We start from the raw sequence: 70,322 nt of genomic DNA, 5'->3' as shown, positions 1-70,322 counted from the left end.
ATCAAAAGGCTTGCAACAAACAAATGTCTTGGACCAGATGGCTTTACAGGGGCCAAACACTTAAAGAAGAGCTAATACCTATTCTTCTCAAACCATTCCAAAAAATAGAAGAGGAAGGAAAACTTCCAAATTTATTCAGGGAGGCCAGAGTTACCCTGATACCAAAACCAGATAAAGACACTACAAAAAAGAGGGGTACAAGCCAATATCTCTTAGCAAATTGAATCCAACAATTCATTAAAAGAGTCTTTCACCACTATCAAGTGGGATTTATTCCTGGGTTGCAAGTGTGGTTCAATACTTGCAAATCAATCAATGTGATATATTATATCAGCAAGAAAAAGGATAAAAACCACATGATCGTTTCAATAGATGCAGAAAAAACATTTGACAAATCCGTTCATGATAAAAACCCTCAACAAAGTTGGGATAGAGGGAATGTATCTCTACATAATAAAAGCCATATATGAAAAACCCACAGCTAACATCATACTCAATAGTGAAACACAGAGAGCTTTCCTCCTAAGATCAGGAACAAGGGTGCCCACTCTCACCACTGTTATTCAACATAGTACTGGAAGTTCTAGCCACAGCAATCAGACAACATAAAGAAATAAAAGGCATCCACATTGGTAAGGAAGAAGTAAAACGGTCACTATTTGAAGATGACATGATACTATATATAGAAAACCCTAAAGACTCCACCAAAAAACTGCTAGAACTAATAAATAAATTTAGTAAGGTCACAGGATACAAAACCAATTCACAGAAATCCATTGCATTTCTATACACCAATAATGAAGTAGGAGAGAGAGAATAAGAAAAAATAATAAAATACTTAAGAATAAATTTATATATTTATTTTTTTATTAAAAAATTTTAATGTCTATTTTTGAGAGAGAGAGAGAGAGAGAGAAGGCACAAGCAGGGGAGGAGCAGAGACACAGGGAGACAGAATTTGAAGCAGGCTTCAGACTCTGAACTGTCAGCATGGCGCCCGACATGGCTCGAACCTACGAACTGTGAGATCATGACCTGAGCTGAAGTCAGATGCCTAATTGGCTGAGCCACCCAGGTGCCCCACATAGAAATAAATTTAAACAAAGAGGTGAAAGGCCTGTATTCTGAAAACTATAAAACAGTGATTAAAAAAGTTGAAGATGACACAAACAAATGGAAAGATATTCCATGCTCATAGTTTGGAAGAACAGATATTGTTAAAATGTCCATACTGCTCAAAAACAAGGTCATCTACAGATTTAATGCAATCCCTATCAATATGCCAATAGCATTTTTCACAGAACTAGAACCAACAATTCTAAAATTTGTATGGAACCATACAAGACCCTGAATAGTCAAAGCAATCTTGAAAAAGAAGAGCAAAATTGTGTCTATCACAATCCCAGATATCCAGACATACTACAAAACTGTTCTAATCCAAACAGTATGGTACATAGACATAGAGGCCAGTGGAACAGAACAGAAAGCTCAGAAATAAACCCACAATTATGATCAGTTAATCTTCGACAAAGGAAGATAGAAAATGCAATGGGAAAAAGATGGTCTCTTCAACAAGTGGTGTTGGGAAAACTGGACAGTTGCATGCAAAAGAATGAAACTGGACCACTGTCTTACATCATACCTAAAAATAAACTTGAAATGGATTAAAGACCTAAATATGAGAACTGAAACCATAAAAATCCTAGAAGAGACCCCAGACAGTAATTTCTCTGACATTGGCCATAGGAACATTTTCTAGATATGTCTCCTGAGGCAAGTGAAACAAAAGCAAAAAAAAAAAAAAAAAAATTATTGGGACTACACTGAAATAAAAGGCTTTTGCACAGCAAAGGAAACAATCAAGAAAACTAAAAGGAAGCCTATGGAATGGGTAAAGGTATTTGCAAATGACATATCCAATAAAGGATTAGTATCCAAAATATATAAAGAACTTATACAACTCAACACCAATAAACCAAATAATCCAATTTAAAAATGGGCAGAAGACCTGAACAAACATTGCTCCAAAAAAGACATCCAGATGGCCAATAGACACATGGAAAGATGCTCAACATCATTCATCATCAGGGAAATGCAAATCAAAACCATAATGAGATATCACCTCACAACGTTCAGAATGGCTAAAATAGAAAATACAGAAAACAACAAATTGTTGGTTAGGATGTGGAGAAAGGGGAACCCTCTTATACCGTTAGTAGGAATTCAAACTGGTGCAACCACTGTGGAAAACAGTACAGATGTTCCTCAAAAAATTAAAAATAGAATTACCATATGATCCATTTGGGTATTTATCCAAAGAAAATGAAAACACTATTTCAAAAAGGTATATGCACCTCTATGTTTATCGCAGCGTTTTTTTACAACAGCCAAATTATGGAATCAGCCCATGTATCCATCAATAGATGAATGTATGAAGAAGATATGGTGTATATATACAATGGAAATATTCCTCAGCCATAAAAAATGATGAAATCTTGTCTTATGCAACAATATTCATGGATCTAGATGGTATAATGCTAAGTGAAGTCAGTCTAAGAAGGACAACTACCATATGATTTGATTCCTATATAGAATTTAAGAGGAAAAAAAACCCAAATGAACAAAGGAAAAAAGAGAGAGAGACAAACCAAGAAACAGGTTCTTAACTATAGAGAAGAAACTGATGGTTACCAGAGGGGAAGATGGTCAGGGATGGGTGAAATAGGTGAAAGGGATGGAAAGCACACCTATCATGTGAACACTGAATAAAGTATAGAACTGTTGAATCACTATATTGTACAGCTAAAACTAATATAACACTGTATGTTAACTATATAGAATTTAAAAAGAAATATAAAAATAAAAGAAAAGATTAATAAATCTGGCCACATTAAAATTAGAAACTTTTTTCAGAGTACACTCTAAGAAAGAAAACCCAAAAGCCACAAACTAGGTTTATTTGCATCACACATAATTTACATAGCATTATATTCAGAACATTTAACAATAATCTAAGAGAAAAATAGTCAAAGACATGAATATGGATTATAGAAAAGGAAAGACAAATGAACAATAAATACATTTAAAAATATGTCCATCATAATTATCAAAGAATGGTGAATTAAAACTGCCCTTGAAATCACATTTAAAAATCACTAGATAGACAAAAATCAAAATACCTAACATTATCAAGTTTACTTGCCAGGGACTCAGGGTGTCAAAGTGAGAGAAATTTACTTTGACTTTCTGCCAAAGCAGAGAGAAGGTGCCATGTCCAAGGATTTAAAAAAAGAGCACAAGAACAAGCAGGGAACCAAATGTGAAAGTAAACAGTAAGAAAAATGCTTTGGGCATTGAAGTGAAATAACTAAACACTTAAGATTAAGTGACCCAGAGGCAGAGACTTTTGAACTCAGAAATGGGCCTGGTTTGCCTATTAGTCATGGGTGAGCAGTGATTCCATTGTTAAAATGCCAAGGATTTCTAGCACAATTTGCTGGGAACTCTGACCAATGATGAAGAAGACTATGTCTCTCCTGGAATTGGCATGAGTGAGAATCAAAGAAAATTAAATAAGGCACAGCTGGGGAGGGAGCAACAGAAGATGAGAAGCAAGGGTCATGAACCAGGGTCTAATAGGACACATTCGAGGATTAAACTGCTGTTCAGTCTGGGCAGATTTTATATCCCAAGGGAAATAAATTTGTGGGGTCATGGTGGTACCCAGTCATAATGAGGTGAATCTGGCCACCTATTTCAAAGGATCCCTGTAAAACTGGATTGGTGGCTGTTAGAACCCAAATCTAGCCACCTCTAGGGAAAAGAAACAGCATATCACAGGTGAGAATATCCAGATCTTACACGTATTGGCCCGATTGGAGCTAGGGATAGGCTAGAATTAAAAAAAAAATGGGCAAAAAAAAAAAAAAAAAAAAATGGGCAGAGACCCAAGAGTCAAAGATGCAGCCTGGTCAAACATGTTGGACATTAGGTAAGGATGCTGTATCCCACTTGTGGTTACTCCTTCAGAATGCCCTTGCCTCATTTTACCCAGGGAGACTTAAAGAGAGGAATGTGTGCAGATCCAAGGTATATTACTATAATTTTATTTCACATAAGGAAAAAGTATGTATTTTTATTGTCGGTGTGTGTATCTCCTCTCCAAATTCTATCATTCCAACCGTAATGGACTCCAATTGTTCAATTTCAATAGTCCTATATAAATGGATACAGGCCAGTTTATAGAAAAACAGGTTATAGGAGAATGTAAGTAGAAAAACATCACTCTAAAGAGCATGATATGTATCATGTGGCATTTAGTGAAGAAATCAAACCTTAGTCTGAACTAATAAATAAATATTTGTTGGGCTACAACATTTGATTCTCAGCTTCAGGACCATTTCCTTTTGCCCTTCAGTGTCAGACTGATAATGATTGTGATTCTCTACTACCACCTAGTGGAAATTCCTTCATTAAAAAAAAAAAGTCCTATTTCTTATGATTTAAAAAATTCCACAGCAAACACCTGAACTTGTTCTTTTATTTTTTAATTTTTTAAAAGTTTATTTATTTATTTTGAGAGAGAGAGAGACAGCGAGCACAAGCTGGGGTGGGGCAGAGAGAAGGACAGACAGAATCCCAAGCAGGCTCTGCACCGTCAGCACAGAGCCCAATGCAGGGCTCAAACCCACAAACCCGTGAGATCATGACCTGAGCCAAGATCAAGAGTCAGTTGCTCAACTGACTGCACCACCCAGGCACCCCTGAACTTGTTCTTGTTATAGAAGGTTCAAACCATACAGAAGAGTGTGGGGTAAAAGTCCCATTTTGTCACACTCCCCTGCCATTTCACTGCTTCCCAAGGGTAACTGCAATGTTAGGGATCTGCTAGGACACTTCCTGTGCTTCCACATATTCAGGCGTATGGCAGGAAAAATTCTGAGCTGTCAACTGGGGATTGTTTTGTCTTTCTAATTTTGAGGCAGATAAGGCATTTCCCTTTCATGCCTTGGGTGACCACAGCAGACGAATGATGATCAAAAGATTAAGCTCTTGAATTTAAAATTTAGTTTTGAAAACCATGGTAGAGGCAAGATGTAAGAAAGGCTTAGATTAGTAAATGTCTGAAGTCAGTGTTTATGCTATAAATAATAGATTTATGAAGGACTCTTAATGAAGTCAGAGCCAGTTTTCTTGCCTTGGAACTGATACAGAATCCCTGGGCTGAGGAGACGGTGCCAGTCTAGGGGCCTTGTGCCCTATAATCCCTTAAAACTGTGTCACAGATGATCAGTGCTCCCCCACACTTAGATACTTTGGGCATATAAGGACAGGACCAGAGGGGCGGGGCATATTGTCTCTCATTACAAATTTGAACAAAATAAAAATGTTCCCTTTTAGTTTATTTATTTTTTTAAGAGGGAGAGAGAGAGAAAGAGATGGACAGGCAGACAGACAGCTGGGGAGGGGCAGAAAGAGAGAGAGAGAGAGAGAGAGAGAGAGAGAGAGAGAGAGAAATATCCCAAGCAGGCTTCATGCTATCAGCTTGAAGCCAGTCTCAGGGCTTGAACCTATGAACTGTGAGATCATGATCTGAGCCCAAACCAACAGTCTCATGCCTAACTGACTAAGCCACCCAGGCATTCCTATTTCTAACAGTTTCTAAACTGCCTTTGCTTAATATTCAATAGAATGGGCTGTCATGCATTCTGGAGAAGGAAAAATCCTGGTGAGAGGAAAGACAGGAATAAGAAGTTTTTGAGAAACAGGGTGCTAGAGACCCAGGCACTATGATCAAGAGTCACGGTTAATTACTCTTGAACAATGGATGGAGAGAAGTTGACTTGTACTGCTATGAAGCCAGTTAAGAAAGCCAGGTGCCTTACTTTGGTCATTGGTTGAAAACTGCTTCCTGACAAAAACAGACACGTAGGCCAATGGAATAGAATAGAGAACCCAGAATTGGACCCACAAATGTATGGCCAACTAATCTTTGACAAAGCAGGAAAGAGTATCCAATGCAAAAAAGACAGTCTCTTTAGCAAATGGTGCTGGGAGAACTGGACAGACACATGCCGAAGAATGAAACTAGACTACTTCCTTACGCCATACACAAAAATAAGTTCAAAATGGATGCAAGACTTGGAAACCATCAAAACCTTAGAGAAGAAAGCAGGAAAAAACCTCTCTGACCTCAGCCGCTGTAATTTATTACTCAACACATCTCCAAAGGCAAGGGAATTAAAAGCAAAAGTGAACTATTGGGACCTCATGAAGATAAAAAGCTTCTGCACTGCAAAGGAAACAATCAACAAAACTAAAAAGCAACTGACAGAATGGGAAAAGGTATTTGCAAGTGACATATCAGATAAAGGGCTAGTATCCAAAATCTATAAAGAGCTCACCAAACTCCATGCCTGAAAAACAAATAATCCAGTGAAGAAATGGGCAGAAAACGTGAATAGACACTTCTCTAAAGAAGACATCCAGATGGCCAACAGGCACATGAAAAGATGCTCAACGTCACTCCTCATCAGGGAAATACAAATCAAAACCACAATGAGATACCACCTCACACTGGTCAGAGTGGCTAAAATGAACAAATCAGGAGACTATAGATGCTGGTGAGGATGTGGAAAAATGGGAACGCTCTTGCACTGTTGGTGGGAATGCAAACTGGTGCAGTGGAGGTTCCTCAAAAAATTAAAAATAGAACTAGCCTATGACCCAGCAATAGCACTACTAGGAATTTACCCAAGGGATATATATAGGAGTGCTGATGCATAGGGGCACATGTACCCCAATGTTTATAGCAGTGCTTTTAACAATAGCCAAATTATGGAAAGAGGCTAAATGTCCATCAACTGATGAATGGATAAAGAAGAAGTTGTTTATATACACAAAGGAATACTACTTGGTAATGAGAAAGAATGAAATCATGCCATTTGCAGCAATGTGGATGGAACTGGAAGGTATGCTGAGTGAAATAAGTCAGTCAGAGAAAGACAGATATCATATGTTTTCACTCATCTGTGGATCTTGAGAAACTTAACAGAAGTCCATGGGAGAAGAGAAGGGGAAAAAATATTTACAAACAGAGAGGAAGGGAGGCAAACCACAAAAGACTCTTAAATATAGAGAACAAACTGAGAGTGGATGGGGGGTTGGGGAGGGGGAAAACAGGTGATGGGCATTGAGGAGGGCACTTGTTGGGATGAGAACTGAGTGTTGTATGTAAGCCAATTTGACAATAAATTATATTAAAAAAAAAGAAAACAGCTTTCTGGCATATGAATTCCTTGTCCCTTCTAGTTCACTGTGAGTAGGTCAGTGGCTTCCACAGCTTTGGAGAAAGCCTTCAGGAAAGAGATGCAAATGTTAGGAGTAGGAGCCCAGCCAGTGAGCACTGCAGGGCGATGGCTTAAAAAATATGGGCAGGCATTGGTAGCATCTGCAACCTCTGTTCTGTTTCTAGTTGGAAAACTCTAAGAAGGGCCTGTGGTCTCTACAATCGGTATCCTCTTCCATCAGAATTGAAGAGTTTCCTATTTTAATTTTCTTGCATTGTGCCCAAGCCTTCAGTACAATCATATTAAATGTTACCATCTCACATTAGAAGTTCCTTCCTTAGTAAGGACAATGCCTGGGGCCAAATATAGGACCTAATTTGCTTGGGCTGCCACAACAAAGTACCACAGACTGGGAAGCTTAAACCACAGAAAATTATTTTCTTACAGTTCTGAAAGCTGGAAGTCCAATATCAAAATATCAGTGGGGTTGCTTTCTTCTGAGGTATCTCTCCTTTGCTTGGAAGTGGCCATCTTCTCTCTGTGTCTTCACATGGCCTTCCCTCTGGTGTATGCCTGTGTCCTAATGTCTTTTCTTTATAATAGGGTATCAGTCATATGAGATTAGGTCCTACCCTCTTGATCTCATTTTAACTTAATTACCTCTTTACAGACACTATCTCCAAATACAGTCACTTTCTGAGCTATTAGGAGTTAGGACTTTAACATGGGAATTTTGGGAGGATTGGGGGTGGGGGTGCGGGGAGCAGGGATACAATTCATCCCCAAACAAAGGACAATAGGCCAAAGAGAGAATCATCCTCTCCATCTCCATTCCTTTTCTCTCCCAAAGGCCAAGGAGAGGAAATAAATTGGATCATGGGATTTTGGTGGTCCTGCAACTCAAGACATATCTGGCTTCACCATGAACAGTGAGCAATAGCAGAACTGAGAACAATGGTCTAGAACTAGACCACACAAGGGTTGGGCTAAATTTTCCAGGCTTATTTGCACCCAGAATTCCAGGTATAATTTTGGTTCACTCAAACTTTCTGTTGGTTCACTTCCTAAAAATATTTTGAAAAATTAAAAATATTTTTAAAAACTATATACATCTTCATACTTATTTTTAAAATTAAAACTTTTATTTTGAGATAGTAAGTTCATATGCAGTTGTAAGAAATACTAATAGAACACTTTCTCCCCTTTCTCCTCGTTTTCCTTTTTGACGAGAGAGAGAGAGAGAGACAGAGAGAGAGAGAGAGAGAGAGAGAGAGAGAGAGGTCGGGGAGGGGCAGAAAGAGAGGGAGAGAGAGAATCCCAAGCAGGCTCCACGTTCAGTGCAGAGTTTGATGTGGGGCTTGATCCCATGACCCCGAGATCATGAACTGAGCCCAAATCAAGAGTCTGATGCTTAACTGACTGAGCTACCCAGGTGCCCTGAAAACTCTATTCTTTACTCAGTTTTCTCCAATGGTAACCATCTTGCAAAACTGTAGGCAATATTACAACCAGGATATTGACATTGATACAGTCCAGATACAGAATATTTTCTTCACTCCAAGTGTCCCTCATCTTGCCCTTTTATGGTTCATCCCACCTTTCTCCCACATCCATCACCCCTGTAACCACAGACAACCACTAATCTTTTTTTTTTTCACTTCTATACTTTTGTCATTTCATGTTTGTTACACAAATGGAATCATACAGTATGTATGGCTTCTACTGACACCACTCCAACAAGGGTAGGCGAGTGACCTTCCTTACTGCCAGGTAGGGGTAGAAGTGCAGGTTCCCCATTCATCCTCTATTGACACCCCAGTGGGGACTTCATTACTGGAATGGGAATTCTGATTCCCCATTCAGTGTTCACTGATACCTTCTTGGCTGGTTGGGGTAAGAGTGCATCTTACTACTTCCCACCTGGGTATTATTGACGCCAAGATAGGGGTGGTGGTGGTTGCTTTGTTAGCTCTGGGTGGTGATAGAAATCCTGACTCTGCACTAGGCATTGTGTGATACCACCCCAGAGGGGCCGGGAAGAGGTGATTCATTATTGATGGGGGATAGAAGTCTAGGTCTCCAATTACACCGTGAGGGTTGGGGGCTGGACCCATTTCCACCAGAAAGGGATGAACATTCAGGTTCCCTACTCACGTTCACTGATGCCACCCTGATGTGTATGTGTTATGTGGGAGGGTTGGAAGTCTAAGCTCAATTGGCCTTTGCTGGTGGGGGTGGAGTCAGATTTTCTGTGGGGTTTGGCTGGAGTAGAGCAGTTGTCTAAAGTTTTCTGCCTTGCTAGGCTGCCCCCACCTCCTTTTTTCCCCTTGACTTTTGGTGTTTCTTGGTTGCTGACTTTTTGAGCTCTAAGTCTGAGATACATAAGGCAAAGGGGAATCTCAGGGAACTCACCATTGCGTGATTCCTTGGGTCCTGAAGTAGCTAGCCAGCCTAGTTTCTCTTCACCTTTCAGAGTCTTCTTATATTTGTTTTATGATAATGTCCATGGTCTTTAGCTATTCCTTTAGCAGGAGGAACAGGAAAAAGTACATCTACTCTCTATCTTGGAAGCAGAATTCTTCTCCCCATACATTTTGAAGTTGACAAGGAAATTCTCAGTTTTAAGTTTAAGTATATGTAAATTTATGGTCAATATTGGCATTTGAAAAAGAAAACTGTTAAGTCATTTAAAAAATGTATCCAAGAGTTTATACCTGGCATCTGTTTCATAAATATAAACATTCAGATTTTTTTATTAACTTGTTTTGTTTTTTATTTTTTAAAATGTACATCCAAATTAGCATATAGTGCAAGAATGATTTCAGGAGTAGATTCCTTTGTTTTGCATTGTTTTTCTTTCCTCCAGTTTCATTCTCAACTTGCCTAAATTTTATCCTAAATCTAAACATGCAAAATATTTTGGTTGAAAGCCATATTTACTTCTCTGCAAAAGCAAAATCTATAGGGATGCCTGGCTAGCTCAGTCAGTAGAGTACACGACTTTGATCTCTGGGTTGTAAGTTCTAGCCTCACGCTGGGTGTAGAGATTACTTAAAAATAAAATCTTTAAAAAAAAGTCCAACAAAATCTATCATATAAAGTTTCTGTTGCCATAAATTTCTAAGAGTTAAAATGTTTCTTTTGTTTGACTTATTGCAATTGGGTATGTACACAACAGATCAAAACAGTATAAATCTATTACACATTTTTATAAGTAATTATCACCCATAAAAAAGTAAAATTATCTTGGCAATGAATCTCTTAATGGGGTATATGGAGCTTTTTCCAATTAAAATTAACGTATCTGTGGATAAATAATACCTTTTTCTAAAATGAGACAAAATGTAGCATCAGTTTTATTTTGAATTTTCCTTTTATATACATAAGTACTTGGAAACTTTGTGCACATAGGTAAGTAGGTGGTAATGGATGGAATTTTGCTGTAGCAATTTTGCTTAACTGTTTAAATTTTTGCATACTTTTATTTTTTAAATCACATAATGAAGCATCCTCAAAAATTATTTTAAATAATGTAACAGCTGACAACTTGGTTAAATCCTCTTTCTATTTTATTGGAAGCAAATTATAAACCACCTGACTTACAAAAAGAATTTATGGCGGTGGGGGCTGGGAGAAATGGGTGAACTAGTTTTGTTTTGGTTTGTTTTGTTAGTTTAAATAAACTGAATTTTAAGAATTGAAAAGGTAAAAGGTATGTTTGTGCTGTCCTTGACATAATGACCTCTTTGGTCCCTGTTGTTGAAGCCCGCAAACTTCACAACTGAAAATTTTGATCTCATTTTATGGCTTTGAATCAACTTTATTGAGGTATACTTTACATAAAACAAATGGAAACATTTGAAGTATCCCGTTTCATGAGTTTGGGAAAATGTATATACCATATAACCACTATCCCAACCAATATATAGAATATTTTTGTTGCTCCCAAAAGTTCCCTCTTGCTCTTTTAAGTCAGTTCTCCTATCTCTTCGCGCTCCCTACTGTAGGCAGCTATTAATTTGATATTTATTTATTTTTATTTTACTTATTTTTAATTTGATTTTTATCACTGTAAATTGGTTTTGGAGAAAAGAAAGGGATTTGTTCCTTGTTCTTTAACTCATTTGTTGTCTCAAGTTTTTGGGAAGCAAACCTAAATATAAACATATGCAGCTAATCTAATTATCACAAGACATGCTTCTATTTTTTTTTAAATGATTGATTCTTGTGAACTTTAGACAATGCTGCAGATCATTTGACTTAGTTCCTCCACTTACTTTCTTTGTAAAATTTAAAAATTTTGCCTCTTGGAAAAATTTGTAAAATCAATAGTGATTATGTCTCAACTTAAATGATTTTGTGACTTTGGATTAAGTTGAGTTAATCAATAAGTGACTTTTGATTACCTACAAAATTCTGAAAAGAAATAATTCATAGAGAAGAGAGAAAGAGTACTGGGTCATCAAGCAACTTTGTGTATACACTCTTATCTGTATCTACTTTTGCACAACTCAAATTAAGGTGGTAAATTCAATGGGGGCACACACATTGGTGTATTGTATTAGTGAAGTTAGTTACATCTTAAAGCTGAAGTTAATTAATATTGTCATATAACTACATACATATTTCTGTATGTTTAAAACACATACATAATGATGAATTAAAATTAACAAGCAAAAAAGGAGAGAGCTTGTTCAAAACTGGTCTTGGAATATTCATTATACTCTTTTTTTTTTTTTAACGTTTACTCATTTTTGAGACAGAGAGAGAAAGAGCATGAATGGGGGAAGGTCAGAGAGAGAGGGAGACACAGAATGTGAAACAGGCTCCAGGCTCTGAGCTGTCAGCACAGAGCCTGACATGGGGCTCGAACTCACGGACCGCGAGATCATGACCTGAGCCGAAGTCAGACGCCCAACCGACTGAGCCACTCAGGCGCCCCGGAATATTCATTATACTCTTAAAGAGGGGTAGAAAAATTTCTTTTTTCTTTTAGTGTAATCTTCCCAGCTAGCAGAAATTTATCTTAGAATACTTTCACTCAGAATCCTGATAACTTTGAGTGCTTTGTGCTGATAGTGTCATTTTCTTAAATTATTTTTAAAACAAATACAATTCCTTTGTTTCTGAGAGACCTAAAACTTATATTTAGTTTTAAATATTTTATTCTCATTCTAGTTATTGGGGTAGCAAAAGCTAAAACAATTGCTCACTCTCAGGTATCTGTGCACTTAAATAAGTAATCAGTTTCTGCCTAAAATTCTTTTTTGTTGTTGTCTTCCTGAAACCCAGATCCTGGACTTAGAATATTAAAACTGTCAATATTTTTTACTCTTAAAAACAAAAACAACAAAACAGCAACAACGACAAAAAACTTTGGTTTTTCCCGTTAGGTAGTCATTACCCACTTGACCACTAGGTAGCACAATGGCTTAATCTTTTACCTTATAAAATGCAGGAGGATATAAGTAATTAAGTGCATTTGGCATGCTCTATATACTTTAAATTAATTCTAAACTATCAAAAGAGCTACCCTAACGAACCCATGATGTGGGAAAAGCTAACAAATAAAGAACAGTTCAACCTTCCTTCATCAATTCTGTTCAGGTAGAAAACAAGAAATGTTTTAGAACTGTGTATGTTTCAGAAAGGGTAAATGCATATATATTCTTGTTCAGATTCCAAGTTAGGCATGGTGACTTTAATATATTTGTCTTTAAGAAGATTTTGTTTCTGGGTTTAAGATACTCAGGTTAGGGGCGCCTGAGTGGCTCAGTTGGTTAAAAGTCTGACTTCAGCTCAGGTCATAATCTCATGGTTTGTGGGTTTGAGCCCCACGTCAGGCTCTGTGCTGACAGCTCAGAGCCTGGAGCCTGCTTCGGATTCTGTGTTTCCCTCTCTCTCTGCCCTTCTCTCTCTCTCTCTCTTTCTCTCTCTCTCTCAAAAATAAATAAATATTAAAAAAATTTAAAATACTCAGGTTAATTGGTAGGAATCCTAGTATGCACTTTACAGGATGGATTAGAAGACTGTGGAAAGTTGTTAATACCCTATCTAGAACATGCTCTTACCTTCTGAATAATGACTTATAAGTCTTTGTGAAATTGTGATATATAGAAGATTCTACCCCTTTATTCAGATATTGTTGGTTACTGTAATTGATTCAACAGAACGATCTCATTTTGTTACAAACAGATATTTTCTACTTTTTTCTCATGCTTGCCTGAAGGACTCTGCTATAAACTACCATTAAAAATTTGGTCTTCTGAGCTTTATTACAAAGCTGTAATCATCAAGACAGCATGGTACTGGCACAAAACGGACACTCAGATCTATGGAACAGAATAGAGAACCCAGAAATGGACCCACTAATCTTTGACAAAGCAGGAAAGAATATCCAATGGAATAAAGACACTCTTTTCAGCAAGTGGTGCTGGGAAAAATGGACACAGACATGCAGAAAAATGAACCTGGACCACTTTCTCACAACATACACAAAAATAAACTCAAAAATGGATGAAAGACTTAAACATAAGACAGGAAGCCATCAAAATCCTTGAGGAGAAGGCAAGCAAAAACCTCTTTGACTCTGGCCACAGAAGCTTCTTACTCAACACATGTCCAGAGGCAAGGGAAACAAAAGCAAAAATTAACTATTGGGACCTCATCAAAATAAAAAGCTTCTGCACAGCGAAAGAAACAATCAATAAAACTAAAAGGCAACCAATGGAATGGGAGAAGATATTTTCAAATGACATATCAGATAAAAGATTAGTATCCAAAATCTATAAAGCACTTATCAAACTCAACACCCAAAAAACAAATAATCCAGTGAAGAAATGAGCAAAAGACCTGAATAAACACTTCTCCACTTCTCCAATAATAAACGCCATCCTCCAGATGGCCAACTGACACATGAAAAAAATGCTCATCATCACTCATCATCAGAGAAATGCAAATCAAAACCACAATGAGATATCATCTCACACCTGTCAGAATGGCTAACATTAACAACTCAGCTAACAACAGATGTTGGTGAAGATGTGGAGAAAGAGGATCTCTTTTGCACTGCTGGTGGGAATGCAAACTGGTGCAGCCACTCTGGAAAACAGTATGAAAGTTACTCAAAAAATTAAAAATAGAACCACCCTATGACCCACCAATTGCACTACTGGGTATTTATCCAAGGGATACAGGTATGCTGTTTTGAAGGGGCACATGCACCCCAAAGTTTACAGCAGCACTATCAACAATAGCCAAAGTATGGAAAGAGCCCAAATGTCCATCAATGGATAAATGGATAAAGAAGATGTGATATATATATACATATATATATATATATATATATATATATATATATACACACACACATATATATGTGATATATATGTATATATGTATATATATGTATATATATGTGTGTGTGTGTATACATATATATACACACACACACATATATACATACACACAATGGAGTATTACTCAGCAATAAAAAAAATGAAATCTTGCCATTTGCAACTACGTGGATGGAACTAGAGGGTATTATGCTAAGCAAAATTAGTCAGAGAAAGACAAATATCATGTGACTTCACTCATATGAGGACTTTAAGAGACAAAACAGATGAACATAAGGGAAGGGAAGCAAAAATAATATAAAAACAGGGAGGGGGACAAAACATAAGAGACTCTTAAATGTGGAGAACAAACAGAGGGTTACTGGAGGGGTTGTGGGAAAGGGGATGGGATAAATGGGTAAGGTGCATTAAGGAATCTACTCCTGAAATCATTGTTGCACTATATGTTACCTAATTTGGATGTAAATTTAAAAACAAACAAACAAACAAACACATAGACCAATGGATTAGAACAGAGACTACAGAATTAGAACCACAAATGTATGGCCAACTAATCTTTGACAAAGCAGGAAAGAGTATCCAATGTAAAAAAGACAGTCTCTTTAACAAATGGTGCTGGGAGAACTGGACAGCAACATGCAGAAGAATGAAACTAGACCACTTTCTTACACCACTCACAAAAATAAACTCAAAATGGATGAAGGACCTGAATGTGAGACAGAAAACCATCAAAACTCTAGAGGAGAAATCAGGAAAAAACCTCTCAGACCTCAGCCACAGCAATTTCTTACTTGACATATCTCCAAAGGCAAGGGAATTAAAAGCAAAAATGAGCTATTGGGACCTCATGAAGAAAAAAAGCTTCTGCACTACAAAGGAAACAATCAACAAAACTAAAAGGCAACCGACAGAATGGGAAAAGATATTTGCAAATGACATATCGGACAAAGGGCTAGTATCCAAAATCTATAAAGAACTAATCAAACTCCACATCCGAAAAACAAGTAATTCAGTGGAGAAATGGGAAGAAGACATGAATAGACACTTTTCTAAAGAAGACATCCAGACAGTCAACAGACACATGAAAAGATGTTCAATGTCACTCCTTATCAAGGAAATACAATTCAAAACCACACTGAGATACCATCTCACACTGGTCAGAGTGGCTAAAATGAACAAATCAGGAGACTATAGATGCTGGCGAGTATGTGGAGAAATGGGAACCCTTTTGCACTGTTGGTGGGAATGCAAACTGGTGCACCCACTTTGGAAAACAGTGTGGAGTTTCCTCAAAAAATTAAAAATAGATCTACCTAGGAATAGCACTGCTAGGAATTTACCCAAGGGATACAGGAGTGCTGATGCATAGGGGCACTTGTACCCCAATGTTTATAAACACTTTTAACAATAGCCAAATTATGGAAAGAGCCTAAATGTCCATCAACTGATGAATGGATAAAGAAATTGTGGTTTATATATACAATGGAATACTACTTGGCAATGAGAAAGAATGAAATATGGCCCTTTGTAGCAACTTGGATGGAACTGAAGAGTGTTATGCGAAGTGAAATAAGTCAGGCAGAGAAAGATACCATATGTTTTCACTCATATGTGGATCCTGAGAAACTCAACAGAAGACCGGGGGGGAGGAAAAGGGGGGAAAAAGTTACAGAGAGGGAAGAAGGTAAGCCATAAGAGACTCTTAAATACTGAGAATAAACTGAGGGTTGATAGGGGGTGGGGGTGAGGGGAAAGTGGGTGATGGGCATTGAAGAGGGCACCTGTTGGGATGAGCACTGGGCGTTGTATGGAAACCAATTTGACAATAAATTTCATTTAAAAAAAGAGTCTGACTCTTGATTTTGGCTCAGGTTATGATCTCATGGTTTGTGAGTTCAGTGCAGAGCCTGCTTGGGTTTCTCTCTCTCTGTCTCTGGCCCTCTCCTGGTCACATGTGTGCTTTCCCTTTCTCTCAAAACAAATAAATAAAGTTAGAAAAAAAAAAGAGTCAGATGCTCAATCCACTGAGCCACCGAGGTGCCCCAGGACTAACTAGATTTTAAAACAAAGATGGTAACAGGAGATAAAGAAGGGCACTATATCATAATAAAAGGGACAATCTAACAAGAAAACCTAACAATTGTAAATATTTATATACCCAACATTGAAACATCCAAATATATAAGATAATTACAAACATAAGGGAACTAATTGATAATAATACAATAATAGTAGGGGGAGACTTTAATACCCCACTTACATCAATGGAGAGATCACCTAAGCAGAAAACCAACAAGGAAGCAATAGCTTTGAATGACATACTGGACAAAATGGACTTATATACTCAGAACATTTCATCCTAAAACAGCAGAATACAAATTCTTTTCAAGTGCACATGGGACATTCTCCAGAATAGATTACATACCAGGTCACAAATCAGGCCTCAAAAAGTACAAAAAGATTGAGATCATACCATGCATAGTTTCTCACCATAATGCTATGTAACTTGAAGTCGACCATAAGAAAAAAATTGGAAAGACCACAAATACATAGAGGTCAAACAACATGATACTAAACAATGAATGGGTCAGCCAGAAAATCAAAGAAGAAAAAAAAATATGGAAACAAATGAAAATGAAAACAAAATGGCCCAAACTTTTGCAATGAGCAAAGGTGATCCTAAGAGGGAACTATATAGCAATACAGGCCTACCTCAAGAAGCAAGAAAAGTCTCAAGTAAACAACCTAATCTTACACTTAAAGAAGCTAGAAAAGAACAACAAACTAAGTCTAAAGCCAGTGGAAGGAAGGGCATAATAAAGATTAGAGCAGAAATAAATGATATAGAAACTAACAAAAACTAGAACACATCAATGAAACCAGGTGCTGGTTCTTTGAAAGAATTAATAAAATTAATAACCCCCTAGCCAGACTTCTCAAAGGGAAAAGATAAATGACCCAAATAAATAAAATCACAAGTAAGAGAGGATAAATAACAACCAACACCACAGAAATACAAACAAGTATAAAAGAATATTATGAAACACTGTGTGCCAACAAATTGGACAACCTGGAAGAAATGGATAAATTCCTAGAAACATATAAACTACCAAAAGTGAAACAGGAAGAAATAGAACACTTGAAAAGACTGATAAGCAAGAAAGAAATTGAATCAGTAATAAAAAATCTCCCAACAAACAAAAGTCCAGGGCCAGACGGCTTCACAGAATTCTACCAAACCTTTGAAGAAGAGCTAATACCTATTCATCTCAAACTATTCCAAAAAACAGAAAAGGAAGGAAAATTTCCAAGTTCATTTTATGAGGCCAACATTATCCTGATACCAAAACCAGATAAAGACTCCACTGAAAAAGAGAATTATAGGCCGATATTCCTGATGAACTGGATGCAAAACTTCTCAGTAACATACTAGCAAACTGAATCCAACAGTACGTGAAAATAATCATTTACCACAATCAGGTGGGAGTAATTCCTGGGCTGCAAAGGTGGTTCAATATTGGCAAATCAATCAATGTGATACACCACATTAATAAAAGAAAGGGTAAGAAGAACCATATGATTCTTGAAATAGATGCAGAAAAAGTATTTGACAAAATAAAACATCCATTCATGATAAAAAAAAAAAAGTCCTCAACAAAGCAGAGTTAGAGGGAACATACCTCAACATAACAAAGAACATATATGGAAAACCCACAGCAAATATCATCCTTGATGGGGAACTGAGAATTTTTCCTTTAGAGTCAGTAACAACACATGGATATCCACTCTCATCACTGTTATTTAATATGGTATTGGAAATCCTAACCACAGCAATCAGACAACAAAAAGAAATAAAGACATTCAAATTGGCAAGGAAGAAATAAAATTTTCACTATGTGTAAATGACATGATACTCTATATAGAAAACCCAAAGACTCCACTAAAAAACTGCTAGAACTAAGAAAAAAATTCAGTGAAGTTGCAGGATACAAAATTAATGTACAGAAATCTGTTGCATTTCTATTCACCAATAATGAAACAGCAGAAAGAGAAATTAAGAAAACAATCCTATTTACAACTGCACCAAAAATAACAAGATATCTAGGAATAAACCTATCCAAAAAGGTGAAATACCTATATTCTCCAAACTATAAAATACTGATGAAAGAAACTGAAGATGGCACAAAGAAATGGAAAGACATTCCATGCTCATGGATTGGAAGAGCAAATATTGTTAAAATGTCTACATTCCCCAAAGGATTCTACACATTTAATGCAATCCCTATCAAAATACCAACAGCATTTTTCACAAAGCTAGAACAAAAGATGCTGAATAGCCAAAGTAACCTTGAAACAGGAAAGCAAAGCTAAAGTCACAATTCTGGACTTCAAGTTATATTACAAAGCTATAGTGATAAAGATAGTATGGTACTGGCACAAAAATCAACACATAAATGAATGGAGCAGAATAGAAAACCCAGAAATGAACCCACCACTATGTGGTCAATTAATCTTTGACAAAGCAGGAAAGAATATCCAATGGAAAAAAAAGTCTCTTCAACAAATTGTGTTGGGAAAACTGGACAGCAACATGCAAAAGAATGAAACTGGACTACTTTTCTTATACCACACACAAAAATAAATTCAAAATGGATTAAAAACCTAAAAGTGAGAAAGGAAACCATTAAAATAATAGAGCAGAACACAGAGGAGAACCTCTTTGACATTGGCTATAGTAACTTTTATTTGATATATCTCCTGAGGCAAAGGAAACAAAAGAAAAACTATTGGGACTACATCAAAATAAAAGGCTTTTGCACAGCAAAAGAAGCAATCAACAAAACGAAAAGGCAGTTTATGGAATGGAAGAAGATATTTGCAAATGACATATCTAATAAAGGGTGAGTGTCCAAAATCTATAAAGAGCATATCAAACTTAACACCCTCAAAACAAATAATCCAACTAAAAAAAGGGCAGAAGATAAGAATAGATATTTTTCCAAAGAAGACCAACAGATGACCAAAAGATGCATGAAAAGATGTTTGACATCACTAATCATCAGGGACATGCAAATCAAAACTACAATGAGATATCACTTCACACTGGTCAGAATGGCTAAAATTAACATAAGAAACAACAGGTATTGACAAAGATGCAGAGAAAGGGAAACACTCTTGCACTTTTGGTGGGAATGCAAACTGGTGCAGCCACTCTGGAAAACAGTATGGAGTTTCCTCAAAAAGTTAAAGACAGGGGCATCCAGGTGGCTCAGTCGGTTGAGCCTCTGACTGCAGCCCAGGTCATGATCTCACAGTTTGTGAGTTCGAACCCCGTGTCGGGCTCTGTGCTGACAGCTCAGAGCCTGGAGCCGGTTTCAGATTCTGTGTCTCCCTCTCTCTCTGCCCCATCCCCACTCATGCTCTGTCTCTCTCTGTCTTAAAAATAGATAAAACATTTAAAAAAATTTAAAAAAAAGTTAAAGACAGAACTACCCTGGGATCCAGCAATTGTACTACTAGGTATTTATCCAAAGGTTACAAGAATGCTGACTCAAAGGTCCACATGCACCCCAATGTTTATAGCAGTGTTATCAACAATAGCCAAATTATGTAAAGAGCCCCAAACATCTATCAATCGACGAATGGATAAGAAAGATGTGGTTAACACAGACACAGACACACACACACACACACACACACACACACACACACACACACACCGGAATATTACTCAGCGAACACAAAGAATAAAATCTCGCCATTTGCAACAATGTGGATGGAACTAGAGGGTATTATACTAAGTAAATAAATCTGTCAGAGAAAGACAAATATCATGTGATTTCATTCACATGTGGGATTTAAGAAACATAACAGATGAACACAGAGAAAAGTAAGGAAAAATAAAATAAGATAAAAACAGAGAGGGAGGCAAACCGTGTGAGACTCTTAAGTATAGAGAACAAACTGTGTTGCTGGAGGGGAGATGGATGGAGAATTGGCTAAATGGGTGATGGGCATTAAAGAAGGCACTTGTTGGGATGAACATTGGGTGTAATATGTGAGTGATGAATCACTAAATTCTACTCCTGAAACCAATGCTACACTGTATGTTAACTAACTTGAATTTAAGTAAAAAAAAAAAAAAAAAAAAAGAATAATAAAAACAAAAACCAAACAAAACCAAACCAAACCAAACAAAAAACCAAAACCAAACAAACAAAACAAACCAGGCCCTACGATCCAGCAATTGCACTACTAGGTATTTAACAAAGAATACAAAAATACTGATTCAATGGGATACATGCACCCTGATGTTTATAGCAGCATTATCTAAAATAGCCAAATTATGGAAACAGCCCAAATGTGCATAGACTGATGAATGGATAAAGAAGATGTACTATATATATATATATATATATATATATATATATATATATATATATGTATATATATGTATATATATACATGTACATATATGTATATGTATGTATATATATACATATATATATAATGGAATATTATTATTATATATACAAATGGAAATCTTGCCATTTGCAATGGTGTGGATGGAGCTACAAAGTATTAGGCTAAGTGAAATAAGTCAGTTAGAGAAAGACAAATACCATATGATTTCACTCACGTGTGGAATTTAAGAAACAAAACAAATGATCATAGGGGGAAAAAAAAGAGAGAGGCAAACCAAGAAGCAGACTCTTAACTATAGAGAACAAACTGATGATGGTTACCAGAGGGGAAGTGAGTGGGGGAAATGGGTGAAATAGGTGATGAGGATTAAGGAGTGCACTTGTGATAAGCACTGGGTGTTGTATGGAAGTATGGAATCACTGAACTGTACACCTGACTAATATTACACTGTGTATTAACGAACTGGAATTTAAATAAAAACTTAAAATTTTTGGTCTTGGGCACCTGAGTGGCTCAGTCAGTTAAGCATCTGACTTTGGTTCAGGTCATGATCTCATGGCTCATGAGTTCAAGCCCATGTCGGGTCCTGTGCTGACAACTCAGAGCCAGGAGCCTGCTTTGGATTCTGTGTCTCTCTCTCTCTGTCCTTTCCTCATCGCACTCTGTCTCTCTCTCAAAAATAAACATTAAAAAGAATTTTTTTTGTCTTCTGGCAGAAATAATAGAAAACAATCTCAGAAGCTCATTGGAAATGACTCTATTAAGTATTGTTGATTCTTGATATTGCAGATATTAGAATGAGAGAACAAACTTACGGGTTTAAGCACTGGAATTATAGGACTGCTTTAGTACACAGAAAAACCTTGAAAAAGCACAAACACATGGAGGCTAAACAGAAATGCTACTAATCAACCAATGGGTCATTCTAAAAAAATCAAAGAGTAAATAAAAAATAAATGGAGACAAATAAAAATGAAAACACAATAGTCCAAAATCTTCAGGACATAGCACAGGCAGTTTCTAAGAGGAAAGTTTATAGCAACACAGGCCTCCCTCAATAAACAAGACAAATCTCAAATGAACAACCTAACCTTACAACTAAAGGAGCTAGAAAAAGAACAAACAAATCTTAAAGCCAGTAGAAGGAAGGCAATAATAAAGATTATAATGAACTTAATAAATGTAAAAGAGACCAAAAACTCAATAGAAAAGGTCAATGAAACCAAGATCTGGTTTTTGAAAAGATAAACAAAATTCATAAACTTTTAGCCAGATTCATTAAAAAAAAGAGAGAGAGAAAGATGCGGGGTGGAAAATAAATGAAATCAGAAATGAAAGGGGAGAAGACTCCACCAGAAAATTTTAGAAGAACAAATGAATTCAGTAAAGTTGTAGGATACAAAATTAATATGCAGAAATTGGTTATATTTTTATATCATAATAACAAACTATCAGAAAGAAATTAAGAAAACAATTCCTTTTGCAATTGTATCAAAAAGAATAAAATACATAAGAATAAACTTAACCAAGAAGGTGAGACTTGTACTCTGAAAATTATAAAACATTGATGAAAGAAACTGAAAATGATAGATATAAATGGAAAGATATGCTGTGCTCATGGATTGGAAGAATTAATATTGTTGAAATGTCTGTACTACCCAAAGCAATATAGAGATTCAATGTAATCTCTACCAAAACACCAATGGCATTTTTCACAGAACAAGAACAAATAATCCTATAATTTGAAGTTCCTCAAAACATTAAAAATAGAAGTACCATACACGCAATTCCACTTCTGGGTACTCACCTAAAGAAAACAAAAACATTAATTTGAAAAAAAAAATGCACCCTATAGTTATTGCCGCATTATTTATGACAGCCAAGATATAACATGAAAGCAACCTAAGTGTCTATCAATAGATGAATGGGTCAAGAAGACATGGTCTACACACACACACACACACACACACACACACAGAGGAATATTAGTCAATCATAAAAAGAAAGAAATCTTGCCATTTGAGACAACATGGATAAACCTAGAGGGTAAAATAAGTGAAATAAATCAGAAATACAAATACTGTATGATCTCACTTATATGTAGAATCTAAAAAACAAAACAAAATGAACAAACAAAACAAACAAAACAAAACAAAACAGAAATAGATTTATAAACACAGAGAACAAACTGGTGGTTGCCAGAGAGGAGGAGAGTGGGAGGATGAGTTAAATAGGTGAAGGAGATTAAACAGTACAAATTCCAGTTATAATAAATCACAGGGAAGTAAAGTACAACATAGGGAATATAGTCAATAATATTGTAATAACTACACATGGTGACATATGATAATAGGACTTATTGTGATAGCCATTTTTTAATGTATATAAATGTCAAATTACTATGTTGTACATCTGAAACTAATATAATATTGTGTGTCAACTATACTTCAGTAAAAATAAATAATAAGACCTTGCCTTTGTCAAACACGCAACGAGGAAGTCTTTATGTCTGAAATCTAAACTGGTTGAATAAAAGAGACTGTCCATCTAATGATACTGAATTAGAACATTACTGAAAATGTTCTGAAAAATCTTATTTATACAGGAAAAACTGCTCTAAAAATTAGAAATAAGGCAAAAATTTTGCTTGCTTGATTATTCACTCTCATACTTGAATACTTTCTCATAATTCTGCCTGATCACAATCTGGGTGTGTTAGGGATTGTAACTTGACTAAAAAGAACCCAGCCAGCCTTGTACTATTAGAGATTAATCTGTAGAAAGCTGATAAGGTATGATGGCTTTGCTTTTTCTCTGGTAAAGAAGATATGTCAAGGTTGTGATTTTGTTGCTCTGTTGTACATTAATCATTTTGAATCTCTAACAGCAATTTTTCCTGACTACATTCATCTTGGTTTTGCAAATCTCTCTCTCACCCCCACCCCCTTTTTTTTGTCTTTGAATCAAGTCTCTTTTATTCTTCCTGGGTCCTTCATTAATGAGTTTGAGAAGACTTCAAAAAGTCCAAAAAATACATTTCTCTCAGACTTAGGGTTTTAGAGTAGAAATGTGGAGACAACAGATGGAAGGCTCATTATAAACAGGACAAGACACCCCCCCCCCCCGCACCCCTTCCCCCACCCAGACACAGAATATGTCTGATAAACTGTATCACTGCTGCTGTCCCACTTCTTCTAAAGCTTGCTTTTTCCTCTGTTGTTAGGAACGGGACTTTACCACAATTGGTATTGAAGACACCTCCTCAACCACTTCTGTTCCAGGAACTTCTTTTTTTTTAACCACTGCTTCCCCAAAAGCCAGTTACTTCTTCTGTCACCTTTGTTAGTGAAATAAGTGCAGAGTGGACCTCCATTTTCTTCTGTTGCTCGGTGTTGAACTGAAGTCACAGGTGGATGAATTTGATTGGTGCCCTAGCTTTAAAGATGGCCTAGGGAATTGAGTTTTCTGATTTCTACTCTGGGGAGGCAGGACTCATAATGCAGGGCAAGTTTTAGAGTATTCTAAGGATTGTGGAACCCCATAGTCAGCCAGAAAACATAACTGTTGTCCATATATGGAATGTGAGATGCTGTGTGGAGGATCTGCCATGAATAAATGCTTTGGTTCATGGGCTACATCAGTACCTCTTAAAGCCCAGTTAACCTACAGACTCTCAGGAGATAATAAAATGATTGGTTTTGTTTTAAGTCATGAAATTTAGGGGTGGTTTGCTACACAGCAATATATAACTGAAAGATACTTGTATATATTTTTTGTGTGTCTGCCTTCTTCACTCAATATTGTTTCTATCAGATTTATCCATGCTATTGAATTATTAGTTTATTCATATGGATTTCTTATATAGGATTCCATTGTGTGAATATAGTACATTTTATTTATCTATTTACCATTGAGGAACTATTTTGTTAAACCATTTGAGAATAATCTGTGGACGTTATGACAATGCATCCATCAATAGTTTGGCATGTGTGTTTCAAGAACAAGGATATTTCTCCTACATAACCACAATACCACCAGCATCACCCCCAAGACACTTAAAATTGATACAATATTATCAAATACACAGTCCATATTCAAATGTCTCCTATTGTCCCAATAATGCCCCAAAGTAAATGTTTATTATTTTAAGCTGCTAAATTTTGGTGCCATTTGTTACACAGCAATAGATAACCAATAGAGTGGGTATGACAGGGTAATAAATAACTAATGCGATGGGTCTGCTTCTTCCAGCAAAGATGTTTGGGAGATTGAGGATTCACAGTTGTCTGACTTCCCTGTGTCTGTTCATATATCACCATGTCATATCTCAGGGCCCGAATCTTCCCAACCAGTGGCCTTACCTTAGCATAAGAGACACTGTGGGGTTATACAATTAATGGCTCTATGACCCTCATCTACATCTGTGCTAGGGTACAGAAGAAAAGGTATCCTTTAAAACTGCTACAGCGGTTTTTAGAATTTCTCATTCATGTCTTGAGTTTGGATGAAAAGCTTTTAATTTGTTCTTTTTTCTATGTATGCTCTCTAAGGCAGTCTAAGGCAGCTAGCCCATAAAGGTAGGGACAAAAAATCCTCAATGAAATCACTCAGTATTTGTTTGATACCTAACTTAATCTAAAACCTGTTTGCATGTTACCTGGGATGTGAGGTCAGTCTGACACTTCAGTGATCTTTCATCTGTCCTAATGGGTTAGCACCTAGTCCATTTCCTTCCTCAACATTCCCACCACATTTATCTCAAAGTTGCACCTTGAGCCATGTGATGGCTGATTTTGTGTCAATTGGGTTAGGCTATGGTACCCAGATATGGTACCCAGGTACCCAGAGGACTCTGACTATTACATTTCCTAGAGAAAGCACTTCCCAGAGAAATCCACTCTCTTCCCTGCCAACACAGTTTAGATAAACATTGAATATCTGTACTTCATCTCTGAGTTTTTGAGAGCATATAGTCTGTATTACACATACCTATACTCCACATACAACTCTGTCATAAACATTGTTGGGTAAAGTTGAATATTGTTGAACCAATTTCCAATGCTTCTGAATAAGGTCAATGGAATTAAGACAGTTTTCTTCTTACAATGTATGCCCATAACCAGCAGAGTTAAGAATTTGGTAAAGAGGACCAAAGATAATCCATATATTCTGGCTCATTATATAAAAAAGAGGATGTTTATTAGATTCTAAAATACTTAGAATAAAAAATACATATTACTGGAGATAATTAATTGGAAAGAGATGCTGTAAATGTAGAGAGGAATCTAAGCTTTTTTAATTTCTATCTCCCCTGTCTAAATCCTGATCCTCAACTGAACACTTTAACTATATTCCCTGTATTTAATTAGATGGAAAAAATAGGGAATTATCGAATATTTGTCATGGAAATATAGAATAAATTGCTCTCAGAGCTATGATTTTCTTTGAGTCATTAATTTTAAAAAAATCTTACACACAAATATTAGAATTATATTCCTCAGTTCGTGGCACATGGTCATCACTGGTCCATACAAAATCTTCTCTATGTTTGTTACTATTTATTTCTTTTGATGCACGTTTCCCAAATTCCAGTTTCTTTCCCTTCACCAAAGGCAACCCTTCTCCTGTGTTTTGTATATATCTTTTGGTTATATGTATTGAAAAATGTGTATTGTTTTGTGTGTATATATTCTTTATTCAAAGTGAGTTGCTTTGTGCTTAACAGTTCATTCTATTACCTTTTTTGTTCCCCCGCCTCTTTTTTTTTTTTTTTTTTTAATTTTTTTTTTTAACGTTTATTTATTTTTGAGACAGAGAGAGACAGAGCATGAACGGGGGAGGGGCAGAGAGAGAGGGAGACACAGAAACGGAAGCAGGCTCCAGGCTCTGAGCCATCAGCCCAGAGCCTGACGCGGGGCTCGAACTCACGGACCGCGAGATCGTGACCTGAGCCGAAGTCGGACGCTTAACCGACTGAGCCACCCAGGCGCCCCCCCCCCCGCCCGCCTCTTTTAAAAATGTTTATTTATTTATTTTGAGAGAGAGAGAGGCAGAGAGAGAGGGAGAGAGAATCCCAAGCAGGCTCTGTGCTGTCAGTGCAGAACCTGACGTGGGGCTCAAACCCACTAACCATGAGATTATGACCTGAGCCGAAATCAAGTGAGATCATGACCCAAGCAGAAATCAAGAGTAGGACACTTAACCAACTCAGCCACCCAGGCGCCCTCCCCATACCTCATTTTGAAATCAAGATTATGCTAGCCTAATAAAATTAGCTGAACAGCTTTAATCTTTTTTCTATTTTCTGGAAAAAAGCACATATGATAGGAGTTGTATACTCTTTGAATGTTTGATGGAACTCACCTGTGAAACCATGTGGGCATTTAAAAAAATTATTTTTATCAGATGCTATTAGCAACTTTTTTCATTTCTTCAATATTTATTGGTATTCTCAAATTTTTATTTCTTGTACAAATTGCATTAGTTTAAATTTTTCTAGGAGCTATCTGTCTCATCGAAATTTTTCAATTTTCGATTTGATAATTTTACCCTTTATTAAGTTTCATATCTGTAATATTTGTAGGCTATTCTCCCCTTTTCATTCCGTATTTTGTTTCTTCATTTTCTCTCCCCTTTATTCATCATCAGTCTTGTTCTAAATTTGAGTATCTTACAAATATTTTTTTAAGAAGGAGCTTTCGGTTTTGTGAATTTTTACTACATAGTTTTTGTCCTCTATTAAATTGCTTTCTATTCTTATCTTTATAATTTCCTTCCTTCTTATTGCTTTAAGTTTATTCAATCACTCTTTTTCAAAATTTTGGAGAAATTTTAGGCCATTTATATTTAACTTTTCTTGTTGTAATAAATGTATTTGAAGCTGTAAAATTCTGAGTACTGCTTTAACTGCATCTCATAAAATTTGATATGCAACATTTTTACCACCTAGTTCTAAACGTGTTATTTTCTCTCATGACTGCCTTTTATTTTTTAAAATGTCGTTGCCATTTATCATTTACTATTATTGTTATTTTTTAACACTTATTTATTTTTGAGAGACAGAGTGTGAGTGGAGGACGGGCAGACACAGAATGTGAAGCAGGCTCTAGGCTCTGCATGGTCAGCACAGAGCCCGAAGTGGGGCTTGAACTCATGGGCTGTGAGATCATGACCCGAGCCAAAGTCAGACACTTAACTGGCTGAGCCACCCAGGCACCCCATGACTGCCTTTTAAATCCACGTTATTCATGAATACTTTCTTAGTTTGCAAACTGTGAGAATTTTAGGTATCCTTTTGTTATCAAGTTCTACTTTTAGTATAATATGGCTATAAAATGTAGCTTTTTTCAAAGATACTGATACTTTGGAATCTACTGTAGTTTCCTTTAGGGTATCATGCATATCCTGTTTTTGCAAATCCTCTATGTGACTTGAAAATTTATTCATGCATATAGAGTTGTTTTTGTTGGATGGTTTCTTTTTAGTTAATTTTTAAAAATTGAAGTATGGTTGACACATAATGTTATATTAGTTTCAGGTGTATAACATAGTGATCCCACAAGTTTATGTTATGCTATGTCCAACACAAGTTGTAGCTGCCATCTGTCACCACACAACACTATTACAATATCATTAATTATATTCCCTGCGCTGTACCTTTTATTATTTTTTTACATTAAAAAAAGGTTTATTTATTTTTGACAAGAGAGAGAGACAGAGAGACAGAGCATGAGCAGGGGAGGGGCAGAGATAGAGGGAGACACAGAATCAGAAACAGGCTCCAGGCTGTCTGCACAGAGTCCGATGCGGGACTCAAACTCACAGACTGCGAGATCATGACCTGAGCCGAAGTTGGACACTCAACCGACTGAGCCACCCAGGTGCCCCAAGTGCTGTAGCTTTTATATGAATCTTTTGAACCTCATACCTGATTTCCTTTCCTTCTTTGTTTTCACTACCTTGTAGCTCAGAGCCAATTGTTTTTTACCCATCTGTAGCTGGTTGATAAATATATGCCCTGTTAAACTGGCTCTCTGGGGAAAAAAATTCTGACATGTAACATTCCTGGTTTCTGTAGAATAAATACTTCCAATCATGGCCAATGTTAAGATACCCATGGTTAGCAATTGTCTTTCACAATTTCTGAATATTTTACAATTTGCTCTTGTTTGCCAGTATAAGACAAATCCAGTACTCCATTTCTTTTCTTTTCTTTTTGATGTTCATTTTTTTAATATGAAATTTATTGTCAAATTGGTTTCCATACAACACCCAGTGCTCATCCCAAAAGGTGCCCTCCTCACTACCCATCACCCACTCTCCCCTCCCTCCCACCCCCCATCAACCCTCAGTTTGTTCTCAGTTTTTAAGAGTCTCTTATGCTTTGGCTCTCTCCCTCAGAGTCTAACCTCTTTTTTTTTTTCTTCCCCTCCCCCATGGAACTGGACAGTGTTATGCTAAGTGAAATAAGTCATACAGAGAAAGACAAATACCATATGTTTTTACTGTTATGTGGATCCTGAGAATCTTAACAGAAGATGTTCATTTTGTATTTTAGTTTGATCCCCTGGCTTTACTTATTTCCTAGCTTTATTTTCTCTCTGCCCCAGTTTCTTCTCTTCCTTCCCCTTTTTCAGTTGTGTTTGTCTCTGTGAACTGCTACAAGTCCTTTTTGGAATGAGGGACACAAGACACAATTCATTGGCCAATAAAGAAAAAGACAGCTTTCTAATTTTAAAAGGCTTAAATCTTAGTTCAGCTCTCAAAAAGTCCGTGCTGTGCCTCACGTTTGTGTATCTCAGGGTCACTCGGTACTCGTGAGAGTTCCAACCTAGACTCAAGGAATCCCCTTCTCCAGCCAGCTCCCTCATGTGGGAACCTCCCTGCACTCTCCCCCCTACACAGGGTTCCTTTTTCCCGGTTCCTCCATTCCTCCAGCCAGAACAATGATGTTTCTCTAGGCAATTTAGGGCACTGCGGCTTTGCACCCGAGGCCTGACTTCAGGACAAAGCTGGGAGATGAAAGAGGGAGACAAATCCAAAACTACCCATGGGGAGCGTTCCTCTCCAAGTTTGGGCTCTCCTCATAGCCCACCTGCTTTTGTCTACTGTTCAGAGTCCTTCCGCACTTGCTTTTTGTCTGCTTTCCAGAGTTTCTAGTTATGATTAGTGGGAGAGATAGGTTCTTAAGCTATTACTTTAAACTTCAGAATAAATTAAATATCATGGCTAGAAAGAACTCAAGTCTCTACAATTTTAGATTTTTTTTTCTCCTCCAAATGAAACACATACTCCCGAGGGCATAGGCTTGTTTTAGGGTACTTTGAATTTATATGTTAAGCCCGAGATCCAGAAAGAAAAGCAGACAGCAGCTTCCTGGGTAGCCTACTATGATTTCTGTTAAATATATCTCTTAACTGCTCACTTATTAGCAAAATGACATTGGATATCCAAGCCATATCCCACCTTATAAGTAGCTCAACATCTTTACCTGACAGAAGAGGAAGTGAGGGCTCACAGAAGGGGAATAACTTGTCCTGTCACTTGGTAAGTGCATGGCAAAGATTGGGCTGTAAGTCGGCCTGTTTAACAACAGTTACTCAGGCATCTGGTAATAACTTCTTAAGTGTCAACTACTGTGCTGGTAACTGTTGCAGATTTCAAGGAAGACATGATATACGATGCTTGAGGGAATGGAAAGTTTCATATAGTGGGAGAGGAAGGGCGTACGGTAAAAAAAAAGAACTAAATTCCAGATTTCTGCTTTTGAATTTGCTTTGACTTTGGTTAAGGGAATAACCTTTTCTAAGCCTTCATCTGTCTGTAAATGGAAGTAGTAGTCTAATCCATGTACGTTCTTTTGTTTGGGTTATAAGAGATAAAGTTTATAAGCATTTAGCGAATACCTTGCTCAGTGTTTTGATGGCTGTTATTGTTCTTTGAGACTCACGAATCATTCAATTTTAAGCAATTGTCATGTATTGATCTTTAATGTGAATGAACACATTAAGAAAGGGTATCTAACTTCTGGGAGGGAAGAAGCCCCCTCCCCTAACCTTCATCTCCTTGAGCACCCATTTTCCATTGACCATACCAGGTTCTGGTCCCAGACAGTTTATTACAAAATAAGGAAAGGAGGTCTGAGGAAGATTCACTTGTCATAGAATTTCGGCAGCTCATTACCCAAAATTACTTGATGGTCCACACCAGCAGCTGTGATAGTGGCCAGGTAGATGACACCCCCACTAGAGCCATCCCGGTTCATGGCCAGAGCGATAGCTGCAGAGGGTTTCAGGTTGGAGAGAGGGAAAGAGAATGACAGCCTCAGAAATCTTTTCCTTCCCGTCCTGTCTATAAGCTTACTACCACTTTCAGACCTCAAAACCCATCTCCCAGGGACACATATCAAGTGGTGTGCTGGTAAACCAACTTAAAAAAATAAAGCCTTTATATGTAACATCTCCTGGTGTTGGTGGTCTCAAAACTCTCACCACAAAAGATTTCAAGTTATGAATAGCTAAATAAGCAGCTTATGAATCCTTGAATATTTAACAATTGACTCTCATGAGCTAGCCCAAGCCCACTCTAGCACACCAGTGATTCTTAGAGTAACTGTATATTTTAATATGGGGTACTCAAAAAAACAGTCAGACTTATGCCTTTGTTCTGAAGTCCCATCTAGTGTAGCATTGTCCTGCATTCTTTCACTCTCAAAAGTGTTCCAGTTTGGACATTAAATGGTCACTCATGTATTCCTCATTGTGTTCCTTACTCTTAACTTCCTTCCTGTGTTTGAAAACCCTCCCCAGGCACCCTTCCACTTGGTTAGTTACCTTTGGTGGTGAAACACCTGCACTCCTCAGGGGACATGCCTGGTTTATATGCCGCATCCACATAACCGTAGATATAGGTGCTGCCAGAGCCACCGATGGCAAAGGGCTGCCGAGTCAGCATTCCTCCCAGGGTTCCATACACCTAGGGGAGGTGTCCTCAGGTCAGACTATGGAAGCATCAATCCTCTCCTTGCCACTGAGACAGTCAGGATATCTCTATTCTGCAGCGAAGCCCCACTATCTCTTTTTCCCGTCCGTTGAGATTATACTATGCAGTATAATCTAAGCAGTGTCCTTGGAACTCATTGCTAGAATGACATATGACCTCTATCTCCCTCTCTAGGGTAGTGGGGAACACCAAGGGAGGGAGTACATTGGGAAAGACTCACCTGGCCCCCGTCACGTTGGTCCCAGCCAGCTACTATGAGATGTGCAGACAGGTCCTCCCGATATTTATAAGAGATATTCCTTACCACGTTGGCAGCAGCTAGAACAAGCGGACATTCTTCCAGTTCCAACCTAAAGGAAGTGTTAGTAATAGGGGTCAATATAATTTCCAGACGTTCCACCCTCCTGTGCTGTTACCATGATCCCTGCCAAGGGACACCTGAAATCTGAAACCCATACTTGTAATAGTTCAAACTCCAGCTTCTCTCCCACATGTACAGGGAGACCAATCTCACACCACCAACTGTTAAGAAGATTTCAATGTTCCCCTCCTTTACTCTTTGTCCTACCCACCCATCCCCCAATTGTATAACTCTTGGCTGCAACGGCCCTGCCTCTATGGATAAAAGCAGATAAGCTTTATTTCTGCACCAGTGATCTTGGCTTCTCACAGGGTAACTGCCTGATAGTATGGTAGGCCACATCATCATCTTCTTTCTCGTTATTTATATTAGGATAGTGATTTACAATTTTCAAGTCATTTTCACATGGATCATTTGATTCTCAAAATAACCATTGGGTGAGATAGGATAGGTATTATTAATTACCTCCACTTTACAGATGCAGAAACCAGGTTTGGGATTCAAGTGCCAGTTCAAAGATAATAAAAACAGGAGTCCAAACAAGAATTTTTCACTTTTCACTGCAGTGCTCCTGGAATAGGACACTATAGTGGTTTTCTGGTTGGGAGAACTCTAGTGATTGTGAACTGAGAACCCCAAAGCTTCATACCCATGGAGCTCCAGTTGGTAGGCGGCCATGTCAACCATGGCTTGGGCATCAGCAGCCGAACCAGAGAGAGCACAATAGATGTGTTGATGTAGTGGAGACAGCTTGTTAAACACTCGGTTTACCACTGCCTTTCTGCCGGGAAGGAGTCAACAGTCATCAGCGTTAGTGTTGCCACAATTTTTGAGGTTAATCATCCAGTGTTTGTCAAATTTATTTGACAAGAGAACAGCCACCACAGAGTACATGAAATTTAATACTTGGATTAGAGCAGGAAAAAAATCATCTCAAATTAAACAAAATATTGCAAGTAATGATCAAAATTAGACTTATTTTTCAGGCTTAGAGTTTATAATAAAACAAAAAATAGTACCTTAAGAATAATGTGCTTAAGCAATTTTTCTTTACTATACCCATCTAGAGGAAGTTGTGTGTTCTTTGGGACATAAAGTAAGCAATATTGACCTAATCCCATATACTCATCTCGCATATGAGGAAACTGGTCAGGATGGAGGAGACAAAATTAGTTCAACATGTACCGGATGAGAAGCTAGGATATCTGCTTGGCAGAACCATCTTTTCTTTCCTTTCTACTTTATTTTATTTTATTTTATTCTATTTTATTCATCTCATTTCATTTAATTTTAGAGAGAGAGCATGAGTGGGGGAGAGCATGAGTGGGCGAGAGAGACAGAGAGAAGGAGAGAAAGAATCTTAAGCAGGCTTCACACTCAGTGAGGACTTGGGGTTCGATCCCACGACCCTGGGATCATGACCTGAGCTGAAATCAAGAGTCAGATGCTCAGCTGACTGAACCACCCAGGTGCCCAGAACCATCTTTTCTATTTCTAAACATAGATGGAAGGAGGGACCCTGAAATCTTTGTATCCTACCTCCTTCTCATACCTTATTCTTATATACCCACTCCTGTAGGGACAGGCCACATAAGCATTCAGGCTCCTGATTCTCCTCCATGAATTCAGGGACCCATACACTTGCCATATATCTCATTATAGGGGCCTTTCTGAAAGGTTAACTCAATTTCTTCAAAGTTCTACTTTACCAATCTCTTCATGAATGGGTAAGAAAAATCTGTTTTGGGAGCCATTGACTTCCTTCCAGAAGAATTCACCTTGACGGGTACTTACCCTACAGACACCCGGGAGTCAGAACCCACCACAACACCTCCGTCGAACTCCACTGCCATGATGGTCGTCTGCGGAGATGTGGAGGATGGGATGTCAGAGCAAGAAGAGTCTTGATTCTCTCATATTACAGATGAGGAAACATTCCCAGAGAGGGGAGGTGACTGGCTCAAGGTCATACAGTAATTTAGGCCAAGATGACTCCCAATATGGGATTTCCCTTCCATCTTCCCATTTTCTCTATCTTCTCTCCTAGCTGCAAGAGAAGGTCATAGCCTGGTCGAAAGAATCACATCCGTAGGTCCCAACCTTCCTAAGTAGAATCCTTCCCAACTATAAAGAAAGAGGTGGGATGAGGTTTTCAGAGGTAGACATTTGGCTCGGGGGGCACTTTCAAGCGCTGGCGCCCCAGTACTTGTGGTGCAAGGCAGCCCCACAGGTGAATTACTTCCACCACGTGTGCTTGGTGTGTGTGTGTGCAGATATGGTACGGACCCAACACAGAGCAAGTGGCTGTGACCTTGGGAAACAGGGTCATGTCTTCTTTTGGCCCACAATTCTCTACCCCACATCCCCCTTAACTAGCTTATTAAACAGCAGAAAACATCAAGGGCCGCAGTGGTTAGCAGGGTCATGCATTAGTAAGGAGGGAAGAAGCCAGGAACATGAGATGATTTAACATGAAGCTTTCATTTAAGGATTTCTGATCAAGAGGTCAACAGTAGCTAGGGGAAGAGATCTGTACCGTTGAGGCGGCTTGTTGGGGGAGTTTTTCAGGTCAAGAAAAGCTGACTTTTTCAGGTCAAGAAAAGAAATTAAGGAAAAGAATTCAGGAAGGTGAAAGGAATAAAGCTATACGGTTTCTACTCCTGTTGAGTTGGAAAGAGCCTTAAAGATTCTTGGTTCGAACGAGGAGACTGAATCATAGAGGAGGCAACTGACTTATCAAGGTCACCCAGAGTTAATAGCAGACTGGGACTAAAACCCAGGTCTAACTCCCACCTCTTGTTTTGACTTCTGTTTCCTACTTCCCACTGCTCATCAGGCAGGGAGGGGAGATTTTCTGCCTTATAAATGGTTTTAGTGCATTCTCATCACCCCATAAGTTACTCTGGACCCCAGGGCTATAGCTCTGAGTGTGCTTTCAGACATATTGACTTACCATGAAGAGAGGGCCATTGAATAAGGGCAGCCCCATTCTAGAGGTTCTAGAGGTTATTTCTCTAAGACAAAGTTGCCCCCAAGCCAAGGGTAGTGGCAGTAGTTTGGGAGCAGAAGCCAGCCAGCCTTGAGCCTGGGCGGGCGGATGGGAGTGGGCAGGGACGACCCAGGGAAGGGAGCACAGCAGCACCTGGGCCAAACAGGAGCCTTCGTGGATCAGGCTGGTGAAGGGCACCACCAGCTCACAAGGAACCCCCATTATCAGGGCTGGGGGTATGAATTACGCAGGGGCCAGTTTATCAAAGATCTGTGTGATGAGCTGTCCCTTCTCAATCAGTGCCCATATTCTCCTCTCCCAAGCGCGCTCCTACTTCACCCAGGGCACCATTTCTTCATCCATCTGCACCTTCTCCGACCCCCTTCCTTGATTTAACCAGCCCCTCTCTCTAGTCCAGAGTTGAAAGCGAAAGCGCTTCAGAGAAGCTTCCCCTCGACACTTCCAGCTAAGAGCCAAAGCACCTCCTTCTCCACCAGCCTCGCGCGCCTAGTCCTTCGCGGACCCCTTCAAGACCCCCTTCAGAATAGACATGCCCTGTATTCATCGCAGGGCATCTCTACAGGCACTGACTGGCTGCCACAAACTACCTTCTCACTCTGTTAGTTACCATATTCACACCTCAGAGCTTTCGGGGTCCCCCTGTCTTGCCACCTTCTCCACCCCTCTGCTAAACCTCTAGCACAGACTACTTACCCCAGTGTGGACCTCGCCAGACCGCAGCATCTCCGCGAGGCGCCGCGCTCCTTGCCTCCAGGGGCACTGGTTTTCTTCCTGGGACCGAGGGCAGCACTCTGCCTATATAGCCCCGCGCCCTCACCAAGACCGCTAGGGGGCGCCGGGGTCCTTTCGGTGCGGCTTCGCACCAGGCGCTAACCTACTTAGGACAGAACTGCCCAGAGACAAGTGACGAAAAGGCCTGGGGTTAAGCAAGTCCCAAGGCTGGGGTAAAGAAAGTCCCGACAAGTGGGGTCCGCAAGAGGTAGCAGTGAAAGGAAGGACGAGTGTGCTTGATGGAGAAGGCGGAGCCTCAAGACTTCTCTCTCCAGAACCTCAGATCGGATTCCCACGCCTTCTCCCAAAATAGTCTGGGCGGGCCACATTCTGAACGGGGGCGGATCTACAGATCCGGCCTGCCTACAGAGCAGCCTGCCGCTTTCGTTTTCCCTTTCCGCGAAACGGCTGGCTTCTAGCTAGCGCGGCCTGAACCTGGCGTTCCCGGGACTTTCCGAAAACCCTGCCTCCGCCCGCCCTTCCCTCTTCTCCCGGCCGCCGGCCCCTGCGCCCTCACCGGCACAGACTCGATCGGCACCCAGAGCCTCCGGCACGGCGGGGACAGCGGAGAGTCCCAGGCGGGGGCGCGACCCCCGGCAGCGCCCGCGCGCCCATGGCCAGCTCTGGGCCCCCCAGGCCTTGCGGGTGCCTCTGCCCTTCCCGAACTTCCCTCGCGTGGCTGGGGATAGCGCTGCTGGTTCTCGTCGACTGGGTGCTGCTCCGGGGCGCGCTCCCCGGAATATGCTCCGTGCTGGTGCCCACCGCGCTGCCGCTGCTCCGGGTCTGGGTGGTGGGCCTGAGCCGCTGGGCTGTGCTGTGGCTGGGGGCCCGTGGGGTTCTCAGGGCAACGGTCGGTTCCGGGAGCGAAAGCGCAGGAGTCCGGGGCTGGCTGGCTGCTTTGCAGTCGTTGGCGGCGGCGCTGAGCTTGGCCCTGCCGGGACTTGCCTTGTTCCGAGAGCTGAGCTCATGGAGAGTTCCCAGGGATTCTCACAGCTCCAGGATCCTGCACTGGGGAAGTCGCCTGGATGCCTTCGCCCTCAGTTATGTAGCAGCATTGCCTGCCGCTGCCATTTGGCATAAGCTCAGGGAACTTTGTGTGCCGGAAAGTCACGGAGGTTCAGGAGGTGCGGTGCGCCGGCTTGTAGGCTGCCTGGGTTCAGAGATACGACGCGTCCCGCTCCTGTTGGTCCTGTGTGTCCTCTCCTGTCTTGGTAAGAGGGATGCGGGTAAGAGGGACGGACAGTAGGGGACTGGGCGGGCATCAAAAGTAATGGGCAGTGAGATCGGTTAATGTGGGTTCTGGGAAATGTGGATCGGGGGAAGGCGACCCAGCTCTGGTCGTGAGAAGACCACCAGGAAAGAGCTCTGGACTGGGTCGGAGTCAGGAGTCGTGGACTCCAATGCTACCTCAGACGTTGCTTCACCGGCCACCTGGGGCCAGTCCTTTCTTCTGGTCAGCACACCCTATGACCTCTGGCCTTCCTAAGCAAACGCACGAAAGTCTGGTGGGGCTCAAGGTTGTGAGTTCCAAGGTGACCTGTTCAGGCGCAGGGCTGTGTTCTCAGTGTCCTCTTTCTGCTGGTGCCCTCAGGATACTGGTGACAGTGAAACAGTGGGATGGGCTGGAGCGGGGGGGAGCAGTCTGGTTGGAGCTTATCTGCTTGGCTGACCGGTCCCTTCTTTCTCTCTCCAGGGGAGATGGCCATGCCGTTCTTCACCGGCCGCCTTGTTGACTTCATTCTGCAAGATGGGACAGCTTCTGGTTTCATGAGATACATAACGCTCATGTCCATTCTCACCACAGCCAGGTCTGGGGGCTGAATGAAGGCGGAAGGTTGAGAATGGGGGGCCCAGAAAAAGGGGGAGATAGAAGTTGGGGCAGCTGTCCAAAGTGCACTTCTTTGGGACCTTCTCTCTGTCCTCTGAACACACCCCGATCCTTTTTCTCTCCATCTCTCTCTAGCGCAGTGCTGGAGTTCGTGGGTGATGGGATCTATAACAGCACCATGGGTCGTGTGCACAGCCAGTTTCAGGGAGAAGTATTTCAGGCTGTTCTGCGCCAGGAAACAGAGTTTTTCCAAAAGAACCAAACAGGTGTGTCATGAAACTCTTTCGTTCTATATCTACATTCTCCCTATATGCGCCATATATCCTCTTTTACTTATAACTTTGGTCTCTCTCACACATAGTCATTGTCATTTCTTATTCTCGATATACCTCAAGAGCAAAAATATTATGTTATGTTATGTTATAATATTCTGAATTTTTTCCATCTAAGATTTTTCCATGATTTATCCCTATGTGTCTACTTAGATAGAAGCTACAGAATTTCAAACCTGGAAATTTGGAGGTCACAGAGTCCAACTGCCTATTTTACAGGGAAGGAAACTGACACCTGGACCCTAAATGCTGAAACTGGCATGGTCACCTATGGATAGAGAGGAGCTTGGGGATAGAACCCGTCTCTTGATTCCCAGCCCAGTGCTCAGTATAGTTTTCTGGACTGCTTTCTAGCAGCACCCTCTGTTTTTCTCCAGCTCTGTTGTGTGACCAGCTTAAGCTCTTCTTGCCCTTGTATGCAGCATGGGGTATTCGTGTTCTTTAAGGAACAAAAATCTGTCAGAGAAATGGAAATTCACATGGGCAGCCTGCCTGCCTGCCTTCCTTCCTTCCTTCCTTCCTTCCTTCCTTCCGCCAGGCTTTCTCCTTTCTCTCCCTCCCTCCCTCCCTGCCTTCCTTCTTAAATGTTTATTTTTGAGATAGAGAGACAGAGCACCAGCAGGGGAGGGGCAGAGAGAGGGGGAGACACAGAATCCAAAGCAGGCACCAGGCTCTGAGCTGTCAGCACAGAGCCCGACATGGGGGCTCAAACTCACAAACTGTGAGATCATGACCTGAGCTGAAGTCGGATGCTTAACCAACTGAGCCACCCAGGCGCCCCTAGGCTTTTTCTTTCTAATACTCATTCTCCCTACACTGAGATCCCTCAACTGCCCTCTCCCCCTTACCTTGTTTTCCTCAGCCTCCTCAGAACATCATGTTGTCCCCCCTTCCCCTCCCCCTGGCTCATTGCTAGTCCCACCTACCAGAGCCTCTCATTAATCCACTGTCTTCTTCCCAATCCCTGGCAGGAGCCATCACTTCTCGGGTGACAGAGGACACATCCACCCTGAGTGAGTCTCTGAGTGAGAAGCTGAGCCTGTCTTTGTGGTACCTGGTGCGGGGGCTGTGTCTCTTGGGGCTCATGCTCTGGGGGTCACTGTCCCTCACCATGGTCACCCTGGTCGTCCTGCCTCTGCTTTTTCTTATGCCTAAGACGCTGGGGAAATGGTACCAGGTATGTCCAGGGAGATGCCTCACCCTACACAGACCTTCGTTTCCCAGACTAGGCAGAATTCATTCCTCTCAGGGTTCTTTCCTGGCTCCCTCACTTGATTCCCCATCTTCACAGGACTCCCTGGCCCTATAAGCCATGTTCCTGGATTGCTCAGCGTTGAGCTCCATGTTCTGTGTGTACTCTCTTCTAACTTCTGCCCACAATCTTCCTTTACAAACATGATCACTGGTCTCAAGATTACGATTCTCTACGACCCTTCTCAGTGATTTCCTCTCCTGTGTGCCTCTTTAGTATCCAGGGAGTATAACGGTGCCCCTTTTGCTTTTCTTCATTCAGCTGCCTCTTCTCACCTTTAATCTCCAACTAGGTAACTCAGGTATTAGTGTCCCTTACGGTCTGCCAACCCTGTGTGACATCTCTTGTCCATGTCTCCACAGGCACTGGCAGCACAGGTCCAGGAATCTCTGGCAGAATCCAGCCAGGTGGCCATTGAGGTTCTGTCAGCTATGCCCACAGTCCGGAGCTTTGCCAATGAGGAGGGTGAGGCCCAGAAGTTTAGGCAAAAGCTGCAGGATATGAAGACACTCCATCAGAAGGAGGCTCTGGCCTATGCAGTCGACCTCTGGACCATCAATGTGAGCACCCAGAGATAAATGCCTATTCCCTTGCCCCTGAGATGCCTTGACTCCATTCCCTTTTCCATGACTCTGTTCCACACTCCTCCTCCACTGGGCAATGGTTGGTTCGGTGTTCTCATCCTACTCAGCGTTCCTAACTGCCTCCCTCTTTTTAGGCCCTCTGGATGGCTTCCTTTCACCAAGGTATGCAGAGTCCATCCAGCCCCCTTTTTAGGGAGAGGCCACGTTTTCCAGTCCCAGGGCCTTCCTTTGCCTCTCAGGTAGCACTCAGGGAGCCATAAATTCCTGCACCTGGTCCTGCATCATGCTGGGACTCTGTGGATGTGCTAGTGAGAGCCATTATATAATGGAAAGAGAACCAGAGCCATATTTGGGAATTCCTGGCTTGGTGGCTGCCATTTACTAGGTCTATGACCATGGGCTAGTAACTTATTTTCTCTTGAGACCGTTTCCTCATTTTAAAAAGCGGGATTGGTATGACCTTGTCTACAGCGTTGTTGATATGAATATTAGATGGCACTACATTCACGAAAGCCTTTTGTGAAGAGCAAAATGCTCCTGAAAAGCGATAATGATGGTGATGGCTTCTGTGGTGTAACCGAGGAAGACACCATGGAGCCCCCACGCGGCGTTCTTCCTTTCCCCCTGGGGAGCCTCCGGCTCTTACCTGGGGGAAAGGGACTTTACATCTTCATAATGACTAATGAGTCTAGTTCTTTGCACCTCTCTCGAGATTTTTCAACCCCATCACTTTTCTCTGTGGCTTTCCCACAGCTCTCAGAGATGCTGCTGAAGGTGGGAATCCTATACATCGGTGGGCGGCTGGTGACAAGTGGGGCTGTAAGCAATGGGGACCTTGTCACATTTATTCTCTACCAGATCCAGTTCACCGAGGTAGTTCAGGTGAGATCCTTCCATTTTCATTCTCCTGTGCTTTTCTGTCCCACGTTCTGTCCCCACCTGTGTCACCTTCCCTCTGTTCTTTACCCTTCTCATATCACATAACCTTGGCAAGCAGATTCGTTCTCCCCCTTCTCAATACTCATACCTCGCCTCCAGGTACTGCTCTCCACCTACCCCAAGGTACAGAAGGCTGTGGGCTCTTCAGAGAAAATATTTGAATACCTGGACCGGATTCCTCGCTGTCCTGCCAGTGGTGTATTGACTTCCGTAAACCTGAAGGGCTGTGTCCAGTTTCAAGATGTCTCCTTTGCCTACCCAAACCGTCCAGATGTCCCAGTGCTGCAGGTACAACCTACCGATCCTTGGTGTTCACTGGCCGCACTCTCGACTCTGCCATCCTAAACTTCCTTCCTGCCTTCAGCTTGCTTAACACAAGGTTCAGATAGATGCTTCCTAATCCTTTGAAGGCAAAGATGAGCACCTTCTACTCCGTACAACTGCCCCACACTCAAGAACGGGTTTGGATTTCTAAAGAGGATGGGAGAAGAGGCTCTCAGGGGGAAGGGTCTCACATCCTAAGGAATTGCTGAAGCAAAATCTGTCTCTAGTCTTCTTTTCTTTTGGTTTCCAGTTGTGATTTAGAATGTGATTTTTTTTTCTGCTTTCTCATGATATGTAATACCAAGTGTGTGGCATAGCAGTCCTTGGTCCTTGCTCTGGTTTTTGCCTCACCTTCCATCTCTACTCCTTGGGGAGCTGTCATCCCTGAGGAACAGAGGTCTATGCTTATGGGAGGGTAGGAGTGGCTGTATTTCCCAATTTTTTCTCCCTTTCTTCTCTGGGGTAAGACATCATGCTATGTAACAAGACAATGACAGACTCAAGGCCTTAGTCTGCCTCTTTTCTTTTTTGATTCTCTGGCCTCCAGGGGCTGACATTCACCCTGCATCCTGGTCAGGTGATGGCTCTGGTGGGGCCCAATGGGTCTGGGAAGAGCACCGTGGCTGCCCTGCTCCAGAATCTCTACCAGCCCACAACGGGGCAGCTGCTGCTGGATGGGAAGCCCCTTCCCCAATATGAGCATCGCTACCTGCACACACGGGTGAGCAAGAAGATGGCATGGGGGAGGGCAGGGGGCATTGAGTAAGAAGAACTCTCAACGAACACTGTCACCAAGCACTCTGAAAGGAGGGCTAAGGAGTGATGGACCTTGAGTGGAGATGGCGTGTAGTCAGGAGAGAGGCTGTGGTGTGGAATTTTGTGATATGCTTTCAGTAAAGATTTTGAGTCATCAGTCTCTGGATAACCATACTCCTGTGTTCCTTGTTCTATGCCTCTTCATCATATTTTGTCCCAGGTGGCTGCAGTGGGACAAGAGCCACAGCTATTTGGAAGGAGTTTTCGAGAAAATATTGCCTATGGCCTGGTCCAGAAGCCAACTATGGAGGAAGTCATAGCTGCTGCAATGGAGTCTGGAGCCCATAGCTTCATCTCTGAACTCCCTCAGGGCTATAACACAGGTGCTCTCTTAGCTCGTGTCATTACCCAGACATCTTTACTGAAACCTTTATTCAGCATTCTTCCCAACACACTGAGATCAGTTTGAAGTTGTAGGATCTTGTTCCTATGGCTTCTTCATCCTCACATCTTCCGAACTTCTTCACCTTCCCAGAAGGAAAGTGAATGCATCCAGTCCTTGGGGTGTGTGTGTGTGTGGGGGGGGTGTGGGGGGTGTGTGTGCATGCGTGCGCGCACCCGCAGGCAAGCATGTGGATGCACATGTGGTTGTCCAGGCCTCACCTGGGCTCTTATCTCTGCAGAGGTAGGCGAGGCTGGGAGCCAGCTATCAGGGGGTCAGCGACAGGCAGTGGCCTTGGCTCGAGCACTGATCCGGAAACCACGTGTACTCATCTTGGATGATGCTACCAGTGCCCTTGATGCAAATAGTCAGTTACGGGTGAGAGAGACATTTTGTTAGTGACTATATCCCACCCAATCTTCCCTCCTTCATTCATCCTGTGTGAGGTGTACTAACATAATTATCCAAACCAATCCTTGGAATTCTCAGTTCCCAACAGCTGCTCCCCAAGATGCTTAGAACCAATTCAAAGAGACTATCTACAGACTCTGAATCTCTGAAGCCAAACATAAGAAGACCATCCTAACAATATTAATATCAATTGAGCTTTTACTCTTTTACTATGTGCCAGACATGCTACTAGGCTCTCTCCATGTACTGTCTCACTCATTTACTAATCATAAATGCCTGTGAGCTGGGTGTTGTTATCCTCGTTCTACAGATGATAAAATGGAGGCTAAGAGAGGCTGAGTAGCCTGCTCACTGTCTTAGAGCTGTTGAATAGCGGAGCGTAGACCCAAAGGCAAGCCTGCCTGAACTGAATGCTCATGCTCTTTACCACTAAGTTATATTTCTTTAAAACAGAATAGAAAATGCCCAGTTTATAGGTAGAGAGGAGAGACTATTTGATACCCTTTACTCTTCCCTTATGGGTTTCACCACAGGACTCTGACTTTTATTCTGCTGTCACCACCTCATGTAAACAGTCCTTAACACATCAAAGGCTGGACAGAGGAGCACTCAGAACAAGAATCTTCAGCTCCTTGGGGTTGTTGGCAGAGGTGGCAGTGATCCTGGTGAGATCTGCCCCTGCTCTGGAAACACAGGTGTCTCCCTGGGTTCTTGACAGAGTCTGTGTCTTTTCTCAGGTGGAGCAGCTCCTGTACAAAAGCCCTGAGCGGGGCTCTAGGTCTGTGCTTCTCATCACCCAGTGTCTCAGCTTGGTGGAGCAGGCTGACCAAATCCTTTTTCTGGAAGGAGGTACCATCTGTGAAGCAGGAACCCACCAGCAGCTCATGGAGAGGAACGGACGCTACTGGGACATGATGCAGGCTGCTGACGGGTCAGGTGCTCCAGAATGAAAGCCTTCTCAGACCTGCACATGCCACCTCCCTCCCTTGTTTTTCTGCCCTCTGTAGTGGAGAATTTGGGAACAAAGGTGTTACCAGAGCTGCACAATAGACAGCTGCTTCTAGGAGGAGTGACATCCTAGAACGATGCCTGAAATTCTGCCACGAGTGTTACCCCGTCTCCAAGCTCCTCTTGATAATGCAGATTTCTTGGAAGAAAACAGAGTTCATAACCCCTTAGTGTAACTGGGTTTAGAGCCAGGTTTGTTGTGGATAGAACCCTGAAAATGAGAAGAACTTTAGAACATACAGAAAGAATACTTTCCAATAGGACTAAAGGCATATGCTGGCCCATAAACACACTCTGGATTCTTGGTATTTATAATAAAGGTGGTGTTTTATAACTGTGGTTTCTCCTGTTTTCAGTGCACCAAATGGCTCACCAGCATTTGCACACTTCACAGTCCTAAATATGCCATATCCTCCCTTAAGTTTTCTGTTTCCTATGGTTGCCCCTCCACTTCCCCATGCTCCCACGTCCGCCCCCAAGGATGAGTCAGAGTGGGATACAGCGCCCTCCAAGCACTAGCAGTTCCGGCTCGGAGCGGTGGCCTTTCTGAGGTGGAAGATGGAGGGCGAGCGCAACTAGAGGAAGTGCGAGCGCGCCAGGCGCTGAGCTCAGTTTACCACCTGCCCCGCCCCGCCTGGGTCCTTTCCCCCAGAGCTCACCGGGCTCAGAAGTGGCACCTGCCGAGGGTAATTTCAAGCCTAGTGGGCGGGGTGGTCTAGTAAATCTCGTCCATTCTGGGAGGGCCATGGTCGGGTGACGTAAACAGTTGCCGGGCAGTTTAGGCCAACACAGGTTGCAAGGAGAGGCGGGGCATAGAGAAGTTCCCTCACCGTGCTCAGTCGAGCGGGAGTCGTGCGAAGAGGTGCGAGCAGAAAGGGCGGTTCTTGCGGGTGGCTGTAGGTTAGAGGGATCGTTGAACCGGGAGGGGCCCTGAGGGACCAAGTCGAAAGGTTCAGACACTGAGCCTTCTCCTTCCCCCAGACGCTGCGGGTATATTCCTTTGCCGGTTGTCCCAGAACCTGTCCTCAAGACTCACTGCCCCCACGTCCTCCTCTTTCTCCTATTTTTATAAAATGATGCTTCTATGAACACCGCAGCTCCCGGAGGTGAAACTGCTCCCTACTTCTCACTGACTTGTAGCTTTCTGGTTGAGGCTAAGCCTTTAAGACCATACAATCCCATACCCACTTCCTAAGTGTCCAGAAGATGCCCGGCGGCGTGTTGGTGTCTACTGAAATCTCAGCGCCAAGAGGGCTTTCGAAGTCGCCCCCTCTTTCTCCTTTTCTTCTGACAGTCTATCATCCATGGTTTCCTCAACCCGTATAAGGGCGGCGCAGAGAAACCTGTTCCTAATATTCCTGGTCTCCAGCCGCCCACTGGCCTCTTCTTGGAAAGGGCAGGGGGATGCGGAAAAAATTCTGCTTCCCTCCCCTTAAGGCTGCGGGCTTTCGCTTTCGCTTCCCCTTTCCGACACATCTCCGGGTCCTAGGCGATCATGGCGCTCCTGGAGGTGTGCGGAGCCCCCCGAGGGCAGAGGAAGGATTGCGCTTTCTCCACCCTGGGCAGTCAGCTTCGCTCGGACCCTGGACACTACAGTTTCTCTCTGCGATCTCCGGAGTTCGCCCTCCCCCGAGGAATGCAGGTCAGGGCTGTAAGACACCCCGAGGGAAGGCGGGGAGGAGGGTGCATGGGGATGGGGGGGTCTCCCTTGAGACTACCCAGAGGCCAGGAAACCCAGAGCGGGCCATCCTTCCGTCAAGGAGAGCCGCGTCCAGCGCGCGGTGCCAGGGCGGGGGCCACGTGGGAATCAGGGGCCGACCGCCTGAGGGTTAGAAAGTACAGATTAGGGCAAAGAGTTAGAGGTGTGGTGGAGGAAGACCAGAGAGCTTTCCTGCCAGTTCTCCATCACACGCAAATCACGGAGCCTTTGGCATGGGGCTATTGTATGCCATAGGGGCCGTGAAGTGCCTTGGAAAACCAGCGAACTTTGGCTGTTAGCCTCCTCTCAGCCACTCAACTGTTGTGTCTTGGCTCAATCACTTAGTCAAGCAAGGTCTGGGGCATCGCTTCTGTAAAATGGGGATATTATTAACAACACCCGTTGTGGGGGTTAAAGGACTTATGAATGGAAAAAAAAACCCATTAAAGCCACCCTTACAATGTTTAGTTACGGCTAACATTTATTTCCTTTCATATCTATTGTGCTGGAAAATGGAAAAGGTTGGTGTCACGTGCTTCTTCTTTTCCCAGGTCATTTCCTTGTAGAGATTGGTTATTAACCGTTCCAGTTATTGGTGGCTGGAGAATCTCTGCCTATCTCTTCGTTCTCAAAACTCTCCTAAGCCCTTTCCTGGAGCCCCGTGATTCACAAGTTTTCAGTGCCCCTTTCTCTGCCTTTTCTCTCTCATTAGCCCACTGAATTCTTCCAGTCCCATGGTGGGAATGGAGAAAGGAATGTTCAGATCGAGATGGCCCATGGCACCACCACGCTGGCTTTCAAGTTCCAGCATGGAGTGGTTGTGGCGGTGGATTCTCGTGCTTCTGCTGGGACTTACGTCGGTGAGTGTGTGTGTTCCAGCAGGCAGAAACTGGGGAGCTGGGCCCCCCTCTCAGCAGGAGCCCAACATCTGCACCAAGGCAGAAGCAGATACTGATTTTGGGCACACAGGGAGAGTTGCAGGGTCATTCCTCCTCTCTCAAAACTCCATCTTCTTCCAGCCACCTTAAGGTGTAATAAGGTGATTGAGATTAACCCTTACCTGCTTGGCACCATGTCTGGCTCTGCGGCGGACTGTCAGTACTGGGAGCGTCTGCTGGCCAAGGAGTGCAGGTAGGCGAGGCCTCTCATCTTCCTCCTAAGCCTTTTGGTCAGTTCTGAATCTTGGAACCTCCAGATCACTGCTCCTCATCCTTTCCCCCTGTGCTAATGTAGTACTTCACAAAACAGCCTTTTGGTGATAAAGGCCTTCTCCCAAATCTCAGCCTGTGCTCCAGCTAGTAAGCCAGATAATTTGTCAGTTGTTTAGCCCTGGCGTCATCAAACCTGGTGGGACGGTATCATTTACTAGGATTTCTTCACGTGGTTTAGATACTTTAAATCCCAAATCTCTCCCTGATCCTTAGATCCTACAAAACCATTCCTCCCAAATGCTTATCTCTTTAATCACTTTCTGTGTATCAAGTGGGTTGCTCAGAGATCCAGCCTTCTGCCACCTCTGAGTGTTCTGCCCCCACTACCCTGTTGTACCCAGGCTGTACTATCTGCGGAACGGGGAGCGTATCTCAGTGTCGGCAGCCTCCAAACTGCTCTCCAACATGGTGTTCCAGTACCGGGGCATGGGCCTGTCCATGGGCAGTATGATCTGCGGCTGGGATAAGAAGGTGGGTGCTTTCCATTCTCCATGTTCCCTTCGAACAGATGAGAGGCCAGGTTCCCCATCATACATTCCCACTCCCTGCCCTACAAGACGCGCGGCGCATAGAACACTGGGTTATATAGAACCGTTCCGGCATATCCATGGGCTGTTTCTGGGTCCAGATGTGGACCATTGTTTCATAAGCTTGTCCCTTTCGATAAAATAGCTGATTCCAACTTTTTTTCCTCCCGAAGTTCTGTGATTGTTACTAAGATGCGGTCCTGCAGTTATTCTTTTATCCACTTTTTTGGCTCATACTTGAACCCGTATGTTACTAAAAACTCCCTCCCCAATACCAACCTGGAACCTTCTTGCTTCCTATAGGGTCCTGGACTCTACTATGTGAATTCAGATGGGACTCGGCTCTCAGGAAATATGTTCTCCACTGGCAGTGGGAACACCTATGCCTATGGGGTCATGGATAGTGGCTACCGGCCCGATCTGAGCCCTGAAGAGGCCTATGAGCTGGGCCGCAGGGCTATCGTTTACGCCACCCACCGAGACAGCTATTCTGGAGGTGTTGTCAATAGTAAGAGACCAATGCTACCACTACCACACTCCCGGGTGGGGAGGGGGGATTTGAGATTGGGAGTGTCAGGGGAGGCACAGTAGGGAGGAGGTTTTCAGCATCAGAAGAGGGGCATTGACGTTCTAGTAATAAGGTATGTTTGGAGCCTATGTTTCAGCGTCTGCTATTGTCACCTTCCACATAATACCATTGACAGAAACTTGCTGAAGTGAAAGGTGACTCCATGTTCATTCTCATTTGCCCACAGTGTACCACATGAAGGAAGACGGCTGGGTGAAATTGGAAAGTACAGACGTCAGTGACCTGCTGCACCGGTACCGGGAGGCTAGTCAGTAATGGCGGCGGCCAGACACGCCTTCTCTGGCAAAACGTGGCCGACTCAGGGACCAGGCCAGCTTATACCCCACAGGAAAGAGGGGCCTGACCTGAGCTCTGTGGAAGCGAACCAGCGGCCAGTGGGGGCAGGGTGGATTTTACCCTATTGGGTGTTCTCTGTTTCAGGGATCATTCCCCCTCCCCCAGCCTCTGGTTGCCCCACTAAACACAATAAAGGAAAATGGTTATAAGTGCCTCTGTGTCGTGGCTGAGTGGGCTTGAGGCTGGGGTTGTTGGGCGGAGGGGCAGGAAATAGAGAAATTTTCCCTGAGAAGAGACCCAAACCCCTACCTAAGAAATGGGGCTTCACCAAACATTTCTCTTGGACTTTCCTTCCACACTCCTCTCTCCATGCCCCCAGGAAGGCCAATCATTGTCTGTGGACACCTATTTGCCATTTAGTTTAGGTTAGGATCCTTTTTTATAGGGACGCGACCTGAAGACTCCTGTGTGGTCCATTGTTAATGGTCTGGGTGTCTGGGAGTAGGGTACTAGAGCAACTGTTTTTGACTTTGTGAAGTCAGATGAAGAAGCTTCCACCTCACGTGTCTATGGTGATTGTGAACATGGTACCATTTACCTCAAATAACACTTTGGAGATACTGGATATTGAATGCAAAGATGGACACTAGGGGTTCCATTTCATGATGGGTCATAAGATGACAGGACCATGACTGAAGAGGAAAAGGACTCTCTGAAGAGGAGAATATGAAGACAAAGTAAGCAGGTTAGAAATATGAAACAGACATGAGGAGATTTTTTGAGTCACGCTGGAGGTGCGTGTCATGGGGTATGTCACCTCTTAAGAAGTTAGTCAAAGGACAAACCTGAAAGTAGGAAGTAGCTGAACAGGGAGCTTTTGCTCAACAGGGAGAGAGCCTTCAAATCCCAGAATGGCAAGGTTGGAGTGATTTCAGTAACCCCCTACTTCAAATCCCCCACCCCTCTTTAAACCAGAAGTGCCTCGTTGGTAAACACCCCAGTAACAAAGGGGTAGTTTGGAATGCAAGTGATCCTTACTTTGGGGATATTTTGAGTTTGGCAGGTTGTTTCAATCTGAAGAGTTATTTCTGGAATAAACAAACCTGCATGTTCCATAGATGGGCCCTGGGTCAGGCGGGATTTAGAATACTGTTTACGGCTTAATCACTGTTAAAATACACCAGGAAAAAAGTCCATTTTCCTCATATGCCAAAGGTGCTGCCAACGTAATTTGAAACGCAAATGTAGAGGCATCTGAACAAGTGCTCTGCTCAAGGTACCATGTTGAGGGGGCAGATGAAAATGAAGAATCAGGGCCTTTTGGCTCAAAATCTGGTTAAGTGGAAAACCACGTAGGCCCTGGTGAAAGTGTCTGGAACCTTCTATCTAGGAGAGGTCCTGAGCGTTTTTCGCTCAGGATCTGGCCCTGTTTTGATCCCAGACCCTAAAACTGGGGCTTGGTTGGAGGAAGAGGCAGATCTCAAAATAGGACCAGAGCTTCAGGTAGTAAGAGCTTGAGGCGAGAAAATCTAGTGGTTCTCCAATGGCAAAACATCTCAGCTCTTGAAATAGCTTTATTTTACTTAATGACAATTTAAAACACTTGCAACAGTGTTCTGTTCCAGAGTAACTGTTGCTAAGGGCAGGAAGCTCACTGCCAGGCTTGGCGAATGCTCGCTCGGCTCCACACTGGGGCTCCGCGGTCGGCAGGTGTCGCGCGTCCCCTGCTGGCGGCCCTGCCCGGAACCGGGGGTAGGTCTGGGGAAGAGAAAGCGAAAGCGGCGGGCGCCGGGACTCCCCAGCTCGAGGAGCGTCGCGGGCAGACAGAAGGGGGAAACGAAGGTGAGCCTGGGCGAGCGAGTTTCAGAGCTCGGGGCTCAGCACGTAGCAGAAAGCCCTCCGGAACTGCAGTCCCGAAGCCGCCGCTGGTGAGTTCGTGCGGCCGGAAGCCTGGAGCGCTAACGGACGCATCTCAACCCGCCACCCACTCCGCGCCCCCTGCTGCCCGTCCCCCTGGACCCCGGGGAGTGCGAGGGAGCCGGGCGGGGACCGCAGGGCGGCTCTTCGGAACTCGGCTGCGGCGGAAGGGGGGGGGGGAGGGGTCGGGGTCGGGGATCACGGGAAGTTTTTTTAAAGGATGAGGCTCCTGGGGCGCCTGGGTGGCTCATTTAAGCGACCGATTTAGGCTCAGGTCATGATCTTGCGGTCCAGGGGCTCAAGACCCGCATCAGGCTCTGTACTGGCAGCTCAGAGCCTGGAGCCTGCTTCATATTCTGTCTGTCTCTCTCTCTGCCCCTCTCCTGCTCATGCTCTCTCTCAAAAATAAACAAACATTAAAAAAAAATTAAAAAAAAAAAAAGGATGAGGCTCCCTCTGCTCGGCAGAATGCCTTGTATGGTAGGAGGGACGTACTGATGGGCACCGGGGACCCAGGGGATCTTTCAGGGTAGGGATGGGTAAAATGAGAAGCCCACGGGCGGGTTGGGCAGAGTCGGGATGGTGAGGCTAAGGGCGAGGATTGGGACCCCACCTCTGTAATTCCTCATCTTCCACCCTAGATAGCACCATGCGCTTCTGTGGCCTGAGACCCTGGGCCTTCCTGCTGCTGGCCGACTTGGCTCTACTCTGGCTGCTTCAGGGGACTCTGGAGGCTCTGTTTCCCCGAGGGCTTCCAGGCCTGTGGCTGGAGGGGACCCTGCGACTCGGAGGGCTCTGGTGGCTGCTACAGGTGGGAGGACTGCTAGGATTGGTGAGAACACTGCTGCCCCCTCTCTGCCTGGTGGTCCCGCTGTTTCTCTCCCTGAGGGCCCTGGTCCCAGGGGCCTTGAGTGCTCCCCCAGTCAGAGTGGCTTCGGCCCCTTGGAGCTGGCTGCTGTTGGAGTACGGGGCTGTGGGGCTAAGCTGGGCAATGTGGGCCCTGCTGAGCTCTCCAGGAGCCCAGGAGAAGCAGGGCCAGGAGAACAACACAGACTTGATGTGGAAGCTGCTGAAGCTCTCCAGGCCAGACCTGCCTTTTCTCCTTTTGGCCTTCATCTTCCTTGGTGGTGCCGTATGGGGTGAGTCAGGAGAGGGCATCGTGAATTGGGGGTTGGCAAAGGTCCTTGGTGCCGGCACATGCATCTGTTCTCCTTCACACCTCTTTCAGGGGAGACATGGATCCCTTACTATACTGGTCGTGTCATTGACATCCTTGGAGGGGATTTCAAGCCTGACGCCTTTGCCAGCGCCATCTTTTCCATGTGCGTCATATCCGTTGTGAGGTAGGTGATGTTTGGGTCCATTTGGTAGTCCCACATCGTTACAGGTACCCTCCATTTCCTAACTTTGTTTTCATATCCTTTTGTTCGCAAAGCATAAAATAGTTAAACTAAAATATGCCTGCGTTTATTTATTCACCATTCTAGTTTACACACCCATTCACTCCTTCTTTCGTTTACCATATTTGCCCATTATTATTTGCATTCCATCCTTGCTGCCCTTTGCTGAAACCAGTTACTCAAAAGTACTTATTGGTCAAGCCACTGCTTTTTTTTTTTTTTTTTTTTTAAATCAGTCCTCTATTCTCTTTGCTTCTTTGTAGCATTTGACATTTGAATAATCTCTTATTATTGATCTCTTTCTTCAGTTAGCTTTTATAGACTCCCTTTATACTTCCCAATCCACTCTATATCCTCTGGAGAATTTTTCTCCTTCTCTGGACCCTCAAATATAGTCTTTCCTCATGACCCAGTTCTTTGATTCTAAGAAAGCGTTTTCCTCTTGGGCGAGCTCAGCTTATCTGTGCAGGTGACTCCGGGATCCATATTTCTACACCCAGCCCCAATCTTATAATCCGGTCGCCTCCTTGTCCTTCCCATTGGATAACCCACTCTCATCTCACACTCCACATACCCAGAGCTCCAAATGTATCATACTCCCTCCTGGCCTTCTTGAAAGTGGCTTCCTCTTCTTATTCCCATTTATGAAATGATGAGTTTCCTAGGCTCCAAGCAGCAGTATCATTGATGGCTTTCTGAAGTTCAGACACTAGCCCCATCACTCTCTGCTTTCAAAGTGTTTTTCCTGTGGCTCTTTTCTGTCCATTCTCACTGTGATCTCCAGAGTTCAAACCCTCCTCATTTTACATCTGACGACCCCAGCAGCCTTCTAAACAGAGTAACTAGGTTTGTGTTAGAAGCCATATTTTGTGAAGTACTTGCTTCTATGCTTTCACATTTTTCCTTTAAGTTTTGTTGGAAAAGTGGTTGGTCTAAGAGGAATTCTCAACAGCAGGGACAGCAGAGATGAGGGAACAGCATGACTCTGGGGCTCCAGAGAATGGGAGGGCAAGGGAATTCATTGCTGTGGTTCCCACAATAAAGTATGTGGGACGAGGAAGAAAGACTTCAGAGTGGGGAGGAAAGAGACCAAGACAGAGGGGAAGGCTGGAGGGACAGCACCGAAGGAGGCCAGGTCAAAAGCAAGTCATAGGCTATTTCTCTTGATGACATCTCTTCATTGCTGTTACAATTTTCCCTTGTGTCTTGCATGGAGTGAACCCCAGAAATGCTCATGGATTTGTATGTGTTATGATTTTGTTCCCATATCTAGCTCACCATGACCTGTTTTTTCTTTCTCTGTTTATTCCTGCCCCTCCCCTTGTCTCCCTCTCTGTTTCTCTTCTGCCTCTTGTGGTACACTTTCTCCAACCTTGCATTTCTTTTCATTCCGTGATTTCTCCTCTGCTTCCCTCACTCATTTCCTCCTTCCCTGCATCTGTTTTCCTGTTCATCCCCTTTCTCCTCCCTACCCCACAGCTCACTGTGCGCAGGCTCCCGAGGAGGCATCTTCACCTTCACCCAGTCCAGTATCAACGTGCGGGTCAGGGAGCAGCTTTTCTCCTCCCTTCTGCGCCAGGACCTCAGTTTCTTCCAGGAGACTAAGACAGGTGGGGCCTGGAGTCCAGGTGTGGGATTCCCCTGGACATTTCTTGCCCCTCAGTGACCACTACCCCTCCCCGCCCCCAAACAGTTTCTCTTCCCGCCTCCACCTGCTGTGCCGCACAAGGAGCTGCTGTGCTCTCTTTGGGACAGGGTAGTGGGGTGGCTTCCACCGGTCTCTCTGCAACTGAGGGGGGTGTTTGGATGAGGGGGCTGTGTCAATGGGGAGGGTCGGGGCGGGGGGGGGTGTCTCTGGGGCTCTTCCATTACACACCATTTCCTCACCGGCTCTGTCCTCCCCAGGGGAACTGAATTCAAGGTTGAGCTCGGATACCAAAATGTTGAGCCAGTGGCTTGCTTTTAATGCCAATGTGCTCTTGCGAAGCCTGGTCAAAACGGTGGGGCTGTATTGCTTCATGATCAGCCTGTCCCCTCGACTCACCCTCCTCTCTTTGCTCGAGATGCCTCTGGTAATAGCTGGTGAAAAGATGTACAATGTCCGCCATCAGGTATGTGTGGCTATTGGGGAATCCCCAGGGGAGAAGAAAGCTGTCCCAAAGGTCTTCTCTTCTCAGCCCCAAGAGCAGCGGTTCTGACAGGCTTCAGAAGGGCCCTGACCCCTGGGACTTTATATAAATGTGTGTGTGCATATGTGTGTGCGCACGTGTGTGTGTGTGTGTGTGTGTGTTTGAAAGAGAGAGAGAGAGAGAGAGAGAGAGAGAGAGAGAGAGAGAGAAGGAGACAGGAAGGAGAGGGAGCATTTTTCTGGGGAGAGGATAAACTTTTTTTTTAATTTTTAAAAAATATTTTACTTATTTTTAAATAGCATACAGAGAGCAGACAGGGGGGACAGAGGATCAGAAGCAGGCTCCATGCTGACAACAGAGAGCCCAACATGGGGCTCAATCTCATAAACCCTTGAGATCATGACCTGAGCCGAAGTCATACACTCAACCGACTGAGCCACCCAGGCGCCCCGGGAGAGGATAACTTCTTATCAGATTCTCAAAGGAGTCTGTACATACCTTCCCCACAAAAGATTAAAAGTGCTGTCTTAGAGGGTTTTAGATAGAATTTTCCCCTTTATAATTAGAGGAGGGAATTTGGATGGAGTGTAGAGAAAAGTAGAAACATGGAGTCAGGAAGTCCTGAGTCTGAATATCAGCTCCACTTTCTCTCTTTTTAGAAAAATTGTGGTAAAGTATATATAATGTAAAAATTACCATTTTTACTGTTTTTAATTATGCCATTTCAGTGGCATTAAGTGCATTCCACATTGCTGTGCAACCATCACCACCCTCCATCTCCAGAACTTTCTTCATCTTCCCGAGCTGAAACTCGGTACCTAGTAGATGATAACTCCCCATTTCCCCTCCTCCCAGCGCCTGGCAATGACCATTCTACTTTCTGTCTCTATGAATTTGATTACTCTAGGTATCTCATACAGGAGGGATCATACAGTAGTTGTCTTTTTGTGATGGCTTATTTCATTTACTGTAATGTCCTCCAGGTTCATTTGTGTGGTAGAACGTGTCAGAATTTTCTTCCGCTTTAAGGCTAATCATCCATTGATGCGTAGACCACAGTTTGTTTATCTGTTGCTGGGCACTTGGGTAGCTTCCACCTTTTGGCTATAGTGAATAATGCTGCTGTGAACATGGGTGTGCAGATATCTGTTCGAGTCTCTGCATTCAGTTCTTTTGGGCATATATCCAGCAGTAGAATCACTGGATCATATGGTGCCTCTGTATTTAATATTTTGAAGAGCCGCCATACTGGTTTTCACAGTGCCTGTACCATTTTACGTTCCCACTGGCAATACCCAAAGATTTCTGTTTCTCCACATCCTGCTCCGGCACTTGTTATCTTCTGTTTGTTTCTTCTTTATTACATTCCCCAGTACTTAGCATAGAACTGGAAGTTTGTACCTTTTGACCACCTTCCTCTAATCAATCCCTTATTGAACCTACAAACCGCAAGATCATGACCCGAGCCACCCCTGCCTCCGGTCTCTGGTAACTGCAGATCTGATGATCTCTTTTTCTGTGAAATTTTTTTTTCTTTAGATTCCACATATAAATGACATCATAGAGTATTTGTCTTACTCTGTCTAGCTCATTTCACTTAGTGCAATGCCCTCAAGTTCCATCCATGTTGTCGCAAATCGTGGGATTTTCTTCTTTTTTATGGCTGAATAAAATTCTGTTGTATACATATATGTACCACTTTTTAAAAAATAAGGACTGGGGTGCCTGGTTGGCTCAGTACTTTGGCTCAAGTCATGATCTCATGGTTCGTGAGTTCGAGCCCCATGTCGGGCTCTGGCTCTGTGCTCACAGCTCAGAGTCTGGAGCCTACTTCGGATCCTATGTCCTCCTCTCTCTCTGCCCCTCCCCCACTCATGCTTTGTCTGTCTCTATCTCTGTCTCAAAAATAACATAAAAAGCATTAAAAATAAAAAAAAGAATAAAAAATAAGAGCCATCCTAATGGTTATGAAGTGATATCTCACCATGGTTTTGATTTGCATTTCCTTAATGATTAGTGGTGTTGAGCATCTTTTCATGTGCTTATTGGCTATTTTTATATATTTTGTGGAGAAATGTCTATTTAAGTCCTTTGCTCATTTTAAAAATTGGATTGTGTTTTACTTGTTGAGTCATAGGAGTTCTTTCAATATTCTGGAGATTAGCCCCTTATCAGATACATAATTTGGAAATGTTTTGTCCCATTCTGTGGGTTTCCTTTTCTCTCTGTTGATGGAGTCCTCTGATACATGAAAGTTTTTAATTTTGATGAAGACCAACTTATCTGTTTTTCCTTTTGTTGCTTGTGCTTTAAGTGTCATAGGCAAGCAATCATCGCCAAATCTAGTGTCCTGAAGATTTGCCCCTATGTTTTCTTCTAAGAGTTTTATGGTTTTAGCTGTGGTTTAGGTTTTTGATCCATTTTGAGTTACATCCCCACCTTTTGTTAACTAGCTGTGGCCCTTTAGGAAAACTACCCCTTCTTTCTTCATTCAGACACTGAAACTGGTGTGAATTACCTTAAATGAAGGAACACAAATAGCCTGTATCTCCCACATTACCTAGCACTGAGAGCTTGGTAATATTTTGTTCCCTCCCTCTCTACTCTCATTAGTCCTTCTGGAAAGAAATGGAAGAAGAGTGAAAGAGGACAGTTTGATATTTTTAGGTAGATCAGCAGAGCATCCCAAGGGCAGGAATGAGACCTGGGGGTGTCCTATCTTCTCCCAAGTCAGCCCCTCATATCCCCTGCCCTCCTTTTCCAGGCAGTGCTCTGGGAGATCCAGAACGCAGTGGCAAAAGCAGGGCAGGTGGTGCGGGAGGCAGTTGGAGGGCTGCAGACTGTGCGCAGTTTTGGGGCCGAGGATCTGGAGATCTGTCTCTATAAGGAGGCCCTGGAGCGATGCCGGCAGCTGTGGTGGCAACGAGACCTGGAACGTACCCTCTATGGGCTCTTTCGGAGGGTGAGAAGGCTGCATGGCAGGGGATGGAGGGGAGAAGTGAGGGGGGTGGGGGTCAAGGGGGCTGGGGGTGTGGGGGAGTGAGGAAAGGTGGGGGGTGGGGGGTAGGACCTAGGTAGGGGCAAGGAAAGCAATGGGAAACTTCCAGCTCATCCTGGGGTCTCTGCTGTTCAATGTGGTAGGAGTGGGGAGGGCAAAGAATGTGGACTCTTTCTCAGTGCCTTTCTCTTTTTTTAAGTTTATTTATTTTGAGAGAGAGAGAGAGAGAGAGAGAAAGAAGAGAGAGAGAGCGCATGATCAGGGAGCAGGGGAAGGGCAGAGAGAGAACATCCCAAGCAGGCTCTGCACTGTCAGCATGGAGCCCAATGCGAGGCTCGAACTTACAAACCGCGAGATCATGACCTGAGCCAAAATCAAGAATCTGACACTTAACGGACTGAGCCACTGAGGTGCCCCTCTCAGTGCCTTTCTTTTCACCTTCCAGATGCTGAGTTTGGGAATGCAGGCACTGATGCTGTACCGTGGACTGCAGCAGATTCTGGCTGGGGACCTCACCCAGGGTGCACTGCTCTCCTTTCTGCTCTACCAGGAGGTGGCGGCCAAGCATGTGCATGTGAGTCAGGAACCTGTGCATACTGTTTGTCCCCCTGTTTTCTTTCCTCTCTGGCCTCTGGGCCTTCGGCTTTATCTGCTGCCCTTAAAAATACAAAACAAAACAAAACAACCCCCAACTCATTGTGTTATGGAGAATTTCAAACATATGCAAAAAAAAAAAAAAAAAAAAAGATAAACTGTAATGAATCTGCATGTACCCATCACCTACTTTAAAATTCTCAACTCATGGCCAGTCTGTCTCCTCTGTACCCCCACCCATATTATTTTGAGGCAAATTGAAGATATAGTTTTATCTGTAAATGCTTTAGTACATATCTCTAAATATCTCTATATTTACAAAATCTGGCCACAAAGCCCTCATCACACCAAAAAAAAAAAAAAAAAAAGTCACAGTAATTCTTCAAATTCATGCACTATAGTGGTTTCATACAGGTAACATATGTGTATGTACTCCATTTATCTCTCTCTTGTGTATATGTGTGGGGGCGTCAGCCATGAATGCTCAGTGCCTAGACCCCTTGAATTATTAGGATTTGCAAAACAGGGACACATTCCCCTTCCTCCATTTACTTGCCTATGCAGGGAGACTTCCCCTCATCTGCTCTTTGGTTACCCAGTGGTACAGGTTGAGTAGGAAAGGCAAAATAGCATTTAGTTCTTTCCCAATATTTACTGGTTTTCAAAAAATAATTAGTTACTTGGTCTTGATCTTTATTGTATAATTTTCCTAGATGTTTGTGAAACATCTTACATGTATGGAGAATTGGGCTAGGTACCCTGGTGGCTGTAAAGATGAGGTGGGCACCGTGCCTGCTTTTCAGGAGCTCCCTATCTATCTAGTTAGACAAGGCAGAGTGTGCCCAAATGATACGGAACAGTGATAGGAAGGGTCTGGGGATAGAAATAGTGCCATATGGGAGGGGTGTGGACCTCTCCATCCTTTACGTTGTGAATTGGCAGAAGTGGGGTTTTGGGTTGCCTTTAAATTCCATCTAAATTATACATTTGAAGGTAGGGAATCCTTTTTTAAAAAAAAATTTTTAAGTTTATTCATTTTTGAGAGAGAAAGAGAGAGACAGAACGTGAACAGGGGAGGGGCAGAGAGAGGGAGACACGGAGTCTGAAGCAGGCTCCAGGCTCTGAGCTGTCAGCACAGAGCCTGACGCGGGGCTCGAATTCACGAATCGTGAGATCATGACTTGAGCTGAAGACGCTTAACACACTGAGCCACCCAGGTATCCCTAGGGGATCCTTTTTGGATGAGGGGAGGAGAGACTTGGCCAGGGTGTCACAGGGGAGTGTGTGAGGAGCTGGGGATTTGGCGTCTGGGGAAGCTACGTTTGATTAGCTGACCCCTCCCTTTCTGTTTTCCAGGCCCTGGTATACATGTGTGGAGATATGGTCTGCAACATAGGGGCTGCTGAGAAAGTTTTCCAATACCTGGACCGAGAGCCAAATATGCCTCCTTTGGGGACGCTGGCGCCTTCCACTCTGCAGGGGCTTGTGGAATTCCAAGATGTCTCTTTTGCATATCCCAATTGCCCTGACCAGCCTGTGCTCAAGGTGTCTGAAAGGGGGAGGGAACCTGGACCCCTCGCTCCCAGGGGGTGAGGCCTGTAGACCATTTGCCTCTCAGAAGTTGATCTTACCTCTGATAGAAAGAGAAGGGGAGGGTCTGGAGGCAAGCCTCTAACTGTTTCCTGACTTTTCTAGGGGCTGACGTTCACCCTACATCCTGGTCAGATGACTGCACTGGTGGGACCCAATGGGTCTGGGAAGAGCACCGTGGCTGCCCTGCTGCAGAATCTGTATCAGCCCACTAAAGGGCAGGTGCTGCTGGACGGGAGGCCCGTCTCCCAGTATGAACACTGCTATCTGCACCAGCAGGTGGGTGGGGAGGAAAAAGAGGGTTGGGAGAAGATAGGAGGGAAGAACCATGTGCAGACAGCATGGGAGATCCGTGGAAGAAACACAAGGAGCCCGTTGTTTTTTTTTCTTTTTTAAGTTCATTTATTTGGAGAGAGAGCAAGTGTGTGTGTGTGAATGGGGGCAGGGCAGAGAGAAGGAGAGAGAGAGAATTCCAAGCAGGCTCCATGTTGTCACGTGGAGCCCAACTCGGGCTTCGATCTTATGAACTGTGAGATCATGATCTGAGCTGAAATCAAGAGTCAGATGCTTAACCGACAGCCACCCAGGTGCCCCATGAAGAGTCCATTCTGAGGGAGGCAGACGAGGAGGTAAGGATGATCCCTGCCATGGGGGTTTACGCACAGCCCTCTGTGCCCATCGCCTCTGCACAGGTGGCTTCGGTTGGGCAGGAGCCTGTGCTGTTCTCGGGTTCTGTGAGGGACAACATTGCTTATGGGCTGAAGAGCTGCGGTGATGAGAAGGTGATGGCTGCTGTCCGCGGTGCCGGTGCAGACAGGTTCATACAGGAGATGGAGCATGGACTGGATTCAGGTACCTTCGGTCAGAAGAGAAACTGGAGATTCTTGGGGGTGTGGGTTGTGTCCCCGCAAGTCCATGTCTGGTGTTTCCTTGCCCTTTGCTTGGCTCCGACTTCTCCTTCCCCAACACCAGGAGTTCTTTAGTTGCCCGTCCTGTCTGGGAATCTTTGTTCCCAACAGCCGGTGGGAGTAGTGCTCCCTCTATGAAGCGTGCTCCCTCTGTGAGGGCAGCCCCCACAGGTCCTCACACCAGCTCTCATACCCCCTGATGCGTGCGAGGGGAAATACCAGTTGTACACTTGCCCCTGCTCCTGAGGAGGATGTTGTTGTGGCCACTGGTGTCTGAAGAAGGGTATTTCTCCATTTCTTCAGATGTAGGGGAGAAAGGGAATCAGTTGGCTGTGGGACAGAAACAATGTCTGGCCATCGCCCGGGCCCTTGTGCGGGACCCACAAGTCCTCATCCTGGATGAAGCCACCAGTGCCCTGGACGTCCAGTGTGAGCAGTCTGTAAGTACTGGTGTGGGAGGGCAGGACAGTGGGACCTGAGGAGGCACGTTTGAAGGACCAGTCTATGCAGAATTGGGCGGATGAGTCTCTGTGCCTTTTCAGGGGGTGGGGAATGGAATGGAGAATTCCGGGTGTGGGAACACCCCCTCTTTCTCCACAGCTCCCTTTTCTATCCGCCTCCTGCAGTGGGACAGCTGAGCGGGAAGGGCAGTTTATCTTGCACTCATTCCAACTTTCTGGTCTTTCATGCTTTCTTCACCCTGTGCCACAAGAGATGGTGCCCACTGGGGACGTGGTGCCCACCCCGTTCTTACCTTTCTGAGGTGTTGTGACCCTCCCCCTTCAGCTGCAGGACTGGAGATCCCGCGGGGACCGAACGGTGCTGGTGATCGCGCACAGGCTGCAGACGGTGCAGAGTGCGGACCAGATCCTGGTGCTCAGGCAGGGAGAGCTGCTGGAGCACACTCAGCTCGCCGAGGGGCAGGACCTCTATTCCCGTCTGCTGCAGACACAACTGGAGGACTGAGGCCCCAGGACACCAAGCCCTCTCATGGCCACCTCCGTGACCCAGAGCAGCTCGTGCTTTCAGTTTCCCTGGGCTCGTGTCTCTGGGTAGTCATTCCTGGAGTCTGGGAGGCATGCTGGAAGTTTGGACCACGTGTGCTCTTATTGCGGCTGGCAGTGGGTGGGGGGGTGTTATCTGTGACCATTTCCCTGGTGCTGAGTCGTGTATTGTGATATAATACATCTATTTAAAAATTGTTTTCTTATTAAAAGAGACTCATAAATATGGAGAACAAACTGAGGGTTGCTGGAGGGGTTGCGGGAGGGGGGATGGGCTAAATGGGTAAAGGAGCATTAAGGAATCTACTCCTGAAATCATTGCTTCACCATGTACTAATTTGGATGTAAATTTTAAAAAATAAAAAATAAAGTCAAATTACAAAAAAATTGTTTTCTTATTACGTAAATGGCACATATTCGTAAAACTAACCCTTGTTTCACTTTCCAGAGGTAACTATAGCTACTACTTTGCCAGCTATCCTATCAGTGTCTTATCTGTTCTTTCAGATAAATATTAGCCAATATTACATAAATATTCACCAGGTTGCCTCTCTGTATCTTTCCCCATTCTCACTGATGTCTGTAGAGTATGGGGTGGGAGTAGAGCACAGTTCCCTAATTAACAGTGTTAATAAGACATTTGATAATATCTACCATTTATTAGAGTTTTAATATGAATAAGAACTATGCTAAATGTTTTTCAGGTATTATCATATTTAGTCCTTTTCCTCTCAACCCTATGAGATTGGTTGTTATTATCCCCATCTTACAGATGAGGAAACAGACTCAAAGAGATTGAATAACTTCCAAGGTTATACAGTGGTGGAGTTGGAGTTGAATCCAGGCCTGACCTCTGAGTCCACAATCTCAACCAACAAATTATATTATATCTTGTGTTCATAATCTTGAATTCATAATCAGATCAGGTAAATGGCTCTGAATCCACTCTCTCTCTAGTCCCGTTGTTATTATAACTTGTATTTAGTCTTAGGGGCATCTGGATGGCTCAGTCAGCTGAGCATCCGACTCTTAATTTCGGCTCAGGTCATGATCTCATGGTTTCGTGGGTTCGAGCCCAGCATCAGGCTCTGCGCTGACAGTGTGGAGCCTGCTTGGGATTCTTCCTTTCTGTCCCTCTCCAGTTTAAGCTCTCTCTGTCCTCTCTCAAAATAAATAAATAAATAAATAAATAAATAAAAACTAAAACAAACAACTTTCATTTAGTCTTACATGATCTCATCTCCAAAGAAGTTTCCACACCATTGGTTCATCTCCTCCAGCCATTATTCACGAAGTCATTGTTTTCCTAGCAGACACATAGGGTGATGTCACTTCTGTGAAGTCCTTCAAGTGATCTTCATTCTTTTCTGCTCAGATCTTCCTCAGAGTATGCAAGGTGGTCCAGCCCATTTGTAGCCCCCTTTCCTGTTGTGTTAAGCTTCAGCCACAGCTAACTTCCTGCCCTCCTAAGTTCTTTGTGCCTTTGCATATGGTGTGTTCTTCCCATTCCCTGAACCACCCTCCCAATTTATCCCAAGTTCTTCAAGATTTAACTCAGCGGTCGGGTCTAGGAAGACTTTCCTTATCTCCTTAGTCTGGAGAAAGTACTTTTGTTGCTCCAGAGCTTGCCTTTTTCACAGCTTTTATTGAACTCTGTATCCTCCCACCACTTTGTTCTTCCACTAGACCATGAACTCCTGGATGGAAGGCTGTTTTTCTTATTAAGCTTCCTATTGACTACCTGGCACAGGGCTCCATTCATAGTAGACAATGAGCAAATGTCTGTTGCACAAGTGAATAAATCTCAGTTCTCCCTACACACGCCAAGCACTGAAGATTCAAAGCCATGTACATTACTGCCTTTTGGGAAGGCCTTACCTTTGAAGGTTCCTATTCTAGGAAAGAGAAACTTTCACATTTCCAGAAACAGCAGGTACTTTCCAGTTCAAGCAATGAACTAGCCAGCATGTCTGCTGTTCTGGATTTTTTTTTTTTTTTTTTTTTTTTTTTTTTTTTTTTTTTTTTTACCTGGCAACTGTTGGGAACAGGGTGGGGTGAAAGTAGGTAGCTTCTCATGCAGATAAGCCTTTGCTTCATTCTGCTGTTTATGTCTTGACTATCACTGAGCATGAAATACCTGTTTGGAGGGAGAGAAATCTGGCCCGATTCCTTCCTTCCTCTAGTTATACAATAGGAATAATAATTCCTGTATCTCTCAACCTTATGGAAACTGTAGCCCTCTGGAAGAAGATAATCTGTTAAAATTCTTTGATATCTTCACTATAATGACACCCATATATTCCTAATACTTTAAGCCTGGAAGTCATCTTAAAAATAACTAGCAGTCAAATCTTATTTTAAAGAAAGGGAAACCAGCCTGAAATCACACGGCTAGTCAGTGATTGAGCTGGGAAGAAAACTCAGGCATCCAGATGGGCAGGTCAGAAAGTTGTAGCAGACCTTAGGATCTTAGGATATCTTGAAAGATGGCTATCTCAAGGAAACTCCCAGGTAGACCTGATGTCAGGGACACGTTCTGAAAATGTTCCCTGGTGGTGAAAGTGTGGACCTTAGGCAAATGCCTACAAGTGTGGTCTGTTTGGTAACCACAGATATTAATTCTGGTTTGTTCCTGAGTTCTAATTCTTTTTTAAAATTAATTAATTAATTACTTTTTAATTTATATCCAAATTAGTTAGCATATAGTGCAACAATGATTTCAGAAGTAGATTCCTTAATGCCCCTTACCCATTTAGCCCATCTCCCCTCCCACAGTCCCTCCAGCAACCCTCTGTTTGTTCTCTATATTTAAGAGTCTCTTATGTTTTGCCCCCCTCCCTGTTTTTCTATTATTTTTTGCTTCTCTTCCTTTATGTTCATCTGTTTTGTATTTTAAATTCCTCATATGAGTGAAGTCATATGATATTTGTCTTTCTCTGACTAGCTAATTTCTCTTAGCATAATACCCTCCAGATCCATGTAGTTGCAAATGGCAAGATTTCATTCTTTTTGATTGCCGAGTAATACTCCATTGTATATATATACCACATAAATGAATATATCCATTCATCCGTTGATGGACATTTGGGCTCTTTCCATACTTTGGCTATTGTTGATAGCACTGCTATACACATTGGGGTGCATGTGCCCCTTTGAAACAGCACACCTGTATCCCTTGAATAAATACCTAGTAGTGCAATTGCTGGGTAGTTCTATTTTAAATTTTTTGAGGAACCTCCATACTGTTTTCCAGAGTGGCTGCACCAGTTGGCATTGCCACCAGCAGTGCCAAAGAGATCCTCTTTCTCCACATCTGCTGTTGCCTGAGTTGTTAATTTTAACCATTCTGACTGGTGTGAAGTGGTATCTCATTGTGGTTTTGATTTGTATTTTCCTGATGATGAGTGATGTTGAGACACATGTTGAGACAAAGATGTCTTCTTTGGAGAAGTGTCTATTCATGTCTTTTGTCCATTTCTTCACTGGATTATTTGTTTTTTGGGTGTTGAGTCTGATAAGTTCTTTATAGATTTTGGATACTAACTCTTTATCCAATATGTCATTTGCAATTATCCTTTCCCATTCTGTTGGTTGCCTTTTAGTTTTGCTGATTGTTTCCTTTGCTGTGCAGCAGCTGAGGTCAAAGAGGTTTTTGCCTGTTTTCTCCTCTAGGATTTTGATGGCTTCCTGTCTTATGTTTAGGTCTTTCATCCATTTTGAGTTTATTGTTGTGTTTGGTGTAAGAAAGTGGTCCAGGTTCATTTTTCTGCATGTCGCTGTCCAGTTTTCCCAGCACCATTTGCTGAAGAGACTGTCTTTTTTTCCATTGGATATTCTTTCGTGCTTTGTCAAAGATTAGTTGGCCATGCATTTGTGGGTTCATTTCTGGGTTCTTTATTCTGTTCCATTGGTTTGAGGGTGTGTTTTTGTGCTAGTACCATACTGTCTTGATGATTATAGCTTTGTAATACATCTTGAAGCCCAGGATTGTGATGCCTTCAGCTTCAGTTTTCTTTTTCTTTAATTTATTTTTGAGAGAGAGAGAGAGAGAGAGAGAGAGAGAGATATCACCAATGGGGAAGGGGCAGAGAGAGAGGGAGACACAGAATCTGAAGCAGGCTCCAGGCTCTGAGCTGTCAGCACGGAGCCTGATGCAGGGCTCGACCCCACGACCTGTGAGATCATGACCTGAGCTGAAGCCAGAACTGACTTAACTGACTGAGCCACCCAGGCACCCCTTGGTTTTCTTTTTCAAGATTTCTTTGGCTATTCGGGGTCTTTTCTGGTTCCATACAAATTATAGGATTGTTTGTTCTAGCTCTGTGAAGAATGCTGGTGTTATTTTGATAGGGATTGCCCAAGTTCTAATTCTTTTCATTCACCCCACCTACCCTCCAATGCCATTTGATCTTCTGGCCCCTTAATTTCCCCATCTTGTCACTTACCTTCAGCATCTTTTCCATTCAGTCATATTTTAATCTTTCCAAAGGAAGAAGGGAGACCTTAGGAAACTCTCATAGATTTTTTTTGGAGCCCCCAGAAAACCTCCCATTCCATCTGCTTTGCCCTGTGTGGAAATGGAGTTGAATTTCAAGTCCTTTATGCCCCAGCCCAATAGGGTAACCAACTTACAGTCCACAGTGCAGTTGTGATTCAAGAGGAGGAAGAGTGGGGTTGTCAGAATTTTGGGGAAAAGACTGGGGTATAGGGAAAACAAAGATCTTCCCAGTTTTTGGTGCTGAGTGAGTAAAAAAGCACCCATCTTATTGAGTCTGATGCCCATCTGGTGGTCCTAGGAAATACTGGGTTTTGAAACTAGAGTTTTATGGACTTAAAAGTTGTAATAATTTAAATTTATTTTATTTTACATTTCTTTATTTTTTGAGAGACATAGAGAGAGCACAAGTTGGGGAGGGGCAGAGAGAGAAGGAGACACAGAATTCGAAGCAGGCTCCAGGCTCCGAGCTGTTGGCACAGAGCCCAGCGCGGGGCTCGAACTCACAAACCATGAGATCATGACCAGAGCCAAAGTCAGACACTTAACTGACTGAGCCACCCAGGTGCCCCAACAAGTTGTAAGAATTTTAATGTCAATAATCGTTCTAGTGCTATACTACGTGCCTGACATGTATCATCTTACTTTATCTTCAGGATAATCCTATGTGATATTACTATATCAATTCTAAGAATGAGAAAATGGAGGTTTAGACACATTTACTAACTTGCCTGCATCACAAAGCTTTGGAAGAGATGGACTCTGCCCAGCTTTACTACAAAACTCCTTGAAAGAGTTGCCTATACTCCCTCTATCTGCTTACCTTCTTACTATTACCTTTTTTAAAGATACAATTTATTTGAATAGGCCTTTATATTAATGTGATTTAAAATTCAAAAGCCACAAAAAGGTATACAAAGGCAACTCTCACTCCCATCCTTCTCATGGTTCACCAAGACCCCTTGCATGCACAATCCATGTTCCAAGCTTTATGATTGTCCTTCCAGGGAAATTTTATGAAAATTTAAGCAAATATGTGTATATGTTCTTGTTCCCTATTTTTTACAAAGAGCAGGTCCTTAGACCCACTGTTGTGAACATTATTTTTTACACTTAGAAACATACGTCTATATAGTATTCTGTTTTATGGAAGTACCATATTTCATTTAGCCCGTTTTCTCCTATAGGTTATTGGAAGTCTTTGGTTTTATAAACAATGCCTTACATAGACATATTAATACACATGTGCAAGAATATCAGTAGGATAAAATTCTAAAGGGGGAGTTGCTGAGTCCAAGTGTATATATATTACTAATATTGATACTTGTTGCAAAATTGCCTTCATATAGTTTATATTCATGCACAGTTCCATCATCAATATATGAATTCATCTGTTTCCTCACCAACACAAAGTGTTAATTTAAAAATGTTTTTTAAGTTTATTTATTTATTTTGAGAGAGACAGAGACAGCATGAGTCGGGGGTGGGGGGCAGAGAGAATCCCAAGCAGGCTCCACACCATCAGTGTAGAGCCTGATGTGGGTCTTGAACTCATGAAACTGTGAGGTCATGACTTGAGCTGAAACCAAGAGTCTGGTGCTTTACCAACTGAGCCACCCAGGTATCCCAAGTGTTGTTAATTTTTTAGATTTCTTCAATCTTATGGATAAAAAATGATATTAAATGGTATTGTCATTTGTTTTTATTACTACTTACATAAGAAGGATTCTAAATTCAGCAAGAAGAACTGGGACACAAAGATGAGAAACACACACACACACACACACACACACACACACACACAAAACAACAGCAGCAAAACATCTGTGTAAAATATTGGTAAATTAGGGGTGGCTGGGTGGCTCAGTTGGTTAAGTGTCTGACTCTTGATCTCGGCTCAGGTCATGATCTCACGATTCATGAATTTGAGCCCCATGTTGGGCTCTGCGCTGACAGTGTGGAGTCTGCTTGGGATTCTCTCTCACCCTCTCTCTCTGCCCCTCACTCTCTCATGGTTACTCTCTCTCAAAATAAATAAATTTAAAAAAGTATTGGTAAATCAGAATAAGGAAAGAAAAATGACTATAACTATAAAAATCACTAACAGATATGACTATTAAGTGTAAGAAAATGATGGAACAATCACAACATGAGAATGAGGCAGATAAAGTAAAACATTGTAAAGCCTTTGTCTTATTTGGAAGGAGGGTAGAGATTAACTTTGGATATTGCCAATTTAGGTAGCCATGTTAAAAATGTAGGAGTAACTCTTAACTAATACAATTAGAATTTAAAATTCTTCTTTATTTATTTTTATTTAAAAAAATGTTTTATTTAGTTTTTGGGAGAGATGATGTGAGCAGGGGAGGGGCAGAGAGAGAGGGGAAAAGAGGATCTGAAGCTGGCTCTGTGCTGACAGGGTGACCACAGTGAGCCCAATGTGGGGCTCAAACTCAAGAACCACAAGATCATGACCCAAGCCAAAGTAGGATGTTCATCCAATGGAGCCAGTAGGAGGAAATTAAAATTAGATTAAAAATTAATTAAAATTAAAATTAGATTAAAAATCTTATGCCAGTAGGAGGAAATTAGAGAATACTTTAAAATGTAATCAATTTAATATGAATGATGAAAGGAGAAAAAAAAGGAAGCAAAGAAAGAATATAACAAAATAGAAAACACAATAATAGTAGAAACAAATTCAGATAATTTAATAATCCCAGTAAATGTAAACAGCTTGAATATGGAGTTAAAAGAAAAAGGTTTTCAGATTGGGTAAATAATACAGTTGTCTTTATCTAAGGGGGATACATTCTAAGACCCCCCCAGTGGATGCCTGAAACCACAGATAGCAACTGAACTCTATGTATAGTTTGTTTTTCCTATACATGCATACCTTGGTAAAGTTTAATTTATAAATTAGGCATAGTAAGAGATTAACAACAAAAATTAACAATAAAATAGAACAAATGTAACAATATGCTGTAATAAAAGTTTTGTATTGTCTCCTTCAAAATATTGTATTGTACTCACCCTTCTTCACCTTGTGATGATGTGAAATGATAAAAGGACTATGTGATGAGATGAAGTGAGGCAAGTGATGTAGGCATTGTGACCTAGCATTAGGCTGACCTTCTGACCTGATGCCAGAGGGAGGATCATTGACTTATGGGCAGTCACTGAAACTGCAAAAAGTGAAACTGTGGGAAAGGGGATCACAAAATCCAGTTATATGCTCTTCTCATTAATCACAAAGAAAACCTAAAGACATGAAAGGGTTAAAATCAAGACATGCAATAAGATACACAAAACTAACACTAACAGAAGACAATGTGGTCACTTTGATATCTAAAAATACAGTCTAAGACCAAAGGCATTAGTAGAGACAAAGACGATCACTGCATAATGATAGCAAGAAGTCACTAGAACATTATACTAAAACAGGGTCAATGTACACCTCGCAAAAATGCCACAAAATGTGTCGGAAAATATAGACACAATTATAAGAATAAACTGACAAATTGAAACATATTTCTCAATAATCATAGATTAAATGGAAAAATGAGTAAGGATATAGAACAAGCTTACTGATAGCCTTGTCTGTAGTATTTGAAAAACTGCAATTCAGGAAACATGAGACACAATGAGGAGCACAATGGCTCAGTCAGTTAGGTGTCTGACTCTTGATATCGGCTCAAGTTGTGATCTCAGGTCAGTCATGAGGTAGAGCCCTGCATCGGGCTCTGTGCTGACAGTGTGGAGCCTGCTTGGGATTCTCTCTATCCCTCTCTCTCTTTGTCCCTCATCTGCTCATGCTCTTTCTCTCCAAATAGATAAATAAACTAAAACAAAACAAAACAAAACAAAAAACATGAGACATAATGAAAGACTTTCTAAAAAAAATACTCATATAAACGGCATATTTAACAGAAAATAGTGTTACTTACAGGTCACAAATTACACTGAATCTATTTGCTATATTAATTGTAAATGAGCCTACTGATACATAAAATAAAAATAGTTTTGGATTAGATTGAGAAAAAAACTCTGCTGTTTGCAATATACAAAAACAACAAACAAACAAACAAACAAAAAACCCAAAACACCTAAAATAGAGTGACTCAGAAGGTCCACTTATTTATTCAAAAAATAAAATTATGAGAAGGCATAACAAGAGAATGTAAACAAAAAGGAAGCAGAGCAAAAGTCGTGATACCATTATTAAACAGATGAAATTCAAACAGAAAAAAACTGAGACAAGAAGGCACTTTATAATGTAAAGTGTAAAATTCATAATGCATATGTAAGGGATACATTCAAGTTCCAAATAGCACATCAGCAACTCTAATAAGATGGAAATTAAGGGAGATACAAGGAAAATATTCAGAAATGTTCTAGTGTTAGGTGACTTTAATTTACTTTTCTCAGTGGACAAAAATAAGGATGATCACAGAAGATACTCCAACAGTATAAAATTAGATCTGATGGATATACATTAAACTTTATTGATAAGAAATAGAGAACACATCTTTTCAAGTTCCAGCAGAACATAAATGAAAATGGACTACATATTACAGCACAAAAAGCCTCTATAAATTCCTAAAAGTAGAAATGCTATAGACACTATCTTCTTTTTTTTTTTTAATTTTTTTTTCAACGTTTTTTATTTATTTTTGGGACAGAGAGAGACAGAGCATGAACAGGGGAGGGTCAGAGAGAGAGGGAGACACAGAATCGGAAGCAGGCTCCAGGCTCCGAGCCATCAGCCCAGAGCCTGACGCGGGGCTCGAACTCACGGACCGCGAGATCGTGACCTGGCTGAAGTCGGACGCTTAACCGACTGCGCCACCCAGGCGCCCCTATAGACACTATCTTCTAACCTTAATGGAACAAGCT

The 70,322-nt window shown here is 42.5% G+C and overlaps 4 protein-coding genes across 6 annotated transcripts; 3 read left to right on the top strand and 1 right to left on the bottom strand.

Annotated features, from left to right (window-relative positions):
* Positions 1-31,043: 31,043 nt before the first annotated feature.
* Positions 31,044-36,258, bottom strand: PSMB9 (proteasome 20S subunit beta 9). 2 transcript variants are annotated; one of them, XM_042938411.1, is made up of 6 exons: positions 36,136-36,258; positions 34,227-34,294; positions 33,082-33,213; positions 32,292-32,421; positions 31,903-32,044; positions 31,044-31,348 (listed from the first exon to the last, which is right to left on the bottom strand). In XM_042938411.1, the coding sequence occupies exons 1-6, from the start codon at positions 36,163-36,165 to the stop codon at positions 31,221-31,223; spliced, it is 630 nt and encodes a 209-aa protein (XP_042794345.1). In that variant the 5' UTR covers positions 36,166-36,258; the 3' UTR covers positions 31,044-31,220. The 2 variants fall into 2 exon arrangements, with proteins under 2 accessions (XP_042794345.1, XP_042794346.1); XM_042938412.1 differs by having other exon boundaries at positions 34,227-34,479; positions 36,136-36,246.
* Positions 36,259-36,614: 356 nt separating this feature from the next.
* TAP1 (transporter 1, ATP binding cassette subfamily B member) lies at positions 36,615-44,423 on the top strand. 2 transcript variants are annotated; one of them, XM_042938409.1, is made up of 11 exons: positions 36,615-37,424; positions 37,907-38,021; positions 38,177-38,307; positions 39,345-39,550; positions 39,988-40,185; positions 40,963-41,091; positions 41,248-41,436; positions 42,050-42,193; positions 42,449-42,611; positions 42,912-43,048; positions 43,819-44,423. In XM_042938409.1, exons 1-11 carry the CDS (start codon positions 36,827-36,829, stop codon positions 44,029-44,031), a joined length of 2,223 nt encoding a protein of 740 aa, XP_042794343.1. In that variant the 5' UTR covers positions 36,615-36,826; the 3' UTR covers positions 44,032-44,423. The 2 variants fall into 2 exon arrangements, with proteins under 2 accessions (XP_042794343.1, XP_042794342.1); XM_042938408.1 differs by having other exon boundaries at positions 42,020-42,193.
* Positions 44,424-44,877: 454 nt separating this feature from the next.
* Positions 44,878-48,600, top strand: PSMB8 (proteasome 20S subunit beta 8). Its single transcript, XM_042938410.1, has 7 exons — positions 44,878-44,951; positions 45,579-45,731; positions 46,501-46,648; positions 46,808-46,919; positions 47,341-47,470; positions 47,830-48,034; positions 48,282-48,600. The coding sequence occupies exons 2-7, from the start codon at positions 45,585-45,587 to the stop codon at positions 48,368-48,370; spliced, it is 831 nt and encodes a 276-aa protein (XP_042794344.1). The 5' UTR covers positions 44,878-44,951; positions 45,579-45,584; the 3' UTR covers positions 48,371-48,600.
* Positions 48,601-50,123: 1,523 nt separating this feature from the next.
* TAP2 (transporter 2, ATP binding cassette subfamily B member) lies at positions 50,124-61,178 on the top strand. The gene is made up of 12 exons (XM_042938406.1): positions 50,124-50,319; positions 50,950-51,447; positions 51,537-51,651; positions 53,188-53,318; positions 53,614-53,819; positions 56,602-56,799; positions 57,281-57,409; positions 58,786-58,974; positions 59,125-59,298; positions 59,712-59,871; positions 60,231-60,367; positions 60,714-61,178. Exons 2-12 carry the CDS (start codon positions 50,958-50,960, stop codon positions 60,891-60,893), a joined length of 2,109 nt encoding a protein of 702 aa, XP_042794340.1. The 5' UTR covers positions 50,124-50,319; positions 50,950-50,957; the 3' UTR covers positions 60,894-61,178.
* Positions 61,179-70,322: the final 9,144 nt, after the last annotated feature.

Source organism: Panthera leo, chromosome B2 (assembly GCF_018350215.1).
Source record: "Panthera leo isolate Ple1 chromosome B2, P.leo_Ple1_pat1.1, whole genome shotgun sequence".
Taxonomy (NCBI): domain Eukaryota; kingdom Metazoa; phylum Chordata; class Mammalia; order Carnivora; family Felidae; genus Panthera; species Panthera leo.
This window is presented reverse-complemented; position numbering and strand designations above follow the sequence as displayed.

Bases quoted from the DNA above. Each gene is read 5' to 3' on its own strand.
- PSMB9 (XM_042938411.1), bottom strand. From the start codon at position 36,165: ATGCTGCGGTCTGGCGAGGTCCACACTGGG. The intron at 33,214-34,226 runs GTAAGTACCCGT...CCTTCCCGGCAG, and splicing joins GACTCCCGGGTGTCTGTAGG to AAAGGCAGTGGTAAACCGAG. The intron at 32,422-33,081 runs GTATGAAGCTTT...CACTTCCTTTAG, and splicing joins TACCAACTGGAGCTCCATGG to GTTGGAACTGGAAGAATGTC.
- TAP1 (XM_042938408.1), top strand. From the start codon at position 36,827: ATGGCCAGCTCTGGGCCCCCCAGGCCTTGCGGGTGCCTCTGCCCTTCC. The intron at 38,022-38,176 runs GTCTGGGGGCTG...ATCTCTCTCTAG, and splicing joins TCCATTCTCACCACAGCCAG to CGCAGTGCTGGAGTTCGTGG. The intron at 42,194-42,448 runs GTGAGCAAGAAG...ATTTTGTCCCAG, and splicing joins ATCGCTACCTGCACACACGG to GTGGCTGCAGTGGGACAAGA.
- PSMB8 (XM_042938410.1), top strand. From the start codon at position 45,585: ATGGCGCTCCTGGAGGTGTGCGGAGCCCCCCGAGGGCAGAGGAAGGAT. The intron at 46,649-46,807 runs GTGAGTGTGTGT...ATCTTCTTCCAG, and splicing joins TTCTGCTGGGACTTACGTCG to CCACCTTAAGGTGTAATAAG. The intron at 47,471-47,829 runs GTGGGTGCTTTC...TGCTTCCTATAG, and splicing joins TCTGCGGCTGGGATAAGAAG to GGTCCTGGACTCTACTATGT.
- TAP2 (XM_042938406.1), top strand. From the start codon at position 50,958: ATGCGCTTCTGTGGCCTGAGACCCTGGGCCTTCCTGCTGCTGGCCGAC. The intron at 53,820-56,601 runs GTATGTGTGGCT...CTCCTTTTCCAG, and splicing joins TGTACAATGTCCGCCATCAG to GCAGTGCTCTGGGAGATCCA. The intron at 58,975-59,124 runs GTGTCTGAAAGG...TGACTTTTCTAG, and splicing joins CTGACCAGCCTGTGCTCAAG to GGGCTGACGTTCACCCTACA.